General features: G+C 48.5%; 1 protein-coding gene across 2 annotated transcripts; it reads left to right on the top strand.

Annotated features, from left to right (window-relative positions):
* Positions 1-40,756: 40,756 nt before the first annotated feature.
* Amotl2 (angiomotin like 2) lies at positions 40,757-56,653 on the top strand. Of its 2 annotated transcripts, none has more exons than XM_032910319.1 (9): positions 40,757-40,926; positions 43,572-44,364; positions 46,988-47,282; positions 48,110-48,254; positions 48,523-48,615; positions 51,824-52,119; positions 52,766-53,076; positions 53,435-54,231; positions 54,884-56,653. In XM_032910319.1, the coding sequence occupies exons 1-8, from the start codon at positions 40,920-40,922 to the stop codon at positions 53,751-53,753; spliced, it is 2,259 nt and encodes a 752-aa protein (XP_032766210.1). In that variant the 5' UTR covers positions 40,757-40,919; the 3' UTR covers positions 53,754-54,231; positions 54,884-56,653. The 2 variants fall into 2 exon arrangements, with proteins under 2 accessions (XP_032766210.1, XP_032766211.1); XM_032910320.1 differs by lacking the exon at positions 40,757-40,926 and adding an exon at positions 41,176-41,383.
* Positions 56,654-71,565: the final 14,912 nt, after the last annotated feature.

Genomic DNA, 71,565 nt, shown 5'->3' on the forward strand with positions numbered 1-71,565 from the left:
ATGGGTAGATGCGATGTCTATGGCCAGGAATTCATTTTTATGTTGGTTACAATCGTGAGAAAGGATTTCACATTTTGATCGGCTGCCGAGACCAAGTTTGCTCTCACAAAGTACAGCTGCACTTTGTTATGTCAAAGCAAAAGCTTGCAGTTAATATGTGAACACTGACGTATTAACAGGACATATTAATATTCAATAAAGATTGTTGGCATTAGGTACAGAAAGTATGTAGAACCCCAAAGTGACATGATCAGAAAAGCACCTCCCTATGCCACACTGTGGTGAAAACAGAGAGAATACACAAAGCTTCAAGGGAGAAGCGCCAACTCGCATGCAAAGACAGACCCAGCAGAACAGCATCAGGTTTCTCAGCAGAAATCCTGAAGGCTGAGAAATTACAGATTGTCTCTCAAGCTCAAAGAGCATAACTGTCGGTCTTGTTTACTAGATTTATCAACACTATCCTTCCAGATCAAGTTAGAAACAAAGGCCTTCTAAGACAGGCCTGCAGTAAAGGTGTCTTGATCATTAAGCCAGCCCTGAGGAAGACACTTAAAGGAATCCTACTCCCAGAAGAGGAAGATAAACAGAAGCACAAGAGCAAAGGAAGAAATCAATTTCACTGGAAGAGTAGCCAAGCCAATGAAAATTAGGGAAGCATCAAACATTAAACTAAATGACAGCTCTGTGTGTGTGTGTGTGTGTGTGTGTGTGTGTGTGTGTGTGTGTGTGTACATCTGAGCACGTACACACACCTTCAATCAGCACTCGGGAGGGGGAGGCAGGCAGATCTCTGAGTTTGAGGCTAGCCTGGTCTACAGAGTGAGTTCCGGGACAGCCAGGGCTACACAGAGAAACCTTGTCTCAAACAAAACACAAAGCAAAGGAACAAAGAACTAACTGACCAAAATGTGTCCGTACCTTTCAATCATATCCCTGAATGTGAATGGTCTCACTTCTCTATGTAACAGACAGAGACTTGGTGCTTACATTAAAAAGATACTAAGGTGTTTGTTATCTGCAAAATGTCCACCTCATTCTCTGGCAAAGATACACACAGACTGAAAGTCAAAGGATGGGCATTACTCTTCCGAGAAAGTGTAACCAAGAAGCAGGAAGGGACAGCTGTGCTCAGATATGACAAAGCTGAAGAAAGTAAGCCAAAACCAGTTGGAAGAGACAAGAAGGCCACCACATACTAATAAATATAACAACAGCCTATAAGCTGCACACCGAGTGTACAAAACAAACACTATGGGATATAAAGGGACAACTATGTCCCAATGCTGGATAATAACGGGTGACTTCAGTACCGCACTGACATCAATCCATAGAGCACCGGAACCCTCCCCCCAAAATCAACAGAGACACTTCAGAGTGACAGTAAGCCATCATCCTACAGACCAAACGTACTCAATGAACTCTACAGAACATGTCGGTCTTCTCTTCAACAACTGCACATTCTCCTCAGCAGCCCATGGAATTCTCTCCAAAGCCGCTGCTATTTTAAGGCAAGACTTAAACAGGACGGAGGATGAACTCACACACTAGGTCTCATTAGATCATCGTAAGTCACTAGAAATCTGAGCAACAGAAACCAGCCACACACGTGGAGACCAAACAATGGGCAATGTACCTTGAGAAGCAAGGAGAAATGTAAAGATCTGTAGATCGGCTGGGGATTTAGCTCAGTGGTAGAGCGCTTACCTAGGAAGCGCAAAGGCCCTGGGTTCGGTCCCCAGCTCCAAAAAAGAACCAAAAAAAAAAAAAAAAAAAAAGATCTGTAGATCGAATGAAAACAGAATTACAGCCTATCAGAAGCGGTGGGTTAAGCAAAAGCCATTCTTAAGGAAGCTTTAGCCACGAGCTGCTTAGATTTAAAAAAACAGAGCTAGGTGTGGTGATGCGTGTCTGTAACGCTGGCACCTCAGGAAGCCGAGGCCTGAAGACTGAGGACCCAAAGCCCCGGTAAACTACGTCAAAAGCTCAAGGACAGTTTGAGCTACATAATCTTCGCCAGCTACCCAGCCTCCAGGGGCTTACTATTTGGAATATTAATAATTAGGTAAAATAAAAGAGCTAAACTTGAACAGCAAAAGAACAAGTAACCCAAGCGACATGTGTAAGAATGAACTGAACACTTACCAAAGGAAACAAAAATAGCCAATAAACACATGGGAAAACCTGTGTATTTAATCATCGGGGAAATGCAAACCAGGACTGCCAATGTCAGAATGGCTGCTATCAAAGGTGTGGGGTGCTGATGAGACTAAGAAGCTTGTATATGGGCTGGAGAGATGGCTCAGCGGTTAGGAGCACTGACTGCTCTTCCAAGGATCAGGAGTTCAATTCCCAGCAACCACATGGTGGCTCACAACCATCTGGAATAGGATCGGATGCCCTCTTCTGCTGTGTCTGAAGACAGTGACAGTGTACTCATATACATAAAATAAATAAATTTTTAAAAAGAACACTTAAAGAGGAAGCTGCTGGTTGAAAAGTGAATTAATCCACTCACTATGGGGATCAGTATAGGGTTCCTCAGAAAGAAAGAAAGAAAGAAAGAAAGAAAGAAAGAAAGAAAGAGAGAGAGAGAAAGAGAGAAAGAAAGGAGAGAGGAATAGGGAGGGAGGGGAGGGGGAGGAAGGGATGGAGAGGGAGACAGACAGACAGACAGACAGACTACATAATCCAGCTATGCCATAACTGGGATGGTCCAAGTCAGATCCTTACTTTAGAGGTTTCTGAATATTTACATTTATTGTGACACTACTCGTGATAGCCTGGGTGCCTGTCAATGGATGAACAAAGAGATTGTGGCATATTATTACGGGATATTATTTAAACCTAAAGATCATTAAGGGTGAGGCTCAAAAGGGGGATAAAGTTATCTATGCTCTTACTTTTTTTTTTTTGTAAAGGTTGAAGTTTACAATTGGGTTTGGGTTGAGTCACAATGTCTCCACATCAAAACATCTGTAAGCCAAACAGCTGCTCCCAGTGCAGTCAAAATGGCTGCAGGAAAATTCCACAGGCTTCCCTTGTAGGAGCCCCTCGCACAAACTCTTATTTCTGTACTCTGCCAACTTGAGGTCAGTGTGGCTTTAAAAAGGGTGGTGCTTGTGTCAGCCAGCCCAGGCCTCCCAGGCCCGCGCTAAGTAAACAGGAGTCCTGGGGGCGACCATTTCTCCATGGCGGCCCTGAGGTGGGATTTTCCAAAGAAATGAAAAGCTGCCTTGTGTGAACAGCGAGCACGAGCGCGGGCCCAGCATCTGCTTTCCATGACCTCATCTGTGTTGACTTTCTTGCCATTTCATCGCTGTGGAGCCGCAGAGAAGGCAGAGTGGGACCGGTGAACAGCAGCCTTCGCCAGAGAGGGTCAGGGAAGGGGGGATGGGTGACTAACTTCAACCTCTCAGTAGACAGCTGAGGTCTACTGAAGGAGACCCCCAGACAAAGCCTACGAAGGGGGAGTCCAGGTGTGTCCAGGTGTCAAATGCTTCTATTGTTTTTCTCAGGAGGAACTCGGGATGGGACCTATACTATGTAATTTGCACACTTCCTGAGGGAATCACAGATAAACATCACTTTATAATTACCTGCCACCACTCTTCCTCTTGGAAGCTAGGCTTCCTCCAGTTCTATTCTTACCATCCTTCCCAACCTTGAGAGATGAGACAGGATGCTTTAAATGGCCTCCTGATGAGCCCTTTTCCCTTCAGAGGACCTTTGCCTACCCAGAGCTGTCTTTTCAACATCTACTTTAGCTCCTCCACACATGAGATCATTCTTCTAAGTGAGGAAAGGAAGGGAACAGAGTCATTTTCCAGTCCAGAGGAGCCAGTGTGGAGTAGTAGTTTAAGGAACACAGCATCATCGACTGGCAGGAGGGACCACACCTTCGCTGGAGCTGGTAGACCAGATGGAGAAATAAGGTTTAGACTGAATTGGCATTTGACTTGGTGCTGCTGCTGTCAGGTGGCACCTTACAGAGCATCAAACAACAGCTACTCCCTCTGCAAACATCTCTTGGTCCTTAGAATCACAAAGGATGAAGGAGCTTTCATATCAGACCAAGGAGGATTGAAAACATTTTTTAAATTATATTTACTTATTGTGGGTGGATGGATGTGTACATCTACTTGTGGAAGTCAGATGAAAACGTGCAGTAGTTGAATCTCTCCTTCTTCCTTGTAGGTCCCAGACATCAAAGGCAGGCTGTCCGGCTTGACAGAAAGCCCCTTAATCAACTGAGCCATCTCACCAGCCCGTTAAATTTTCTCCCCTTTCTACTTATTTCATGTATAATTCCTTTTCTATTTATGGTGAAAATGGGGGTTTGTTTATCTGTTTATCGTTCTGCTAGTTTCTATGTTTTCTTTCTTACATTGGAGTCAGGAGGAGGAGGAGGAGGAGGAGGAGGAGGAGGAGGAGGAGCCCATCGGACTAACATTTCCAGGAATGTAGAAAGACCGGGGACAAGGAACCCTCAGATACCTGCAAAGGCTGCTGGGTAGAAGTGGAGTTGAGCGTGTGTTTGGTAAATGGCTGCAATAAGCTGCTTTGCTATCCATCCGGATACAGGTTGGAACAGACCACACGCATAGGATCATTTCTGCTCCTGATTACTTAAGAAACGGCGACGGACTTACTGCCTTTTTAAATCATTGCATACATACATATATACATACATACATGCATACATACATACATGGGCTCTAGTACTGTTTCCCCCACAAAAATGATATCGGTTTCTGAACCTGCTATCCCGATTTTTGCTATATTCATTCCAAAATACTTCTGAGAAGCCCTTCTAAGTCTGCTACTATCCCTTCTTGTTTAGCGGTCGTTTGCTTTTGCGCATGCGCCTGCTCATGACCAGTGGGTAAGGGCGTGGGCTGAGCCACCAGTGTGGAGGGCAGAGCAAACCGGAGCCAGCTCTTTCTTGGTTCTGGGAATCAAACTCAGTTTGTCAGGCTTTTGGCTTAGGGCTCCTCCTCCTCCTCCTCCTCCTCCTTCTCCTCCTCTTCCTCCTCCTCCTCCTCCTCCTCCTCCTCCTCCTCCTCCTCCTCCTCCTCCTCCTCCTCCTCCTCCTCCTCCTCCTCCCTCCTCCTCTTCTTCCTCTTCCTCCTCCTCCCCTTCTTCTTCCTCCTCTTCTTCCTCTTTCTCCTCCTTTTCTTTCTCCTCCTCTGGCTCTTTCTCCTTCTTCTCTTCCTCCTCCTCCCCCTCCTTATTTATTTATATATTTATATATTCATTCATTCATTCATTTATTCACTCATTGAGGGCACAGTCCCGTGCTCAGGCTGATGTCCAACTTGCTATGTAGTTGAGAATGTCCTTGAAGTCATTTTTTTTTATTTAAATTTAAAAATTTTTATTGTATGTTTATATGTATTCTGTCATGCATATACGCCTGCATATCACTTGCACACCTGTTTCTTGGAGAGGCCAGAAGAGGATGTTGAATCCCCTGAAACTGGATTACAGACTGTTGTGAGCCACCTGGTAGGTACTGGGAATCCAGGTCCTTTGGGAAAATAGCCAGTGCTCTAGACCCAGACCTTGACCCCTTAATGTTCCTCTTGTCCCTCCCAAGTGCTAGGACTACAGGCCTGGATCACCGTGCCCACTATTGAGCAATCATTATTAATTTAGCATATTTGTATATTGTAACGTTAACTCTTTGGTAAACACCTGATAATATTTTAGATTTTTACACATATACTGGTATAATCTGTTATTTGAAGTGTATTTAGCCATTCAAAGTCTTCATGCTTTTTTATAGTAAATATGTCTATCTTTGGGGTTAAGAGATAGCTCAGAAATTAAGAGCACTGGGTGATCTTCCGAAGGACCCAGGTCCAATCCCCATCTAGCTCACAACCACCTGATAGTATAGGCCCTGTATCAGATTTCCTGGAACATGGCCTGTGCTATCAATAACGTATCCCATATGCCACTGGATTAATGATAAGCCTATTTAATCATAAGGAGCGCTCACAGGATCTGAAATCTATTTACAGATTATCTAATCTATTTACAATTTTCTGTCTCTGCCTCTGTCAGTATCATAGCGACTTGATTTGGGTGAACTGGTATTGCTTTGGTATCTGTTGAAGACAGACTCCTGTTATTCTTCACCTAGTCTTCTCTTTTCTTTTTAGACAGGTACTTAATAGACATAACTGTTCTAGAACTCTCTATAGTCTGCATACACCAGGCTGTTCTTGAAGTCCTGGAGATCTATTTGCTTCTGTCTCCCTAATGCTAGGATTAAAGGTGTGCACCCCCACACCTAACCTATTTTTATTTTAGATGTAGTCTAAATTTGGGGGTTATTTATTATTCCTTAGAATCATCGCCACTGTTTTAATTTATTAAATATTCCTACATATAATCCATCACGTGTACATATGAGTTTAGAAACAAATTGTTTATGATATCGTATCCCCCCAAAAAATTATTTCTTTAAGAAGGATTTCATAGTTCTCTACAAAGAGAACATTTCTTTGTGCTAAATTTATTCTAGGCACTGTGTAAGTTTGCTAGCTTTATAAAGAAAATGTTTCCCTGCTTTCATTTCTAGGTGCTTATTGCCAAAATAAGGAGGAATATTTAGGTACCCGTATTATCTATCAAGCAGCGTCCCAAACTATGTTTTGTTTGGGTTGTTTTTTGTCGTTTGTTGGTTTGGTTTGGTTTTTTTTTTTTTTTTTTTTTTTTTTGAGACAGGGTTTTTCTGTGTAGCCCTGTCTGTCCTGGGACTCACTTTGTAGATGAGGCTGGCCTTGAACTCACAGAGATCTACCTGCATCTGCCTCTTGCTGGGACGAAAGGCTTGTGCCACCACACCTGGCTCTAAACTATGTTCTTCATGCCAGCAGCCCTAGAATCTTCTGGCTATTCTGGGTGAACTATAACACAAGCAGTGTTATTGCATTAGCTGTACCCTCCATCCCAGCATGGCGGCACACGCCTGCGGCCTCAGCACGTAGGAGGGAGAAGAGGAAGGTTAGGATTCATGGTTGTTCTCAAATGCTTAGCAAGTTCAAAGCCCGTTACATCCTGAGACAGAAGAAAGACAAAGCAATAAACAAACAAACAAAAAAGAGGGCCCCCAATATGAAGTCAGATAGCTGTGGTAACAACAGGAATCCTAATAATTTGCTAATTTTAATTGAATTTAAATTTATTTTAATGTCTCACATTTTAGAATAATTTTTTCCTATTGGCAAATCGTCTTTTTAAGTTTTTAAGTAGTTTTCCTTCTATTTTTATTATTTTTATTTTGTTATTCTATTATTATTTATAGTAGTTATTACATTTTAACAAGGTTTGTAGTATCTGTGTTTAAGCCCGTTTTGGTATGCTATAACAAAATACCCCAAACCTGGTCATTTATCACACACAAAAAAGCTTTGTTTTTGGTTCTAGAGGCTGGGAAATCCAAGAACACACCCCAGAAATCGTTTGGTTCCATGAGGGCCTTGTGCTACTTCTTCACATTGGCACATGGGAGACTGGGGAGATGGTCAGTAGGTTGTGCTTACTCTGCAAGCAGGAAGACCCGAGTTCAGATCCCCAGCACCCACATAAAAGCAAGATGCAGCAGCACATGACTGCACCCCAGCACTGGACAGGTGTAGACAGACAGTCCTGTTGTCTGTCCTAACTTTGCCAGCCAGCCAAGTCTCAGAACCTCAAAGACAGCAGGTCCATCTGCTCACTGAGCGAGAGGCATAGGATATAGATTCACTTTTTAAGTACAGTAGCTGTGCTAGAGAGGGTGTCAGACACCCTGGAACTGGAGTTACTGACAATTGTGAGTCACCTTGTGAATGCTGGGAATTTGAACCTGGGTCCTCTAGAAGAACAGCCAATGCTCTTAACTCCTGAGCCATCTCTCCAGGCACTAGATTTTTTTTAAATCATTCATACTTTAATAAAATGGGATTCATTTATTTAAAAATAAAACAAGCTGGTAAGAGATTGAGGAAGACATGTCATGTTGACCTCTGGCCTCAGTGTGCACCTACACAGCCTAGTGCAACCACACACACGCACACACACACACACACACACACAATCAATCAATCAATCAATATTAGTAAATAAGACATTTTTCATTGGCACATATGTGGAAGAGAGAAGGGGAGAGAGAGAGAGAGAGAGAGAGAGAGAGAGAGAGAAGAAGAAGAAGAAGAAGAAGAAGAAGAAGAAGAAGAAGAAGAAGAAGAAGAAGAAGAAGAAGAAGAAGAAGAAGAAGAAGAAGGGAGAGAGAAACCAAAAGCTTCACTTGCTTTGATAATCAATCCATATTAACCCACTCCAGAGAGCAGCCTCTCTTCATGCTGAGAGCAGAATCTTATGACCCAAATACCTCGCAGAGAGCGCAACCTCCCAACATTGTCACACTGAGAATTAAGGTTCTAACCATGACCTTTTAGGAATACATCAAACCACAGAAATCTTTTAATCTGATCATATGATCTCCTATCATGTAATAAAATATGCTAAATTAAGTTCCAGAAATTGATTCCTAAGAAGGTTCTAGTTGATTCAAACAAGATCCTAAAAATATTTTTGATAGATTCTAGAGTTTGCTAGATTGAAAATTCTAACCCTAAGACTCAGGGAACATGGTGGAAGAGAGGAGAGAAATATCTCAAGAACCAGAGGACCGAAACATCTGTGGGGAGACAGTGTTTCCCATGTATGACCGGGAAGCTACATCTGTGAATCTCAACAACATGGCTGTATGAACGAGACCCATGTGAGACCACCAACTGATGTCCCACCATGGGTAGGGGACATTTCATCAAACCCCACTCCTAGATAAAGAGCTGCAGCAAAATAATGGATATTAAAAGAGCATCAGTTTTCTCCACTGATAACCACCCCCAACTAGATTATCCTGTTCCAAGCAGTCAGCACTAGCCTACAAGCAACAATAAATGGACTTACTGCGCTGTGTATACCACGTATGTGACATAACCATGGTAAAAGAGGTCATTGGAGAAATTAAGGAGAGGTGGGAGAAGTTGGAAAGACAAGAAGGACAAATAGGAATAAGTAGAGTACCCATGTATAAAATCCTCAAAAAAGTTAATTTACAAAAAAATGTTTTGCTCAGATCTATTTGCTTGCTGCGTTTAGTAACTTAATTACTCTCTTATAAGTGTCAGTTATAAGTCTGTAGTGAGTTATAGATGTTGGGTCTGTGGCTCCTGCAGACCCTTCTGGCCTTCATGAGAACCAGGAACACACATTATACACACACATGCTTGCAGGCAAAACATGCATACACATAAAATAACTATATATATATATTATATAATATATAACATGCATACACATAAATAATATATATATTGATTATATATAATATATAATATATATATATAATATTTATATATAATGATATATATTGATTATATAATATATATAATATTTATATATATTATTTATGTGTATGCATGTTATATATATATATTAAATTCAGTGATTTTCAACATCAAGCTATTTATTTCTTGTTCGGTGTTGGTTTTTTGTTTGTTTGTTTGTTTGTTTGTTTTTTGAGATAGGGCCTCATTACATAGCTCTGACTCTCCTGGAAATCCCTGTGTAGATCAGGCTGTCATTGAACTCACAGAGATCTGCTTGCTTCTGTCTCCCAAGTGCTAGGATTAAATGCCTGTGCCATCCACACCTGGCTTTCCATTTCATTCTCTATTGTATACATAGTTTTAGCTTTTTCTACTTAAGAACACTTAAAGAAAAGAACACAAATTCTAAGTGAATTTACATAAGAAACATGTAAACAAAAAGGAGGATGATTCTACTGTTTGCTGTTTGAGTCCTATTTCTGTTGCTGTGAGAAAATACTCTGACAAAAAGTGAAAGGCTCTATTTGGCTCACAACTCAAGTTACGGTTGATCAGTGTGGGGGTAAAAAAAAAATGACAGGAACTTAAAGCAGCTGGTCATATCACATCCAGAGTCAAGAACAGAGAGCAGTGAGGGCATCTGTGTTCACTTACATGCTGGATCAGCTGGACTATCTACTCTTATACAGTTCAGAGCCATCTGCCTAGGGATTGGTGCTGCCCACAGTGGACTAGATAATCCCACATCAATTCACTTAAGGCAAGGCCCTCATAGACAAGCCCACAGACTAACCTAATTAAGACTCTCTTCCCAGGTTATTCAAGTTACCAAAACTAACCAGCACATTTGCTAATGTTTTGTTTCAGGTTTTGTGTGTGTGTGTGTGTGTGTGTGTGTGTGTGTGTGTGTGTGTTTACATTAAATAGTAAAGTTTGTTATTCAAGTCACAGAGGTTAACAAATGAGCATATCTGTGCACAGTTATAATCTGCTCATTCTCCCACACCCCACCCCTGGCTTTTCTATGGCCTTTCTGAGGATGGAGAATACATTCCGGATCTCACTGGCTTCAGGGCACATGAATAGCTGTGGGGACAGAAGCCTGTGAGCTAAAGGGGTTTAGAGTAGGGGAGGAGGTGAGAAGGGCCAGGATGCTAGCACAGACTTTGAAATGTGTAATAGGTGCTTATGATACTAAGGGAGCCTGGAGGCCACATGCACTCTGGTATGCTAATAGGCATCACAGGTAGCCATTTGTCCCTTCTGCCACAGGTAAGGGAAATGACTCCCTCTGGAAGGAGGAAAACAGGTTCTCATGTTCCTGAGGAATGATGATTTTTATCTAATCACCAGAAATCCTCCTATAGTCCAGGTTGAGCCCATTTCAGGGTATTAGAACTGCCTTTTGGAGCTTGGAGAACTGGAGTTTCCTTTGGACCAAACACTTCTGCCAATGGTTTGTTGTGATTTCTTTACCACCCTCTTCCAGTGTTCCCCACATTCCTGGAGGCAACTTGTTCTAGTCTGTCACTATGACAAAATACCTGAGACAAACAAATTATAAGAAGAAAAGTTTATTTTGGTTCATGGTTTCAGAAGTTTCAGTTTAAGGTCACTGCGTCCTATAGCCTTTGGGTATTTGGTGGGCATAGTTGACTGCAAGAGAAGCATATGAGAGAAGATATCTTTTTCCTCATGATACCCAAGAAGCAATGAAAGATTTACAGAAGTCTCAGGCTTTCAATACCCCCTTCTAGAGATTGATCCATTAACTGATCTTCCACTAGGCTCCACTTCTAGAAAGTTCTGTCACCTCCCAACTATAAAATAAGATGGGTACAATCCTTTAAGGTGGGGGTGGGGGAGCTTTAAAGAACATTCAACCTGCCAGGCTGTTGTGGCACATGCCTTTTGTTGTTGAAGCCATCTGTCATCTTGTGGGGTTTTCTAACCTGGTCTCTTTGTTTCCCAAAATAATGACTCTGAGAATTCTTATATATGAATAAATGCTTAGGCCAAAAGCCTTGAATCGTTCCCTGACTAGCTTATACCTTAATTGTCCTCTTATTCTATTCTAAGTTCTACCATGTGGCTGTTTACCTGGTCCTCCGTCTCATGGACTATCTTCTTCTGTGTTGGGGGCAAATCTTTCCCCCTAACTCAATCCCAGAATCCCCTCTCTCTGCCGGATGACCCGCCTTCTAATCCTGCCTCAGCTCCCTGGCCAATCAGCCTTTTATTGACAGGTGATGCTTTCATTCAGTACAAGATATTATCTCTACACCTTTCATCCCAGCATTGGTTGGAGTCGGGAAACAGAGGCAGGCAAATCTCTTTGAATTCAAAGCCAGCATGATCTACAAAGGAGGTCCCTGGACAGCCAGAGCTATACAAAGAAACCCTGTCTTGAAAACCGACAAATAGACAAACAGGACACTCAAGATCCAAACCATGGCATGTGTAAAATAGAACGACCCCATCCCATATTCTTCAGTCAATCTAACCAAACCCAACCAACCCAGAGCTGACCTGAATACCTTCGGCCCCTGTGATCGTTCATATTGATTAACACCTCGAGTGTGTTAAGAAATGCCCAGGAGGGGTTGGGGATTTAGCTCAGTGGTAGAGCGCTTGCCTAGGAAGCGCAAGGCCCTGGGTTTGGTCCCCAGCTCCGAAAAAAAAGAACCAAAAAAAAAAAAAAAAAAAAAGAAATGCCCAGGAGGATGGTGAAACACACCCGTGGATGCATCTTTGATGCTATTTTCCAGATGTGATTAGATTATTAAGGTTATGACTAAATGAATGAATGGACCAAGCCCTTGATGATTTGATTCTGGTTGAAAGCGGTAGCCACTCCTCGGTACCAACTGTACTTCCTATTTTGGTAACTCCCTTGCAAATCTGGGCATCAGAAGGATGCGGCGGGTCCCACAGGCTCCACCCATGGGCCCTCTTCTGCAGCTCTTATTCCCCTGTTGGTAACCCAGCTCCACCTTCCTACGCTGAACATCTCTTTGGTCTGTGTCATTGGTTTGGTGCTGTGATTTCAGGGTAACTTGATGGTCGCTCCAGCCCATCTTTGCTACTGAACAGCATAACAATGACTATTTTCTCTTCCAATTCATCTGATGAGCTGTACAGTTGGAAAATCGCTTTTTTAGTTCAGTATTCTTACTCCATATAAATACCTGCAGGCACACCCCCACCACGCCCGTAGTTTCATTTGTCATCTGCCTCTTTTAGGGGATTTAGCTCAGTGGTAGGGCCCTTGCCTAGGAAGCCAAGGCCCTGGGTTCGACCCCCAGCCCCGAAAAAAAAAAGAACCAAAAAAAAAAAAAAAAAAAGAAATTATGGGGTTGGGGATTTAGCTCAGTGGTAGAGTGCTTGCCTAGCAAGCGCAAGGCCCTGGGTTCGGTCCCCAGCTCCGAAAAAAAAAGAACCAAAAAAAAAAAAAAAAAAAAAGCTTCCTATCACTAACATTCCCTATCCCTAACCCTCTTACCTCTAAACTCACTGAGACTCAGGTCTGAGCACAGGAGCACCCCCTAAGGAATGGCTGTGGTGAAAGGGACAGTCTCTGCCCTGACTGTGGCAGCTGCAAAGGACCTGACCCATGGTTCAGTGTCTCCAGAGGACTCCCATTCGTGACAATTGACTCGTCAAAAGGCCTTCCTAGTGATTGATATGTTCTATAAAATGTAGTATGATGTGACGGGAGAAGGACAAAAGGAGAGAGGAGAAAGAGGGAAGAGGCCTCTGGGTATCAGGTCAGGAGAAAGATGGAAGGAGGGAAGGAGGAAGAGAGAGAGAGAGAGAGAGAGAGGAGGGGAGAGAGAGAGAGAGAGAGAGAGAGAGAGAGAGAGAGAGAGAGAGGAGGAGAGAGAGAGAGAGAGAGAGAGCGCCACAGAAGAGATGGAGAGTCCATTTATCTGTGAGCCAGGCTCGTACCTGGCTGTCGCTTGGTACTGCTGGGCAGAGCCTAGAGGAAATGCTAACACCTAGCTCTATGGAAGTCCCAGCCTCAAGGGATGGTCAGAGGACCTTCTGCTACCTCCCGTGTCAGTTTGGGATTTAAGATACAGCACAGAGCAGAGGGAGTAAGCTTAATAAAGAAGCCAATCAATCTAGCATACATTCTTCCCCTCCCTCAACTAGCAGAGCCATGGCAGAGCGTAACCCTCCTCAGTCTAATTCAGGGCTCTCAGTTTTTGCCCTGTCCGAGACATCCAGTCTCTGACGGCTTAAGATGCCGGCTGAACATTTCGCCCAAAGCCAAATGGTTGCGAGGTCGTGGGCGGGGGAGCGGGGTACAGTCCTCAGCGCCGTAAAAACAAAACGACACAGCCTTCTGCAGGAGTCTGCCCTGTCTGTGCCCTCCTCTTGGCCCTCGGAGTGTGCTGAGCGTATGCATGAATGTGCCCAGGAGCCCAGAGCTCCGGGAGGGGGACAGGGACACACAGGGCGCTGCGGGGGACCAACACCGCACCAGTAATCGGCTCTCCTCCGCTGGCGCGTGGCCGAGTACCACCCCCCAGGGGGGTTGCGTTCGGTCGCAGAGGAGAATTGTCGCATTGTTCCCAGACTCAGCGGCCCCCCACGGCTGGAGATCTTTTCACCCTGGCAGCCGGGCGTCCCGCGCTCCGCCGCTCCCCGCGCACCTGCCCTGCGCCCCCGCCCTCCCGCCCGCCATCTGTCGTCTGAACGCCATTGTCAGCAGCCACGCCTGGCGTCCTGGACGACACCCAAGGGGACCCGGGGCTTAAGGCCGGGAGAGAAGCAAACAAGGAGGGTTTATTCCAGTCCCGTTTGGAAGTGACCTTGAGCAAAATAGACAAGTCTGCGCTGGGAGTGGGGGTTGGGGGTCTTGTTCTCCCGTCTGCTGGCTTTTCCAAGGGGTTTCATTGGGGGCCTCTCCTGGATCTGGGGATTGAGGCTACACAACTGGGCTTTCGGAGAAGCTTTTCTCTCCTGGTGGAGCTACTCAGCAGGCAGATCTCGCAGTGAGCCTCGCAGTTGAGCCCCGGGTGGGAACCCATTTCAAATGCAGATGTTCTCTTTGTCTGCCTGCGAGTTTGACCCTCCGGTTTACTCCAATTGTCGCAGCCTCTCGGGAAGCCGAGTTGAAAGAAGAGCCTGTCTTTTCTGCCCTCACAGGTGCAGCCCTTTCTAGTCCCACTAGCTGCTTGCTGCTCGCCTGATGTAATTCACCCGTATTTGTTTACCACCTTCCATTCTGCCTTACCCGTAGAGGAAATTTCAAACATTTCCCTGTATCCCGACTGAAAGGGAAACAATCTCAAGCAAACCAAAGTTGCAGACACTAAAGTCATGCTGAGTTCACCTTTCTAAACCTCTGTGCTCACACCTAGACACGTCCCCATCCCAGCGTAGGGCCGTTACAGAACACACACACACACACACACACACACACACACACACACACACATTTCACTTCCATCCAGTCCATCAACTTTTTCCTTAGATGGGAAAACAAAGCCCCAAAGACAGGCCATAGTGTGGACAGATGTGAACTTTCACCTCTTTGCACAAAAGACCCATGGTGTTCACTGCTCAATTTGGATCGCTATTAGTAGCCGGCACTTCGTGCATAGGGAACGTGGGGGATCAAGGGGGACTTTGAGGCTGGTGTCTCCAGGCAGACACCTCCACGGGAGTTACTACTCCCTTTCTAGGAGTCTCTTAACTCTGCACCAAGAAAGGAGAGTATGCACTCCTGAGTGCCGGGTCCCCAGTCACTTGCATGACTCCAGCTGTCTCTACTGGAGCAAATGGGGCCTGCTCTGTCAGGCTGGAACCCCGGAAAGACCCTGCCCAAAGATTGGGGGTAAATTATTTACCAGACCAGAATGCATATAAAGGTTTTAATAAAGAGTATACACTGCGGGAGAGAGAAACCCAGCTGTCAAGTTCTCAGAGGGAGTCAGGGCAGAAAGAGTGAAGAGCGAATGGGCCCCTTTGATAACAGATGAGAGAAGTCTCACCCTGTTTTATCCAGAGAGCCATTTGTGTGGGGTTAGTATTTGCATAGATAAGAAGGAGACCTGTTATTTTATGACGCCCTTTGTCCTACCTGAGGCAAGTTTGGGGGTGAGGTGCCTCAGGCCATTCTGAGAGAGGCTGTAGTTGTTTAAGGCGTTATTGGACCAAGGCTCCAAGCAATCGGAATCTAATTATTGTAAGGTAACTTTTGCTTTTTTTAGAGTTGCCATCAATAATTCTCCCTACAAACGGGGTACTGGGGGGAGAACAGGAAATCAGACTGGGAAATATTGGGAATGCAGATGCCTGGTGTCATGTTGACTTTCCTCTCGGACAGAACTGAGTCCCTTTCACAGGTGGGTGTTCTCTCCACAAGCATGGTGCCCACACCACATGTGCGCATGCGCTTTAAATGTGTGCAGATAACAGGTACACCTGGTGTGGTGACCACAAGCCATTTGGTTAGAACACACACACACACACACACACACACACACACACACACACACACACACACACACACACACGTCTCTGTCTCACACATTTCCAGATGGCAGTGTTTACCCTCCTTCACTGCCTGGCCCCTAAAGAAGGGCAACACTTCCCACTCAGACTCACTCACCATCTCTCTAAACCTGGCCTTCCTCCTCAGGAAAGCAGCAGGGACAATACTTTACTGCAGAAAGATTTAGGAGCAGACGAGAAGGGTGCCAGGCCTGGTAAGTATGAACCACTCCTGAGGACCACTAACCTGCTGAAGGCGAGACCCAATTCCCCACCTTGTCTGGGTTACTGAGGGGCAGGGTTAGTGGTCCACCATGAACAACAACAACGAGAAAGAGGCAACGAGAAAGAGGCATTTTTCCTTTTCTTTCCGTCTGCTATCTTCCTGCCATTTTTGTTTTGTTTTGTTTTTGAGACAGACTCACTGCTTAGCCCCAGCTGGCTATGAATCCCCCTGCATCGACTTCCCAAATGCAGGGATTACAGGCTTGAGCACAGCACCTGACTAAAGGCCTCTTTCTTGTTCTGCATTGCAGCTGCCTCAGACTGGGGATTTGTAAGACAGCTGGAGCACTGCTGGTCCCTGTATCTGGTCCCTGGAAGAAGGCCCACCTCCCATGAGGATGTTCTAGCAGAAGCATGAGATTGCTCAACCCACACAGGCACAAAATCTGTTAGCGTTAACTGCTCAGGTTAAGTCACATGGCCAGTGTCATGGTTTACATATAAAATGCTCCCCGCCAAAGAGTTGTGTATTAAGGGCCTGACTGACCGGGCTCTGGAATGCTGACTGGATCATAGGACTTGGATGTAAGCAAAAGGTTAATTCTCTGAGAAGGTTCAGAACCTCGCTCTAGAGGGACAGGGCCTAATTCAAGGAAGTAGATCACAAGGGGTTTATTATGGGTGGGTGTGGGAGCTGGGGGAGGGAATTGTCCCTAGCCCTATCTCTTTGCTTCTTGGTTGAGCTGGTACAATGTTCACTTCACCTCTTGTCCAAAGCAACAGAGCCTGCCAACTGTATAAAACCTGTGAAACCATGAACCAGACAAGTTTAGATTGTTCTAACTGTGGTTGACACAGGACGAAGGGTGACCTCCACATAGCCCAACCCAAAGTCAACGGGGTACTGTTCACTCCACCTGCCGTGAAGCAATGGTAAGGTGAACCCTCCCAGGAAGCAAAGAACCAGTATTTCTGTGTCTTCTCTGCATCCTCTGATGATGATGACACCCATCCCTGCATCCTAAATACGATGATGTAGTTTGGCCTCAAACTCACTGTGGGGCCTTGGATGTCCTTTAAGCTCTGATCTTCCTGCTTCTGCCTTGGCATGCTGACATTACAAGTGAGATTCAACACGCCTGGTTTATTCAATGCTAAGGAACTGAACTTCCTGTGTGCTAGGAGAGCTCTCTACCAACTAAGCTACTGCCCTTGCCCTAGGTGGTGGAACCTTTTGTAGGAGGAGCCTAGTGCCAGGTCCTTGGGTCACTGGATGTATATCCTTCAAGGGGATTGTGGAACACTAGTGCCTCCGTGAAGTGGAAATTTCTGGTTGTGTCATGTGATACAGATCCACATGATGTTTTGCTGAGGCAAGACCCAGAGAGGACACATGATGTTTGGAGAGAGTATAAGCAGGACTCAACAGACAGTGACCAGATGCTGGCATAGCCAGATGTGCAAGTCTTTGTTGGGCTTACATCTAAGCTGATCCTTACTTCATTGAGAAAGGCGTGGCAGAGAACTCTCAGCATTCCGGCTGGTCCAAGTTGCTCCCGCTGACTCCTGCCTATCTGGCGGAGACCTGATGGTTTCTGCTGGACCGTGCAATGTTGCTGATTCATGTTTGGTGACACTTTTGAACTGGACTGTTGGTGTCCTGACACTATTGAACTGGACTGCCTGTATCCTGACAAATGGAGATTGGGACCATCTTTTCTCCTCTACCTTTGGATCATGGGCTAGAAGGGGGCTCAAAGTGTTTGAGAACCTTATTAAAGTAGGGTTTGAAAAATCTAAGCCCCCATGTCCCCAGGCTCTCTTTTGCTTTCTGGCGATGAACTGAACTCCACCACACACTCCTGTCTCGTCAAAGCCTGAAAGTGGAGGATCTGCTTAACCATGGACTGGACCCTCCAAAACCGTGAGCCAAAGTAAACCTTTTCTCTTTATACATTCATTGGCTCAGATGTTTTGTTACAGTGGTGGTAGGATGACTAGCACATGTATTCACTGAAGATTTCCTAACTTAACATTCCAGTCTGAGCTCCAAGTAACCCCAACATCCTACAGTTCCCACTCCATACCCTCTCCCAGTGTCTCCACTTAAATGTCTCAGACACCTCTCCTTGAAGATTCTCCCTGGACTAAACTCCAGGCAGGATCTCTCCCCCAGATAATGCTGTATTTTTATAGCCCTACTGCATTCCTTCTGTGTCTTCTCAACATAGTAAGAGGAGGCTCATGAGGTAAAGGTCAGATTACGTAACCCCTGTGTGAGCCCCATTTCAGAGAAAAGTGAAGCTTCCAAGAAGCTACACACCTCTCTCATTCCCTGCTACCTGGCCCTCAGATTCTGTTCCAGCCGCAATGCCCTCCCCACCATGAATGGAAGTTCCCAGAAAAGAGCTACACCTGTGTTAGTTAAAGAAGCTACAAGGTTGATTGTCTGATTCGAGCTTCCTAAATGTGCAGAACTGGGGCCAAAACCACTTAAGGCTATTCTTAGCCCTTCTTAATAAACCATTGCATGTGTTACGTTGCTCTTATGTGATCAAAACACACACATACATACACACACACACACACACACACACACACACACACACACACACACACCCCACCACCCCACCACCACCACCACCATCACTACCACCACCACTACCCCATGGCCAAGTCAACTAACAGAGGGAAGATTATTTGGTTTTACGGTTCCAGAGGAGCTCAGAGTCTATCATGATGGGGGGGAGTGTGGCAGGAAGCATGGCAACAGAGGCAGGAAGCTGAGAAATCACATCTTCAAATGCAAGCAGGAAGCAGAGAAAGTGAGCTGGAAGTGGGGCAAGACTATGGACTCCCAAAGCCCATCCCCATAGTGATCTACTTCCCCCAGTGCAACCCGTCCTCCCAAAGGTTCCACGACCTCCCCAAACAGCGCCTTCAACTGGGAACCAAGTGTTCAACTATGGGAGCCCAAGGGGGACATTTCTCATTCAAGCCATCAGGACCATTTAATGCTTACCATTTGTATCTAACCAACATTATTTCAGGTATTCGGGAAAACCTTTGGACTATATCAACTTAGCAAGCCACAAGCTGGTACTAACCCTGAGTGAAGTCTTTGGTCTATGCTAAAGAGCATCTGAGATGTACAGCCAAGACTTCTCTGCTTTGTAATTTGTGCTCCCTATCAAATGTTTGTTAAAAATTTTGATTCATGGCTTCCTTCTGTTCTCTGACCATAACTTTATGTTACTTGTAGTGGTTTGAATATGTTTGGCCCTCAGGGGATGGCACTATTAGGATGTGTGGCCTGTTGGAGGAAGTGTGTCACTGTGGGGATGGGCTTTTGAGACCCTCCTCCTAGCTGCCCCAGGAGTCAGCCTTCTCCTGATTCCCTTTGGAATAGATGGAGCTCCTCTAGCACCCTATCTGCCTGAGAGCCATCAGGCCTCCTGCTTGATGTCAATGGCCTGTAAGCCAGCCCCAATTAAATGCCTTTACAAGAGTTGCCTTGGTCATGGTGTCTGTTCACAGTAAGGGAAACCCTAATGGAAACATCACTACTTACATGTTAGCACATGGTTTTCAGGGGACCTGTATCTGTGTTACCAGGCTACAGCCACTCACATTTGGCTCAGGATAAACTCCCTCTTATTCCCTTTGTGGAGAGAACTGCACTTTATGTTGACATCTGCAAATTCTGGGGATAATGGGCTGTTGTCAGGGCCTTTGCATGAACCGCACCCGCTCCCTAGAGAACTAGCTCATCTCCACACATGTGCAATGCAAGAGACTTGCCTCACTCTCTCAGAAGAACTTTCCAGAGATGCCTCATCCAAAGCTTAACCTAACCCAAACCTCCATTCCCCATCTCTTCTCCCATCAGATATATGAAATGGTTTTCAATTTGTTTTGCTTGTTTTCGGCCTTCAGTGAGGATAAGGTGTGCCTGCCCCATGCATAACAACCATCTTTACAGGATGGTCTGAGCAAGGCGATTACCTGGAGAACAGGGCTGGTAGATTTTCCTGGAATGTGTACACCCCTCTATATCTAGCCCTGGTGACCTAGTGCAGTGCCTGGCGCCCAATAAATAGAAATGAAATGAATGAATGAATGAATGAATGAATAATTGGAGTGATTATTTAAAATTTTAAATGTGATAATATCACTGTTTTGGTAAAATCGGCATTGGAGGTCTTGAGAAATGGTTCAGCAGTTGAAACCACAAAGTGCTACTCATCCAGAGGGCCCAAGTTTGGTTCTCTGTGCCTACACAAGGCTACCCAAAACTAATAAAACTCCAGCTTCAAGGAACTCACCTCTCTCTGTCTCTCTGTCTCTCTGTCAGTCTCTCTTTCTCTCCCTCCCTTTCTCCCTGTCCCCTCCCCCTTCCTCTCTCCCTCCCATCCCCCACCACACACACACACACACTCAAATAAACCTGACTTTAAATAGAGGCAGGCAGATCTCTAGGAGTTTGAAGCCAACCTTGTCTATCCCAGACCAGTCAGCCAAGGTCTGTATAATGAGACCCTGTCTCAGAAATAAAATAAAAATTAAATCAATCTTTTCTTTCTTTCTTCTTCTTTCCTTCCTTCCTCTTTCTTTCTTTCTCTCTTCCTTTCTTTCTTTCTTTCTTTCTTTCTTTCTTTCTTTCTTTCTTTCTTTCTTTCTTTCTTTCTTTCTTTCTTAATGCATCAATGAGTGGCTCCACATCTTTCTTAACCGAAATCCAGGCTCCCAGCATCCGTCTGCCTTTGGAGCCTGCCTCTGCCTCTGGAGGCTGCCTCATCTGGTCCCTCCCAGAAGAGTCTCATCATACCTTCCTGCACAGCTCACTGAATTATGCAAGGCCTGACCCCCTCTAGCCTCTGGCCACCTGCTCACTCCAACCCTCTAGTCTTTGCAGTTGCTGCTTCTGGCTTGGTTTTCCTAAGAGGCTCTAGTTCTCCTATGAAACTCAGTCCCAGGAGGGCCACTTCATCAAGACCCCCCCCCCAGGCCATCCTACTCAGGAGGCTTCTGTGAGGTGCTACAGTCTTTCAACCCATTCACTTCCTGTACGGTACTGGTCACTGACTTAAATGACCTCTCTTCCCGTTTATTTGGTTATTACTACTTGTGGCCTTGTTCTTAATTCAACAATACTGCCTAGAACGCAAGGCGTGCTGTAATGTGAGTGTAAGCTGAGGGTTATCTCATGGGGTAGGAGAGGAATAGAGCGACTGGAGAAGGGTCGATGCCTAAGTAGACAGAACTAATTTTACTGTGCACTGCATAGGCTTTTTAGACAATGGAGCTATTTCCTTGGACCTTGTCAAGGAAGACACTGATTAGAAGAAAAACAATTTATTGTATCTTTTCAGCATCTAACTGGGTCAGGCAGTCTTGAGCACCATCTACACTTCATCACATTTGATCTTCACAACAATGTTAACATTCTTTCTCTTTCCAGTGTCTGTCACGACACCCATTCTCCATGGCTTCTTCGATCATAGGACCTGGGCTTCTGTAGAAGGAGAATGTGTCCAGCCTTGGTTGATTAATCAGACTCCCTTGCAGCTAGGTGTGGCTATGTCACCCTATTTTGGATAATGTGAGCTAAAGTCGGTCTGTTGGTGATGCCAGGGTATTCTAAGAAAGCTTCTGCTCCATTCATATCTATCTTCCTGCCTTAAAGAAATGTGTTGTCTGGAGCAGTAGTGGCCAACTTGTAATGATGAAAAAGCAAGCTGAAAAGGAAAAGCCATCTGACCAAAACTAGAGGACTGGAAAAGAGAGAAGCATTTTGCAATTATGGTGCATTGTTAATTAGATGAACTAAAACCACCAGCAACTGTCATTCTTTTTGCTCAATAATTGGATTAGGCACATATTCGTTTAAGGAACCACTACCAAATTTGCTGTCACTGGAAGCATACTACATCTGAAATTAGTAAGGTTTGGTATAGAAGATGTGTGTATGTGCATGTGTGTGTGCATATGTGTGTAGTATATGAGAGTGTTGTGTGTATAGAAGTATATGTACTGATATCACTACACTTAGCATTTGTGTGTGTGTGTGTGTGTGTGTGTGTGTGTGTGTGTGTGTGTGTGTGTGTTATCAAACTTAGGTTCTCACATTTGGCCAAGAGTTCAAATGGGGAAGTCAGGACCTTACCAGTTCTCCAGATCTCAGGATCCCAAACTTTCTGTACCCCAGAGGCTGCCTCCCAGATGGCCAAGTCCCCACTGGAAGGAACTTTGAATATGAAAATTATGCCAGAGTATCTGGAGCTCTTCCTATAAATTCCAGGAAATCCAGAGGTTCTGGACACCACATGAAAATAGGAAAGAGGGAATATGCCCCCCTTTCTGAGCAGAGTGAAGCACGCTTCACTTTCCTTGGTGCTTGGTAGGGATGGGGGTAGGTGTTGGAAGGGGAAATACCAGTTCTGCCCACTATTCCTGCAAGAGCCTCAGGTAGAGGTGATGTGGTACCCACTGAGGCTGGTAGAGTATGGCTCAGGGAGATAGAGGACTTATTGGCATGCAGGGATGGGACAGGCAATCTGACACAGTGCTCTCAGTCAGAGGTGTGGGGAGTGTGCCTGCTGGAGTCCATCACCTGTAGTTTTATCTGGCTTCCAGGAGGAGAAAGCTTGGCTTTGCCCCACTGCCGTAACACACACACACACACACACACACACACACACACACACACACACACACAGGCCTAGCTTCCCTGGTTGTGAACAAGGGACCTAGCCAATACCTTTGTTCTCCTCATCCAGACAAGCTGTATGAGCAGCAAGCAGAGGCTGCCAATTTGAAACCGGGTCTCATCCATGTTATTGACTCCTTCCATACAATACTGGTTGTCTCCTGCATACCAGGCAATATTATCACCTCTGGGAATCTCGGCCCTGCATTTCAGTGTGGAAATAAACTGGACATAGGACAAATATACGGAGTACGATGTGCATTGGGGCCAAAAGCAGTAAGTGGGAAGAAATGCAGAGGGGACTGAGGAGCTGGAGCAGAGAAGGGAAGCGAGCAGAGGTGGAAGGGGTCAAGGTCGGAGTGAACCTTTGTGTGCTTTGTCTCCTATGATCAGTGTTCCCCTGATCCTAAAGCAGACCAAGAGTCATGGTGAGTTCTGTCATTCCCCAAGTGGCCATGTCCAAGGCCCCTGTGTATTCTCAACAGCCGTCCTGGTCCGGAGGACTGATGCAGCCGCCCCCCATCCACCCCCAAGGCTTTGAGGCTGCAGCTGCCAACTGCTGAGCTTTGCTGGGAGGGGGGGTTGGTGTGTGAACTGATTTACTCCTCAGAAGGGCATGCTTTCCTCAAGTTCCCTCCAAGAACTGTGGTCCCTAAACTTCGGGGTGGGGGGGTCCTGTTTCAGTCTGCAGTGTTTTCTGAGTGGTCAACATGCACCTCCATTTGTTCGGATCTGTTTCCAAAGCGGCAGCTGTAGCTTAATCCTACGTTCCCCCTGATTACTGGGTCCCCTTCAGCCTATTCCCATCTACAACGCTCGATATCGTTCTAACACTGCGCATGCTCACAGGTTAAGCTCTGGCCCACGGCTCCTGGAACCCGTCTCTGCCCATAGAGACCCAGGAACTCCCTCTTCTTAGTCTGAGATGGCGTACCCCATGTGCCCCACAATGCATCGAAGCCAAGGCGTCTATGACACACTAGGCTCTCCAAAGGCTGCGGGAGTCCCTGCAGCCATCCTGGTGAGAGGATCTCCTGTTTTTTGTTTCTTCTGGCCAGCTCATGCTTGAGCACACAAAAGGTGCGCCACAGACCCAGCTCCTTCCTCCCCGAGGAACAAACCCCTGCTTTGTCCACACTGCCACCTCTGTGTTTGCGAAATGCAAAGCGGTTGGAAAATTCCAGCATAGGCGCGTTCAGCCTAATTTCAGCCATGTGAGTGGGAAGAAGTGTGTTTTTCAAACATTAAAAATTTCTCAGCTTTTCCTCCGAAAGCAGTTCACAACTCCCTGAGTGTGTGTTCACGGGCGAAGGAGGAAGACCCAGTCAGAGGAGAACGGAAACTATGCAGCCTGGAAAATGAAGCAGTGTCAAAGGAGACGTGGGAGGCTCAGCGCCTGTGGTCCTCGCTTGCTGGTTTGCAAAGGAACCTTTTATTCCTTCCCTGTATCTATTCTTCCTTAATGGCTACCCGAATTCACGCACGCACTCACACACACACTCACACTCACTCACTCACTCATTCACACCTTCACATACTCATTCATATACTCGCTTGCATACACACACGCTCAGTCACTCTCACACATATTCTCACACGGTCACTCTCACAAATATATTCACACACACACACACACACTCACTCACTCACTTATTCACTCACTCTCACACACTCACTCATACACACGCTCACAATACTCACACACTCGCATACTTACTTGCACAATCACACACTCAGACACATAATTTATTCATTCATATACTCACTCACTTATCCAATCACTCTCACACATATATTCACACACTCAGTCACTTACACATATACTTGCACTCACACTCACACACTCACACCCACTCGTTCATTCACTCAGTTCCTCATTCCCATACGCTCCCTCACTGACACTCTTACCACCCATTCACATACTCCCTCATTGACACACTCACTTAGACATTCATTCATTCATTGTCTCAGCCATTCGCTCACTCATTCACTACCAGCGATAGAATGTCAAACCTGGCTGGCAGCTTCTAACATGGCTCCTAGTGGGCCTCACTTCTGGCTTCTCTCTTGCACAGTTCTCTCCCCTTGAAAACCCACTGTGCCTAGAATCATATTCCTAGTGTAAAGAAGACAGTGAAAATGACAGATCCATGGTCATAAGACAGTGTGGGGTACAGGGGAGAGAAGGAAAGAGAGAGATACAGAGACAGAGAAAGGAAGGAACTCTGCATCCAGCCCATGGCACATCCATTTTCCATGATGTCCTACCTGGAGCCAAGAGTACTCTGCTTCTTTGTACGTTAATAAATACACAAAGAGTTAGCTGGTGGACTTGAACCTATATAAATTGGTAAATTCATTAAACATAAATCTAAAAATTCCCATTAAAACAAAGGATTGTTAGACTCTGTGTGTGTGTGTGTGTGTGTGTGTGTGTGGTGTGTGTGTGTGATGTATGCATGTGTGCACACCCATGAGGAGGCCAGAAGTTGAGACTGGGTTTCTTCCTCAATAATTTCTCCACTTTATTTTAAGACTTACTTTATTATTTTGTATTTGAATGCTTACACACACACACACACACACACACTCACACACACACACACACACACACACACACATGCCAGGTGTGTCCCTGGTGCCTGCTGAGGTCAGAGGAAGGGGTCAGAGCCCCTGGAACTGGAGCTATGGATGGTTGTGAAGCACCATGTTAGCAGAAGGAATCAAACTTGGCTTCTCTCTCTCACTGCTCTCAGTCACTGAGCTGTCTCTCTGGTGCTATGTATTTGTGTTAGAGACACAGTCTCTCTCTGTCTCTCTGTCTCTGTCTCTGTCTCTGTCTCTGTCTCTGTCTCTGTCTCTGTCTCTCTCTCTCTCTCTCTCTCTCTCTCTCTCTCTGGAGCTTGCTGCCTGTCCCTGCTCCCCAGCTCTGGGATTATGGACACATGCCATTGCCCCCAGATTTTACATGACAGCTAGGGACCTGAACTTGGTCCTCATGCTTTTGCAACAAGCATTTTACCAATTGAGCCATCTCCTGCCTGCCTCCCCTCTTACAATTTTTATTTTATTTATTTACTTTTGGTTTTTCTGAGACAGGGCTTCTGTGTGTAGCCCTGGCTGTCCAGGATCTCGCTCTGTAGACTAGGCTGGCCTTGAACTCAGAGACCTGTCTGCCTCTGCCTCCAGAGTGCTGGGATTAAAGGGATGTGTTGCCACTGCCTGGCTTAATTTTTGTTTTAAGAAGACTGATTTAAGGGCATTCAATCATTCTAGCTGCTTCATTTTAAACCTATCTTCTTGGTATTTATGAGGTAGACTGGATAGCCGAGCCTGCCATGTCCATCTTATAACAGTGAGGCTAAGTAGTTAGGAGATGAAGGAGAAGGAAGAGTATGGAAAACTGAGGTGGGGCTTGTAGCCATCCCTAGCTTACCCATCTACTGGCTCCATGCCTCCTTGAAGAGAAAGAAGTTCCTATTGCTGACTTGCTTGAGTTAACAGTGCTCTTTGCGTGGTGTCTGATTCTCACAGACAAATCAACGCGACTCTTGAGATAGAGGACTTGGCATAGCCATCTGCAAAAATCTAATGGGCGTACTATCTTTTGACTTAATAAATACTACTTTCTTAATAAGTGCTAATGATACTAATTTCAACTTAGTTAAAACTACAAAGTTGGGGCTGGAGAGCTGGCTCAGTGGTTAAGAGCACTGACTGCTCTCCCAGAGGTCCTGAGTTCAATTCCCAGCAACCACGTGGTGACTCACAACCATCTGTAATGGGATCCGATGCCCTCTCTGGTGTGTCTGAAGACAGCTATGGTGTACTTATATACAATAAATAAATAAATCTTAAAAAAAAAAACCTACAAGGTTGTGTACCACATGAAGCCAACAATGAGGTGTTATAGCTTGACAGGTCAGAGGACCTTGTTGTCATAAAATTATAAAAAATAAAATGCTCTCTTTTAGGTCCGGCAGTACCGTAGTGCCCTAAGATATCTGTTAGATATCTTAGTCTCAGGCAGCAAAGCCTCTCACCCGCTCTGCTCCATCCCATATCACACTGCCGAAGGCCTCTCTCTGAGCCTGGCAGCCATCTCTCCACCTATCTAGTTCCCAAGGCAGGTTTCCATGCCAGAAACACACATCCCAACTCCGTGGCGGTCCAGACCAGCCACCCCACACTCCCTCACACTCAAATCTGCACATGAAAGAACACACAACACAACAACCTCTGACCCAATTGATAAGATATAATTGCCCACCTAAACATACAAAGCCCTATACACATCCATCCCTCAAGACCATTCAGAACAACCTGTAAGTACACAGAGTGGAATCTTAACGTCAGCTTCCATGTTCTCTCCACCACTTCTCTGCAGCCTCTTCCCGCTTCCGTTCCGGTCTCCTCCTCTTCCTTCATACTTTTCTCCCGCCCATCCTTCTTCCTTGTCCAATGACAGGCCTCATTTTATCTTGCGCCTGCCTCACCTGTGACATCAGCCCACAGGACCTGACACCTCAAAGGAGTTTAATAGGTTCAAATCCATGTCATGTGTATAATACCTGAAACAGCCACTTCTCACACCTAGAAGGACATCCCTGTATATCCTAGAAGAAAACCTTAACGAGATTTCTGACTTCCTTCAGGCAGCCACCAATCACAAACAACCTGGATCTTCCTACAGGGTTTGGGGAGGGAATCACAAAAGTCCAAGTTTTCCTGCGCTCAGCAAATATTTCTGGAACCCCCTGCTAAGTGCCAAATGCTGTAATCCTGTTAAGGATACAGCCAGTGATAAACAGACTATGGACAGACGTCTCTGGTGGTGCACAGGTTATGTCTAAATTGAGAAGAGAGCAACCGATGAACAGCTGCGACAAGCAGCCCACAGAAAGGCAACGGGTTGACCTAGGAGGAAGTGGGCGGCACAGAACAGGGAAGCCTGGTTACACGGAAAGGTGAGGGGTGATGAAAGACCAAAGGGAGCAAATGGCAGACAAACAGCTAAGCGAAAACCGTCAATCGAGTCATGCCACAGAGGAGCCGTCTGACAGCACAGCCCGTCCTCCTGAATGGGTCACTCAGAGCCACCCTCTGAGTCTTCGGAGAACTTGGCACACGGAGAGTCCCACTGCACTGTGGTGGGAGTTGCAGGGTGGGAAGCGGTAGTTTAGAAAAATGATCACTACCAACCGTGTTCTGGATGCTTTAGAAGGATCCACAAGTGCCCACGGTGACTGCACCTCAAAGAAGGCACAGTTGAAATGTCCTCTCACACAACACAGGCTGAAAAGAGGCTTAGCATTTTGTCCAAGGTGCAAAGGCAAGAAGCAGGGGGGAGGGAGGCCACCCGATGAGCGTCCTACTCACCTTACGACCCACTCCCCCTCCTACCAAACTCTCTGTGACTCCTCACCAGACCACCAGGCAGAGAACAGCTGGAGCTGAAGAAGCACCAGGGGCTCAGAACTCGCTCCCGTCCCCACTTGCTGGAGGACTAAGCTCATGTGTGGAAAGTTCTGGATTCAGCACTCCTTCTGACTGCGGCTCTGGGAGGGGCTTTGTGGGGCAGGTGTGGGGAAGGGCGGTGGGAGATGCCATCTCAGCACTGAGAGCTTTAAAGTTACAGAGAACTAGGGGCTGCCCCTCTGATTTCCTCACACATGTACTTCATCAGACCCATCCTTAGCTATTGTTCCTGAGGGAAAGGTCTCAGGACAGATTCTGTTCTGGAAGCCACTCCAGAGCACAGGGTCCCGAAATGTACAGGAAATATACAGGGGGTATCAGGTCTCTGTCTTAGGGTTTTCAGTGCTGTGAAGAGACACTATGACCAAGGAAACTCTTACAAAGGACAGCATTTAATTGGGGCTGGCTTACACATTCAGAGGTTTAGTCCAGTATCAGCCAGGTGGGAGCATGGCAGCATCCAGACAGGCATGGTGATAGAGGAGCTGAAGGTTCTCCATCTTGTTCAGAAGGCCGCTAGGAAAAGACTGGCTTCTAGGAGGCTAGGATGAGGGTCTGAAAGCCCACACCCACAGTGACACCTTCCTAAAACAAGGCCACACCTACTCCAACAAGGCCATACCTGGTAGTAGTAAAACTCCCTGGGCCAAGTGTATTCAAACCACCACAGTCTCCCAGGGAACACCACTTGAGTCAGAACCCATCCGCCATGACAGTCTGTCCCTATAAACAAGAAAGAGACAAGGACTAAGTCCAGAAAGAAAAACTGTGCTGACACAACGCATTTCCCATTCTTAACTTACCTGTGAGATCTGTTGGAACTGACCTACCAGGAATCCAGTGGTACAGGGTCTCTCCCCCTGTATCTTCACCCTCTGCACTGGACAATGTTACTCAGACACTTCATCCCAGGTGGCAGGCTTGAAACAAGAGGACCATTCAACTGCATCCCACCGACACCACTGAAAAGAGACGGTAGCTAGGTGGTGTTGGGGCTCACCTTTAATCCCAGCACTAGGCAGAGGCAGGTGGATCTGAGTTCCAGGCCAGCCTGGTCTACAGAGTTCCAGGATAGCCAGGACTATACAGAGAAACCCTGTCTTGTGGGGGAAAAAAGTATAACATGTTTGTATTTGTGGGAGTGCTCACACATGGGCGTATGCAGGGGTGTGTGTGCCCATGTATAGCCCACGGGGATCTTCATCTATGGCTTTCCATGAGATAGCCGCTCATTGAACTAGACGCTCTCTGTTTTGGTTGGGCTGGCTGGCCAGCAAGCTCTCTGTATCCTCCTGTCTCCGCTCCACACCACCACCAGGGTTACAGGCAAGCTCAGACAAGCTGTGCTTCATATGTGCATGCTGGGAATTCACACTCATGTCCAGGCCCTAGGTTTGCAGAGCAAGAACTCTTACCTGCTAAATCATTTTCCCTGACTCAGATTTAAAACGACTTGTTCTGGGGCCAGGGAGATGGCTCAGTTATAAAGGTTGCCAAACAAGGATGAAGTTTAGAAGTTCAACACTCCCCACATCAAAACAGCTAAAAGCATAAGACCTATAATCCCAGGCTGGGGGGGTAGTGGGGAGTCCTGGGGCTTTCCAGCCTATCAATCTAGCCAAACTGGTAAGCTACAGGTTGAATTGACCCCTACCCTCCACACAGATGCATACACATATGCAAGCACATGTGTGCATTCACACGCACACACGCACACACACATACACACATAGATACACACATAAGCACCCAACCGTACATATACGCTCAAAGGTATTTTTAGAAATTTAGAAATCATAGAAAGTATTTAAACAACTTTTTTTTTATTCATTTATTATATGTAAGTACACTGTAGCTGTCTTCAGACACACCAGAAGAGGGCATCAGATCTCTTTACAGATGGTTGTGAGCCACCATGTGGTTGCTGGGAATTGAACTCATGACCTCTGAAAGAGCAGTCAGGTGCTCTTAACCGCTGAGCCATCTCTCCAGCCCAGCACTTTACAGTTCTGAAAGTATTTAAATTCAAAATTATATGTGTATGTATATGTATGGCTCTGTTAGTTGTGTTGTGTTGTGTTGTGACAGGGTCTCATGCAGTCCAGGATGGCCACCACACCCAGCTTCAAAATGTCAAAGACATAGTAAATGTATGGTGGCAACTCCACGTTGCTATTTAATGTGCTTTGTGTTACAAGAGATAAAACCAATCCCTGACCCATGGGCTGTTAAACAGACATAAAAGACAGTCAAAGCATGCTGTCCAATATCCCACTATATCCTGGTCTAATATACATAGCCAAAAAATAAACGTGTAAAAAATTATCTTATTTAAAAATTATAAGAAGGTTTTTATATTTAACAAGTGTGGCAAAGTGAGATTCCCTTTTTCTTTTTTTTTTTTTTCCTTTTTTTTTTTTTTTTCCGGAGCTGGGGACTGAACCCAGGGCCTTGCGCTTCCCTAGGCAAGCGCTCTACCACTGAGCTAAATCCCCAACCCCTGGCCTTTTATTTTTAAAAATTTTTTAAAATTATTTATTTTATAAAAGTACACTTTGGCTGTCCTCAGACACACCAGAAGAGGGCATCAGATCTCATTACAGATGGTTGTGAGCCACCATGTGGTTGCTGGGATTTGAACTCAGGACTCTGGAAGAGCAGTCAGTGCTCTTAACCACTGAGACATCTCTCCAACACCCTGAGCTGACCTTCTTGGACATTGTGGTGGTGGTGGTGGTGGTGGTGGTGGTGGTGCTGGTGGTGCTGGTGGTGGTGGTGGTGGTGGTGGTAGGAGCCTATACCAAGTGTGAGCTCTGTGGTGGCGGTGATGGCCTCTGAAAAGCCAGCTTGTTGGATCTCACCACTCCTACGACCTCCCAAGCTTCTGGACTCAGAAGTGACGCTTTGTATTCTTAGCTTATTTATTCCTGGAGAGGTTAAATCATGGGTCACTTGTCCAAGGTTGCCCAGGGAGTAAGCGCTCCATCTCCCTCTAAAAAAAGCAACAGAAGACCAGGAAAATGGCTCAACCGGTAAAGGCACCTGGCAACAAGCCAAACATCCTGCGTTCGATTCCCAGGATCAACGTGGTGGAAGGAGAGAGCTGAGTCCCATAAACTGGCTTCTGCTCTCTGTACCTATACTGTGGTGCACGTATGCAAACATGCACACATGCATGCACACATACGCACACAGACACACATGCATGCACACACACTAAACAATAAAGTCATAATTTTTTTAATTTGGTTTTTCGAGGCAATGCTTCTTTGTGTAGCCTAGGCTGTCCTCGAACTAGCTCTGTAGACCAGGCTGGTCTTGAACTCACAGACCCACCTGCTGCTGCCTCTATCTCCCGAGAGCAGGGATTGAAGAAGTTTGCCACCACACTTGGCCTAATTTTTTTTTAACCGTATGTGAATGATGAATTACCTTAGCCCCATATTGAGTACTTAAAAGAAGGGGTGGGGTAATTGTTTGGTGGGTACAATGCTTGTTGAGGACATGAGCTGGGAACCCCAGCTCGCCCTGGGTATAGACGTGTGTTATCTGTAACCTCAGCACTTGGGGACAGAGACAGGTGAACCCCCAGGGCTCCAGCACCTACATGGTGTCTCACAACCATCTGTAACTACAGTTCCAGGACAACAGCCATCCTCTCCTGGCCTCCAAGAGTACCAGACATGCGTGCAGTACCCACATACATACACGCCTACAGGCTAAAAGGCCATATATAAAAACATAAATAAATAAATATTTTGAAAGAGAAAGGGTGTTCTTGCTGGGTGTGTGCCTTTGATCCCAACACTTAGGGAGCAGAGGTATGCATAGTGAGACCCTATCTCAAACAAACAAACAAACAAACAAAGACAAAAACAAACCCTCCTCTTTATATAACTGTACGCAAGTGCCAACGTGCATCAAACCCTACACTAAAATGGCTACATCTCATTATTTTCTGTTATTACACACTTGTATATTAAATTCTGTCATATTACAAACGCAGCTTTGACACTGTCCAAACATCACCCTAATAATCTGCCTGTCCTCTCCTCCTCTCTCACCTCTCCTCACTTCTGACCTTCTGGGGACAACCCCCCAACCCCCGCTGTGCTCCTCCCTGATCAGTTTCTCTGTTGAAGGGCCAGATTCCAAGTCGCTTCCAATATTCTATACTCCACTTTGAATATGGTCTGGGTGTGAGAGAATAGGTGCTTGTCTTAGTCAGGGTTTGTATTCCTGCACAAAACATCACGACCAAGAAGCGAGTTGAGGAGGGAAGGGTTTATTCAGCTTACACTTGCACATTGCTGTTCATCACCAAAGGAGGTCAGGACTGGAACTCACACAGGGCAGGGACTTGGAGGCAGGAGCTGATGCAGAGGCCATGGAGGGGTGCTGCTTACTGGCTTGCTTCCCCTGGCTTGCTCGACTTGCTTTCTTATAGAACCCAGGACCACCAGCCCAGGGACATAAACATTCACAATGGGCTGTGTCCTCCCACCTTGATCACTTGTTGAGAAAATGCCTTACATCTGGATTTCATGGCATTTTTTCAAGGGAGGCTCCTTTCTCTGTGATAACTCCAGCTTGTGTCAAGTTGACACACAAAACCAGCCAGTACACTGACAAAGGGTTTGATATACAGGCTGGGGAAGCTGGGTCCCATCACGTCTTTTGCACAGGGTTAACCAAGGCCCAGACTTCCCATGGTCGTCACCGTTCACTGCCCTTCTCTGGAAACATCTTGAATTCTCTACTAAGACAATACATTTGTTTGTTTGTTTGTTTGTTTGTTTGTTTGTTTATTGAGGCCGGGTTTCTTTGTGTAGCTCTGGCTGTAATGGAACTTACTCTGTAGACCAGGCTGGCCTTGAACTCAGAGCCTCCCTAGTGCTGGGATTAAAGGTCTGTGCCACCACTGTCTAACAATGCTACTTCTTTGCTCTAAGTCATCCACTCCCTAATTTCTTTTTAAAGTCAGTTTCATTTCTTTCCCCAGATCCTCACACATGTGACTTCTTTCCTTCAGGGACCTGCGGTCTCTTCACTCAGAAAAGTGTTTCTCGGAAACTGTTTCTCTAGGTCTGTCAGGAAGGCATGCTAACTGTAGCATATTCCATTGGGGCCCACACAACACACCAGGAGAAACTCCCATAAAAAGCCAGGTCTTATCTTGTCTGCCAAGAGACCCCAGCCCCAGCCCCAACACACCCCCACTCCTCCCACCCCTATCCCCCCCCCCCCCACCCCCGAGCCCCTCACCCCCCCTCCGTGGCTAAACAACAGAACTCTTCCAAAGATGTTGATGTTGAAAGGGGCTCAGCCCTCAGGAGGTGGCCACAGCTGAGCGATGCAAACGGCCTCTTCACACATGTGCTCCAAGTATCCAGGAGGGTGAGCCTGCTCCTGTGTTCTATTGAAGAGGAGGGGTATTTGCAGGCAGTGGAGAGCTCCCTGAGTCGCAGATTCAGCCCTGGTTCTTCTAAAATTTCAGGCCTGACGGAATCTTTCTTTCCAAGGTTATGTCTTTGGCCTCAGAATTCTGGAGTCTCTGAGTGAGGACCATTCCTCTGGTCCCGACTCTGCAGAAGTGCCTCATTCCCACACGGATGGGAACCAGTTCACACATGGAAAGCAAAGCAAGCTCTGAGGTAGCAGAACCAGCCCAACCACTCTGAGCTTGCCAGCTTTCTGTCCTGACAAGGCCTGGAATGAGCAAGCACAGTGGGCAAAACCAAACGGAGGCTGTCCGGGAGGATGAGCAGCGCCTTCGCCCAAAGCAGAGAACGGGAGAAACAAACCCCCGCCATCAGCCAAAGAAGGTCTAAAGACCTCTCTGGACCGGAACATCCTGGAAAGCAGGAAGCTGATAAAAGAGGCTCCTACTTTCTCTCCACTGTTGGGTGTCCCTGGGGAAGACAAGGCCCTAGCTCAGCAAAGCCTCAGACAATCTCAGGAAATGGAGGCGCCGGGTGCTAGGAAGGGGAAAGGGGGTAAGGGAGGCTGCAAACAGGAAGTCTGATCAAGCTCTCCAAGGTGTCCTCCTTCCGGTGGAAAGGGGCAGACGGACATCTCAGCCATCTCACTCGGGAGACACTGAGGTGCTGAGGGCTGCCCGGCTTTCTCCCCGCTTGCTCTCACATCCATCAGACCAGTTCCTACATCTACCAGTTTCCAGTAGATTCGAAACTCATCCCCATCACCAAGCACGGATAAAAAACGACTTAAGTGTCCTCCTCACAGTGCCTGACGCACCGCTACAGCCTTATTCTTTTTTTTCCCCTTAGATACTCATTACTATTACTCTGACACAAGGCTTCCATGAGTGCCATGGATTACATGCCATCGTACTTTTGTACTCGCTTGCGTGTGTGTGTGTGTGTGTGTGTGTGTGTGTGTGTGTGTGTGTGTGGCCAATGAACCCCTAAGATATACTTGTCTCCCAGCCCCCAGGTACCTCTTCAGGTTTTTACATGGGTGCTGGGATTGCTGAACTCAGGCAAGAATGCTTTTGTGTTGAGATTTTACCTCCTAAGTCATCTTCCAGGCCCTAAAGGCCTCCCTCTTACAGAGGATCAGGCAGCCAAGAATCATATTTGAGGGAAACTGTAACCATGAAAGAGAGAGAGCCAACAAACAGAAACAAGCAGAACTCCAAGGAGACACAGGCAGTGTGGAGACCAGGAAGAATGAAAAATTTCTACTAGACTTTCGACTCCCAGAGGACTTACGAGTTGCGAAACAAGAAGACAATGTTAGAAAGAGAGCATCGAACAAAAAATATTCTAAAAGTTTAAAGTGATAGCAAAATACAGAAAGGTTAAAGTAAAAGAGAAAAAAAACTTCTAAGAAAAAAAGCTACCAGGTTAAGAAAAAAGACTTAAAAGTTAGACAATCATTTTTGGAAGTTTTGACATCCAAATTACTGAACTCCCAGAAGAGAAAAGCAAGCAAACAAGGAACCATATGTGGCGGCTCATGCCTGTAGAGACCCCATAATCCTATCACTTAGGGAGGCAGAGGCAGGAGGATCAGGACTGCTAAGAGTCACATAGTGAGACTCTGCCTCAAAAAAGAATAAAAGAAAGAGAGGGGGGGGGAGAGAGAGAGAGAGAGAGAGAGAGAGAGAGAGAGAGAGAGAGAGAGAGAGAGAAGAAGAAGAAGAAGAAACCTGTAGGAGACAATTGCAAAGAGCTTAGGGACATGAAGTACCAGATGAAAGGGACCAATTAAGGACCAGATTAAAGGATAAAAGCACCAGAAGACATGCCATACATATTCCAGGACACCAGATGTGTAGAGAAATCCCGAAACCTTCAGGGAAGGACATTTTACACAGAGGGATCTGCAGCCGGGATCGTGTTTTTCTCAGTGGCAGCAATGGGAGGAAGACAGTGAAGTACTCTTCCTAAATCCTGAGGGAAGATGCTTTCCAATCTAGACTTCTATACCCTGCCAACTCTCAGCTGGGACAAGTGTGTGAGGATAGAGTAAAGATACCCTGGGGACAGAAGAGGTGGCTCGGCAATTCAGAGCACTAGCTGAACTTGAACCGAGGACCTGAATTCAGTTGCCACCATACAAATGAAGCGACTCACAATCTGCCCGGATCTCCAGCTCCAGGGATTCAATGCCCCTTTCTGCCTCTATAGGTGTGCGTGCATGTGTGCGCGTGTACACACACACACACACACACACACACACACACACAAATAAGAGTTGTGGTTTGAATAAGAATGCTGCCCACAGGGCTTGAGAGATGGCTCAGTGGTTAAGAGCACCGACCTGCTCTTCCAGAGATCCTGAGTTCAATTCCCAGCAACCACATGGTGGCTCACAACCATCCCTCTTCTGGTGTGTCTGAAGACAGCTACAGTGTATTCATATAAATAAAATAAATCTTTATATATATATAAAAAAAAATGCTGCCCACAGACATGTATTTGAACGCTTAGGGAGTAGCATTAGAAAGTGGCCTTGGAGGAAGTGTGTCCCTTAGGGTGGGCTTTCAGTTTAGTTTTGCTTTGTTTTTTGAGACATTGTTTCTCGGTGTAGCCCTGATTGTCCTGGAACTAATTCTGTAGAACAGGCTGGCCTGGAACTCACAGAGATCCGCCTGCCTCTGCCTCCCGAGGACTGGGATTAAAGGCAGGCACCCACACTGCCGCCCTGACCACCCAGCTGGCTTTGAGGTTTCAAATGCCCAAGCCAGGCCAGTGGCTCTTTCCTGCTGTTTGCAGATCCAGATGTAGAACTCTCCGCTCTTTCTCCAGCACCATGACTACCGACCGGCTTGCCTCTGTGCTTGCCACCATGATGATAATGGACTAAAGCCCTGAACCTGTAAGCCAGCCCCAATGAAATGTTTTTGTTTGTAAGAGTTGCCACAGTCACAGTGTCTCTTCACAGCAGTAGAAACCTAACTAAGATAGTTGTTTTGCCTGCGTGTAAGTCACATGTGAGCCTGGTCCCTGAAGAGGCCAGAAGAGGGCATCAGGTTTCCTGGAATTGGAGTTACGCATGGTTATGAGCTGCCATGTGGGTGCAGGAAACAGAATTCCAGTCTTCATGAATAGCAGCCAAGTGGTTTTAACTGCCAAGTCACCTCTCCAGTCACACTTCCTCCAACAAGGCCATACCTTCTAATGCCACTCCCTAAGCGTTCAAATGTGTGTCTGTGAGGGCCATCCACATTCAAACCACCAGAGATGGAAATTCCTTTAGCTCATACAGGGTTTCTCAGTGAGTGCCCAGGGACTATTTGAACATATATGTGAGATTTGTGACAGAAGGGTGAACAGGTGAGTGGTCGTGTTTCCTAAGTGTCAATGTTCTCTGTGTTGAAGCTGTGTTCTTTTGAAGACCACAGAAAGCCCAGGAGAGGCTGAGATGGGAGGAAAAGTCAAAGACGAAACTAAGGCTATTAATCTGTTTTCTAAGATCTGGGTGCTGGGAATGTTGTCATACATTTAATCCTAGTACTTAGCACTCAGGGGCAGAGGCAAGTGGATCTCTGTAAGTTCGAGGCCCGCTTGGTCAATGTAGTAAATTCCAGACCAGCTGGAATAACACAGTAAGACTGCCTTTTTAAAAAAATCTGTGAGATGTCTACTCCCGAATGAAACCTGTCCCAAACACTACTCTGTCACCAGTACCTTACCGCACCTCCAAGGCCCACCCTCTGAGCATTTACCCCAACAGCTGAGATGTCCAACACTAGGGGGCGCTCTTCTATCACAGTGGCCCTGTCCTCCCCCCTCCCCTGGGAAAAAGCAGAGGCCCTTTTCTGGAAAGACTGAAAACCCAGAAGCTCCTCGTGTTGGGTGCAGCCTCTTGTCATGACTAGAGGGTCTTTCCAGGCAGCAATGGCTCATCAATCCGCATACACCATTCTTAGTTTCACAGAAAAGGGAGGTGTCAGGGGCTAAATGAATCTTAGTTCACTAGCCTGACGGTGGCAACTCTGGACTCCCTTCCTTCTATGTGACAGCTATCTTGAGAAGAATAAACTAAAGGCTATCCTTCTGAAGTCTCTTCTTATATGCCAACATCCATTTGACATGGCTTCCCTGCGGAAGTAGGTTCGTGGTTGGGCCGACCACTTGTGGACCCCAGAGAACAGAGGAGGGAAGGGAGCAGGGAGCACAGCTCCCCTGTCCTTACCATTTCCTCGGATAACCCCACCCCTGCAGCATCACCAGCTTGAAGACCCACAGAGGACGACCAGAGGCTCAAGGACTACACGCAGCCTGGGAAGTCCGGCTCCTTCGGTTTTAGGAAAGTCCCTCCAGACCTCACGGGCGTGGTTCCTTAATTCACAAATGCTCCATCTTTTAAAGATTTAACCCAGAGGACACAGCCCCTTCCCAGCAGCCCTATATGAGGCTGCTGGTCTGAGGCCCGGGAAGAAAAGGGGGAGGTCACAGTGCTGGAAGGCTGGGCTTGGGAGATATAATCTAAAAGTAGTGGTAGGGGCCGTGAGGATGAGCAGAGGGTGTGTGGAAAACACAGGAGGCTCTTGCTTGGCTCTCCCACCATTGGAACAGAGAAGGGTTGGTATCTTCATCTCCACGCCACTTGTCACTTACCTTAGCCCTTCTAGTGGTTTGTTTCTGGCCCTGGATTCTAGTAGGCTTCCTGTTCCCATAACCTGTCAAGTGGAGTGTCAAGGGAAGCTGGGAAGGAGAATTTCACAACTAGCTGGTTTCCTTTGATGTTGCCACCGGAGACCAGAGGCCCTCCTCCCCCAATCAACCATTTGGGAAGTAAAGAAGACCTCTTCTTGGTAACTCAAGGCGGGGGGTCTGCAGAGAACCTGCCCTCACATTCCAGCAGGGGGCTGGGAGGTACAGCTGCCTAATCAGGAGGAGGGTATGGGTATTTGAACAATTTGCTAAGCCCAGAACACACCTCTGATGCAGCCACACCCCTGTGAGCTGAGCTCTCCAAAGCGATGGCTTTCTCTGAGAATTGGGTCAGCTTTGCAGCGTTCCCCGGGCAAGATTCCAAACCCAGCCAGTCCCAGAGTCATCTGGGAAGAATCATTACCTGCAGGGGGTGGGGAGGATCAGGGAGAGAGACTGAGTTAGGAAGCACCCACCCCCCCACCCGCCCACCTCCCTACTTGAGTCTCTTTCTCCTGTTCTCAGTGAAGAACGCTGGCCACCCCGGGGCCCACCTGTGCATATCTTCCCCTGGCATGTCTGAGATGAGGCCACGTTCTCCAGCACCCTGCAGAGCCAGGTGTGGCTGCCAGCTCGCTCGGGCAGATTCTATTAAGGCCCCAGGCCTGACCCTGCCTGAGAGGCCCCACCCTTTATCCTTCTTGTAAAGAGGAGGGGGAAAATGTGTATAAATTGTATCTGAGACTCCTCTCCTCACTCTGTCCCTTTGAGCTGTGAACATAAACTGTCTCGGGGCTTGTCTTGGTCTGAAGCAGCCTTGCCCACCCCCAAAATGAACCTTTGGGTTCTAGCTGCCTTAAACTGGCCCCTTTCTTCAACTATCTCAGGAATGCTTGTTTGTCAAACATCTTGTTAGGTGTCCCTTCAAGCACCAGTGAACCCCAGGACTGCGCCATACGGCCTTTCCCCTGATTTTGTAACTCAGAGCCTATGTGCCCGCACCTAGTCTCTCTCCTAGGTGTCTCCACCAAGGGTTTCCAAGAATGCTGCCCATGAAGTGAGGACACCTTGGGAACCTCTTCTCTAGTCTTTGTCATAAGGTTCCCACCTACCGCAGCTAGTGGGGACAATGGTGTGCGAGCCAGTTTGTCTTTGAAAGGTAGCCTTCAGCTTGGCACATTTGTTTCCTCATCGGTCTCAGACACAATCAGGATCTAAAATGCAATGTTTGGATTTCAAGTAAAACATACACACATTTTCTTTTGGTTTTAGACTTTTATTTACTTCATCCTATAGGTATGCTATACTTTGCTTGCATGTGTGATCGACAACCACGTGGGTGCCTGGTACCAGCATAATTCAGAACTGCCTATCAGATCGCCTGGAACTGGAGTTACAGATGCAGGTGGGTGCTGGGACCCGAAGGCACATCCTTTGTAAAGGCAGCAAGGGTGGTTAACTCCTAAGGAATCTCCCCGCCCCCCCCCGCCCCCCACACTCTTAAAGGAAAGCTTTATGCAAAACTAGTCACATCCCTGGCTATTGAATTTGAAAGGTTTCCCACCCTTGGTCTACTCCAGCAAAGTTGGGAATTGAGATCGCTGTGCTGAGGAAAGGAGGGGGGGACCTGGCCAGCCCGCGGCAGAAATCTAGGCGGATTCTAGGTGGATGGGACCGAGGAAGGAATGCATGCCGACCGGGAGCTCTAACCAGAGGAGGGAGGAGGAGGGGAGTCAGAAATGACAGACAGAAGAGTCCATTCCACACTAAAGTAGAACACCAGAAGCCAGCGAAGGGGAAGACAAAGAGGGCTGGCTAGGTGTAGACAAATTGGAAAAGATTGGAACTGGGGACAGGTAGGTGGAAGCAGAGACTCTCTGGGCCCGCCTTATCAGGCTAGGGTACCCGGATTCCGAAGACCAAGAAAAGAGTCCTGGCTTCATCAGCTATTCTCTGTGTGACTCTAGGTAAGTTATTAAACTCTCTGAGCCTTGGTTTCTTATTTATTACAGAGATAATGAGAGCACGGTTGGAGAGTGACTAGAATCTTATGGCCGAGTAAAGAGCAAGTGGTGACCCGCCCTTGTGCTTGACTTAAAGCTGAACGGAGCTGGGGAGAAGTTAGACAGAGTGCCCAGTGAGTGGCTGATTCATTTGGGTAGTGGGTTAAATCCACCAGATTTTCAACCCAGATTCACACACTTCCTGTAGAGGCAGGATCTAAAAGAGCTGGCGAAGGTGTTTGTAAACAATAAAAGTGCAGTTCAAAGTTTGCCGCTGGGGGGTGAAATAGTAGGGGTTAGGAAAGAGGCTGGGCAGCTGCGGGCCGAAGCATCGGTTGGTTCGCCTGCAACACGGCCCAAGCTGGGCGGATGTAAAGTGCTTTGCAGTCCTCCCGCCATCTCCAAAAAGCCACAGACCCCTCTTGCAGCCACCACGGGGCGTTCGAGGCTTATCCCTGGAAGTCGTCCCTCGGTGCATGTAAGGATGACGGGTGAGAACCGGGTGCGGACAGTGGTGGAGCGATCTTGGGACCAGTTGGTTAAGACACCCCCAACAGCTAGGACAGCAAGGCAGAAGGCAGGGAATGCCATACGGCCCCAGAGCCCAGGGTGGCACAAGGGGACAAGGCTGAGGCCAGCCCAGCCGCCGGCCGCAGCGCCGCCTCCCCGGAGGAAGGCGGGGGCTGGGCCAGGAGGCGGGGGGAGGCGGAGAGCGGAGGAGGGCGGCGCGCTGAGAGGTTATTTGTGGTTCGCTTTGATCCCGAGGGGGAACCTGAAACTCTCACATTCCTGGCATAGCAGCCGCCTCCAGCGCGGGCTGACCTAGAGGCTGCGCACTGGGGCGCGAGCAAGCAGATCGTCGGCGCCACCGACGAGTGCGCACCTCCGTTGCCGACCGTACCTAAGCCGAACCGGGTCTGCGTGCGCCGGCAGCCGCGGGCCGCAGCGGTAAGCAAGGCGCCTGGCGCTCCGGGTAGTGCGCGAAGCCTGCGGGGACGCTTCCCAGCGGCACCCGGACACCACGATCAGCCCGACTCTTTCTGGAGATCGGAGCTGGAGTGGAGGAGCCTCCCCGGGGAGGGGACACTGTGCACCCTTTCGAGGATTGATCCTGGGTGTCTGTCTAGCCTAGGCTGCTTGCGTTTTTGTGGGGGTGAGGACACGATTCTCCGACCCACTGGGGCTGGAGGAAGGACAGAGGATCAGTGTTTGGGAGTGTGCGTCTCGTACGGGGCAAGTGAATAGCTGCTGTAGGCATATCTCGCCGAATACGGGGTCACCGTGATTGCTTTGTCTAGATTGGGGATACAGGTGGCTTTTACCCTCAACTAGCTCAAGAATTCCTCTTTGTCTTCCTTGGAAAATCCTCTCCGGAGCCACGAACTGGCTCTCACTTAGAAAGAATGCAGCCTGCTGTCCAGTCCGGTGACGTCAGCGCTGAAGTATTTGGAAAACAAAGAGGGTTAGGGAGAGAGGCGGACCCGCGATGCTTAAAGACCTCTCGCGGTTGTGGGTTTTGCTTGCCCGGGGCACTCGGGCAACCACCAGTGCTAGTGGTCCACCTCGGTAGAGGTGGGAAGCGCGGGAACCGTGGTCTGGCTGACTTAGAGACTAGCGTTGGTTCTTTTTGCTGGAGGGAGCCCGAGCCAAGGCCAGAGAAGCATGTTTGCTTAGAAAGGTGGCTGGTTTTCCGAGAGCAGTGTTCCAGAGCAGCCCAGGTGCAACGCCCGAGTAAGGAAGCTGATTTTTAGAAATTGCTCAACCCTAAGAATTTGAAAGATTGTGCATCTAGGGAATTTGGTTGGGACGTGTGTGTGATGAGAGGCCTCGGAAAGGTTCCGTGCTCCCGGGGAGCCTGGCTCATAGTTGGCGCGCCTGGAATCTATCGGGAAGGCTTTGCATTCCTTCTAGCCGCTCCCGGATCCTCCTTAGCGGGAGTCAGCCCAGACAGTGATTAACGTAGGAAATGCCGCGTAGAAAAAGCTGCGTGCGAGCAGTCTCCTCAAGTCTTACACATTGTAGGGTGCAGCTGGGGTGGGGGTGGGGGTATTAGTTGCCGGCTTGGGTGCCCTTGGGGCTCATTACCAACGTACCATTCAGGGCTCTGCCAACACACCATTCCCAAACTGGGGCAGCACACTAGGGATAGCACGGAAGAGAAAGGGGCCACATCCCCACGAGCCCTTCCTTCGTCTTCCCCCTCACCTCATTACCCCATCAACTGGCATAGGTGGTCGTTACTAATATCAACAGAGATACAGAGGGTCATCCCCTGTGTACCTGTAGGGTACAAGTAGAGGCTTTAATAAGTAGTGTGTGTGTGTGTGTGTGTGTGTGTGTGTGTATAGAAAGGAGGAGGAGGATCAATATTTTGCTGGCTCAATTACTGCAGTCACACCTCTGCCTCACCAGTTCACATGCAGCTTCTCAGGCTGCTCACCTTGCAGAGTGACTGCGAAGGTCATCTGTGACAAGGATTTATTTTATCTGCAGCCTTTGAGCCCAGGATCCGTCTCCTGGAAGAGAAGCCAGTGGAGGGTGGTGGACTATGGCGGCTCAAGCCTCTTCATTCGAAACAGTCAATGGAGTCATATGCTTAGGGCTTCTTTCTACTGGGCTACATTCTGTCTTTGGCCACTCTGCCAGTAAACTGAGGTCCTACTGCTTAAGTGGTTGAATTTGATGGACACCTGTCCTGGGGTCACTCATGAGAGTGTTTGGGGGTAATGGCTGATTGTAGGGGAGTGTGATTATTAGATAACCTTCAGGTTTTCTGTTGTATTTCTGTGGTCTCCATACATGTCGTTAGAATGGTAAGCATCTGCCAAGGATTTATAGCATGCCAGGCGCTCTACCTCCTACATTTCAACTCCCAAGAGGCATACTGTGTGTGTGTCTGTGTGTCATGTACGTACACACACACACACACACACACACACACACACACACACACACGGCAGACTAAGATCAGAAGCTCAGTAACTAAACTTAATCAATTGATGGCCATATTGGCACTTGGATCTGGGCCTGTGTAAAACCACCCATCTCACCTTCTCCTTCATCCAGAGTGTTTCGGCAAGTGCCCCTCCCTCCTTTGTATGTGCTTCCACTGACTGCTATTCTTTCTGTCTGTTAGGTGCTCTGAGACCAGGTGCCTGCTGGCCATTGTCTAGGCAGGTGTGTGAAAGCCAGAGAAGCATGAGGACACTGGAAGACTCCTCAGGGACAGTCCTGCACCGCCTCATCCAGGAGCAGCTGCGCTACGGCAACCTGACAGAGACTCGCACTCTGTTGGCCATCCAGCAGCAGGCCCTGCGGGGTGGGGCTGGAGCTGGGGGCACAGGGAGCCCCCAGGCCTCCCTGGAGATCGGAGCACCCGAGGACAGTCAGGTGCTACAGCAGGCCACCAGGCAGGAGCCCCAGGGCCAGGAGCATCAGGGTGGAGAGACCCACCTGGCAGAGAACAGGCTGTACCGACTCTGCCCACAGCCCAGCAAGGGAGAAGAGCTGCCCACCTATGAGGAAGCCAAAGCCCATTCGCAGTACTATGCAGCGCAGCAGGCAGGCTCCCGGCTGCATGGTGGGGACCGGGATCCAAGAGGGGCCTCAGGAGGCAGCCGACGTCAGGATGAGGCTCTTCGAGAGTTGAGGCACGGCCATGTGCGCTCCTTGAGTGAACGACTTCTGCAGCTGTCCCTGGAAAGAAATGGTGCCCGGGTCCCCAGCCACATGAGCTCTTCCCACAGTTTCCCTCAGCTGGCTCGCAGCCAGCAAGGTCCCCAGCCCCGAGGACCCCCAGCTGAGGGCCCAGAGCCCCGTGGGCCACCACCTCAATACCCACACGCTGTAATGGCTCAGGAGACTGCGGCTGTCAATGACCCAAGATACCGTCCGCGAAGCAGCCCACACTTCCAGCATGCTGAAGTCAGGTAACCTTGGGTTTCTTCTAGTTCAGTGTCCCAGGAGGAGGACCCCAAGATCATACATGTCGAGGATCTCAACTCTCATGTCACGATCCCGATCCCAGGGCACCCCCACCAGCTCCTGGGGCTGTCTGATCTAGATCTACTCTCTTTTGTCTTGAGAAGGGAGGGCTGGTGGCTGGAGGGATGGGAGGACTTAGCTGATCCAGTAATGGAAGCACATGCCTGAAATATTTAGGTGAGGCAGGAAGATCACAAGTTGACCACCATCCTGGGCTAAGTAGCAAGACTGTCTAAAACAAAAAGAAACTGACATCATTGTTTTAACTCAGAATATAGATGGCATTGTCTATAGCATTCAAATAAGGGGGGGGGTCCCAGGGGATGTGAAGGGGGTTCAAAGGTGAGAATTTTTTTTTCTTTTAAAGAAAGGACTAATTAAAGACAATGGGAACCCTTACCAAACTGCTCCGAGTTAAGTAGGCCAAAGGTGGAACTTCTGGAAGGTTTTTTAAGAAAAAGTGGACATTTTTGTTGTTGTTGTCGTAGTCATTGGGATGTGTTGCTAATGAGGCTAAGCCACTTCTGTACAGTTCTGCCTTGTCTGCCAGTTAATTACTTATTAGGGTGTCCCTTGTGCTTGTCATTGTGGGCCTAGGTGAGTGAGTGGTTTTGGTTTTTTTTTGTTTGTTTGTTTGGTTTTTTTTGGTGGAGGCTCAGAATGCTGTTAGCCCAGGGTAGTGACTTGGCTTGACTGAATGTGAAGTCTTGGGGGGAGTGTGTGCGCGCGCTGATCAACTCTTATAAGAGATATCAATACCAGCCTTAGAGAATGGGTCATAGAGGTGGGAGACCCATGAGTGCAAGCAGGAAGCTAGATCACTGCCGGAGTCCGGGTTCCTAGAAATGAGGGGCCACCTTAGTCATCTTAGCTGGCCCCTGCGCCTTTTCCAGAGAAACAGGCGCTGCTGCTGTATCTCCCTGGGGGTGGGGTGAGGTGGGCCTCCAGGGACCTAACTGGGAGACCTTCTGGGTTCAAGGTCAGTGTCTGGCTCACTTCGCCCTTGCTGAGTCCTCATTTGGTCCCTCTATTTCCCACCAATTGGTTTTCTTCACTCTGGAAGAGAGTGGTGGCCCTGGGCCCTCGTGGGTTTACTCCACACCCCTGGATCCCCACCTCGACTCCCACCTCAGGGCCGGTCAGGAAGAGTTTCTTCTTTTGGACCAGCCCTCTTGAACCCTGCCAGGAAAAGATAATATCCAGGCAAGGAAGTGGGCTGTTTGCAGGAGAACAAAAAGACAGGGAGGAGGAGGGCAGTGGGAAATGAAGAACCAGGAGTGAGTGTGAACAACGGAAAGGAGTCGCCATTCTTCCCTGGGGCTAAATCATTCTCGAAGAATGTCAGTTGTGTCTGCCTGGCCTGTGGGGGGCAGGGAAGGGTGGAGGGGGACAACAGTTTTCTGAGGCCACCCTGAGAGTGACCACACTTGGCAGCAAGGGAGAGTTTAGCCAGGCCAGTGGCAGCTCTCTACCCTGCTCTCCCTGGAGCTGATAGGAAAAAGCACATGCAGGCTTTTTCCTTGGCTCATCAGACGAGGAGTATTTATTAGGGACTGAGTCAGGGACTCAAAGAACAGGGGAGCCATAGGCTACAGGGATGATTTTTGAACACTGGGAGTTGGGTGGGTTGAGGGGTGATAGACCCAGAAATGAAATCCAACTTCCAAGAGGCTTCTAGAAAATTCTTAGTATAACTTAGTATAACTCTGGGGTTACAAGACCCCAGAAAGGCCCTGTGACTACCTGTGCCTCACTCTGTTCTCTATTAGAGCATGAGGATGTGTTACACTCATGGCCAAGGGCCGGTAGAACGCAGTCCTGAGCTCCGCTGTTGAGCTAATCCAGAGGTGGCCCCTTGTTCTTCATAAACTGAGGTGCTCACCAACAGAGATGGAGGCTAGACAGTCATGGGCGAACCTGCTGGTGTCAAGCCCAGCTTCTGTGGCTCCTCGTGATCTAGCAGACACAGGTGACACTTGGCAGACACAGCACTGGTTTGCTGAAGGCCTAGCAGCAGCGGGAGCTGAAATCTGTCCCCGTTTGTGAGACTGAGCTCATCTGATTCCCTGCTGTCACCTTAGCTGGGGGGTCTTTGAAGAGAGTTTCAGTAGTTGGGGGTAGCAGGACCCTGAAACAGAGAGGGGAAAACTCAGGTGTGCCGCTTTAGCTGACTTGGCTTACCTGCCCGAATGAATCCCTTTACCCCCACACCCCATACCTGGGATTCTGCGTGGCTCCCATCCCCAAAGAACCTTCTATCAATCCAAAAGGTCAAGGGTGCGTTTTTAAAGATAATGTTTAAGCTGTATTTGCTTGGGACAACTAGGATGGCTTGGGCTGATCCCTAAGGCAGCTGTGAACAGAGCGAACGTCAGGATGCAGCACCCTGCACACGGGTCCCACTCTCTAACTCTTCGAATCTTAGGCACATAACCTTGTGGCACAGGCTCTCCCTATAGTAGCTGCCTAAAGCCGGGGAGGCTCAGTCATCGGCAATAATAGCCAGTGAGTGTGTGTCTGTCTGTCTGTGTGTCCATCTCTGAGCTCCGTTCACCTCTTCTCTTCCAGGATCCTGCAGGCACAGGTACCACCGGTTTTCCTCCAGCAGCAACAGTACCAGTACCTGCAGCAACCCCAGGAGCACTCCCCACCCCTCCATCCAGCCGCTCTAGGCCATGGTCCCCCAAGCTCCTTCAATCCACCTGCCCTGGAGGGACCACCCGGTGCCCAGGCCACTTCGGGCAGTGCCCACCTGGCCCAGATGGAGAGCGTGCTGAGGGAGAACGCCAGGCTGCAGAGGGACAATGAGCGGTTGCAGAGGGAGCTGGAGAGCACTTCAGAGAAGGCCAGCTGCATAGAAAAGGTGGGGACTCCCGAAGGCACTCCTGGGTGTGGGCAGTGCAGAGGGAGGCAGAGGAGCAGGGAAGCCTATCAGGCTGCCTTTTGTAGCACATACACATACACATACACACACACACACACACACACACACACACACACACACGCACACCCCCAAGCTGACTCCAGACAGCTGAGGAACAGCCAAGAGGCCTGCCCCGTTGCATGAGCAGTTGCTGGCCAGTGGTGGTTAGAAAGAACTCATTCACTAGCTCACTGCACACTTGTACCCTCGCCCTGCGCAGCCCCTCCTGTGGACACCTCCCACAGAGAGCCCTTTGTGCACCCACACAACAGCCAGTCTGTTCCAGGCCAGCTCTGGCCAAAGAGAAAGCCCCTCCTCTTAGGGAGAAGAAAAAGCAACGTGTTGGCCAAGCAAGCCAGCTAGGAGCACGTGGAAGACCTGTGGCTTCCAAGTGGGAGGGGCAGCCACATGCTCTGGGCAGAGGCAGCTCAGGCTGGGGTCTGGCACCCCCACTTCCTCGGGGGAAGCCTAGCCAATTGTGTACTAAGGCTCAACTTTAGCAATAGCCTCAGGCCTTCCACTTACTATCTATCTACAGCATTCTGAATAGGCTGAACCACCTATGTCCTCATCCCTGGTCCTTGGTAAACACTAAGCACGGGGCAGGCTGGAGGTGCCATACCACCCTTGAAGAACATCTAGCCCAGGGTCCAGGCAGTAGTCTGGCCTACCTAAGAGGCTGCAGTCCTGTGATAATCTCACTAGATCCACTGGCCTCCCTCCCTGGGACCATTCCTGACAGTGAATTTATTGTCTGTCTCTTACAGCTGGAAAATGAAATCCAGCGGCTCTCGGAGGCCCACGAGAGCCTGATGAGGACCTCGTCCAAGCGTGAGGCCCTGGAGAAGACCATGAGGAACAAGATGGACAGTGAAATGAGACGGTTACAGGACTTCAACCGAGACCTTAGAGGTGAGAACTGGGCTCGTGGGTTGGGGCGTTGGGAGGACATCATCTGTCAGACTTTGGGGCGGGGCTCTGTTTTAGGGAGGAAATTCAGTTCTACACTATAGAGGCCTACATTAGCCCTCATCATTGGGCCCTGATCTGAGCTGGGACTTCCTTATAATCCCATCTCCCCAGCTTAGAGGGTGCAAGCATACAGTTAGGGCCGAGATTAAAGTCCAGGCTAACAGCATCCCTGGGTGTTAAAAACATCTTTTCTCCTTATTTGAAACAGAGAGATTGGAGTCCGCAAACCGCCACCTGGCAAGCAAGACCCAGGAAGCCCAGGCGGGCAGTCAGGACATGGTGGCTAAACTGCTTGCTCAGAGTGAGTAGGGGACCATTTGAGAACCCTGGGTGGGTGTACAGGCCATGAGGCCACTATGACGTGACCCCACTGCCACGACCACTCCCTTCCCCTTGAGGTTTAACCCGCTTCCTGGCAGAGTGGTACTTCAGGAACAGTTTTGCTGAATGGCTGCTGTGGGAAGGGGTGGTTTCCAAAGTTGGATGGGGACTAGGGAACAGTAACTGGCTGAGCCACACAGTAGGGACTCTCAGTACAGCATTAGTCCCTTCTGTAGGGAGGCCATGACAGTCCTGACTATAGTTAAATGGAGGACAGTGCTGGTTCTTCAGAGTTTCCTAGCAATGCCAGGCAATAGAAAGGCTGGGGACACAAGAAGCTGCAGGGGATGGTTGAGCTGGCAGAGCGTCTTTAGAGTAGCCGCAAATGGGTTTGGTCAACAGCTCCGGTCTAAAGGAGGCATTCATAAAGTTTCTCTTTAAAATAACGAGGTCCGGGCTGGAGAGATGGCTCAGTGGTTAAGAGCCACTGACTGCGCTTCCAGAGGTCCTGAGTTCAATTCCCAGCAACCACACGGTGGTTTACAACCATCTGTAATGGGATCTGATGCACACCTCTTCTGGTGTGTCTGAAGACAGCTACAGTGAACTCTTATATATATTATAAGTATATCTTTCCAGGCATCCCGGGAGCTTCATTAGTTGAGCTGAGCTAAGCACCTGGCCAGTACAGGGTGGGAATTCATCCAGAAAATGGCAGGGAGGTGAGATGAGCTTAACAGATACAGGGGAAAAGTGTTCTCGAGCTGGAGGTTTGAGATTAGGAAGGCCCTGGTGACCCCAGAAAATCTGGGACCAGCCTAAGCATGGAGGCCACGGGAGGAGGTCTCAGACACTGAGGGGAAATGGCAGACTTGTAGGTAAGAAGGAAGGATACTTATGAGAGTACTTTGAAGTGTTTAGAGAGGTGAAGATTCTAGAGAGGGGGGCTTCTGGATGCAGCCGCCCCCTCACCCTCTTCCTTCAGGGACTTAAGAGTATTTGTAAGTTTGGCAGGAAATGGGCTCAGATTGGGCAAGACCCGGGCTATCCACTACTACCTTTCAAAACGAGGTGGTTAAAGGTCTCTAGAACAGAGGTGAAGGGGAAAGAGGTGTGTCGTTTAAGGGTTTGCCCTTGGGAGTCTGCGGAAGACGGGGAAGAGAGATTAGGGGTGCTTTGGTGGGAGGGGTGGATTTTGGACCCAGTGGCAAAGAAAGGAAGTCTCAGGGAGGGTTTCTGGAAGCCTGCAGAGGGGGAGGGGGGCAGAAGCAGCCGGGAGGCGTTTCCGCTCCCCGGGGAGCGAGCTAGCGCCAGGCTGTTCTTGGCTTCTTGCTGGAGCCATTAATCTCTGCAGCCGCGGTGACCTGGATGCCTGGCATTCCAGAGCCGCTGGGCTGTTCCGCTCCCAGCCCGTCCCCCTCCGTTCCCTCCCCTCGCAACCCCCTCCCTGCGCGCCTGACAGTGGCGCCCTTCGCCCTGGTGGCGCCCTGCCTAGCTTTGGGAGGAGAGAGCATGAGCACAAAGGGAGGCTGGGACCTGAATGTGGGGAGCCTGCTAAGTAGACTCAGCCTCCCACTGGCAACCATGGTGTCTTAGAGATTGTACAAGGCATCTGGAAACACAACAACAACAACAACAAAACCGGATCCACAGCCCCTAGGAACTAAGAAAAACCCCAGCATTCACAGGTTTTTGTTGTTGTCGTTTTTTGTTATGTAACTGCCATTCCGAAATGGCTGAGGTTGACCCTTATTTCTGGAGGGTACAGAATCCCCCCATAAGCCACTGGTTCGCCCTTCAACGAGTCATAGCAGCAGCCCCCAGCTCTGCCTGCATAGCCTGTTGGGCCTTCAGGAGCTGGCTGAGGCCTGACTACTGGTCCTGCCTGCTTTGCACAGGCGTTACGTTGGGCTGGCACGCGGTACGGAAGTATCTACTTCCTAGTACTGCTAGGGCTGGGGTGAGGCTGGATAGTATTCAGACCCCGAGGGGCTTCTTCCCTCCACCCCACTCACCAGTTGGCAAGCCAATGGAGTATGAACAGTTGCTTTAAAGTATCATGGAATAGCCCCGTCGTTTCCCTCCACACCAGAGTGAGGCCAGTCCAGGCTGGCTGCAGCATTTGGAAGGGCAAAGGAGATGGCCCGGATTGCCCCAAGTTCCCCTTCCATGCTGTTTAAGGAGTTGGTGATGGGAGGCCTCTGCATACTAGGACCGTGGCCTAGCCACGCACAGCCCAAAGAAAGTTAAGTTTCTGCTGTCTTCCCCGCCACATTTCAAGAGATCAGTAGCTCAAGGTGGCCTTGTTAGTTACCGTTTTTGGATAATGTAGAACAATCCACTATAGCAGAAAATCTCACTGATGTTTTGTTCTACAACCCTGTCCCCTACAGTGAGCTCTCCAGGGAAATAGGCTGCCAGTCTTGGTCGACTCACCCAAGACTCCCAAAGGGCGAGTGCTTCCAGGCGGAGGGTGGGCTTAGAGCATCCGGGTTCTTGCCTTGGCTTGGCTAGGTGGAGAGGCTCTCGTAGCGGGGCTTCTCCAGTCAGTTAGCAAAGTGCTCAGGGATAGCTAAAATCTTGGACACAAGTCTTTGGGCTAGCATCCTGTTCATTGTGCTGCGAGGTTTGAATTCCCTTGTGGGCCTGCATGTGGGTCCTCAGACCATGGGTTTCTGAAAGGGATGCTAGTCTGCAGGCTGCACTTGAGATCCATATTGGCAAGAAGGACTGTATGCCATATTGCTGGAGGCATGTGGGTCCCATGTTTCTTCTTCTATTAATCAGGAGCCTCAAATTCTACCTAGATTGAATGTGATCAGGTCAAAAGTGCCCTTCCTGATCGAATGACCTTGCTACAGTACCCTAATCTATAAAAGGTTGGCACAGTTTCTGCCTGGGCCGTCTGGTTATCACGAAGCTTAAGGAAAATATGCTTTGGTGATGGCCATGCCTGGCACAATTGGAGCAGCTAAAGGCCACTTTAGGTTGGTTGTTCCAGCAAGGTCACAGGGTCAGGCTCTGCCGTTCACTCTTACCTTAATCTGCATCTCTCTGAAGCGTAATACGTAACTCGCTGGAGTGTCAAGAGCGTGAGAGAGAGGGGCAGCTGTCAGTACAGAGCCCACACGTGGATAAAGGTGGCCACCATCACTGACCCACTCCTCTTTAACGTCTCCCCCCGACAGGCTATGAGCAGCAACAGGAGCAAGAGAAGCTGGAGCGGGAGATGGCGCTGCTGCGTGGTGCCATCGAGGACCAGAGGCGACGGGCTGAACTGCTGGAGCAGGCGCTGGGCAACGCGCAGAGCCGCGCCGCTCGAGCGGAGGAGGAGCTCCGCAAGAAGCAGGCCTACGTGGAGAAGGTGGAGCAGCTGCAGCAGGCGCTGGGACAGTTGCAGGCTGCTTGTGAAAAGCGGGAGCAGCTGGAGCTGCGTCTGCGCACGCGCCTGGAGCAGGAACTCAAAGCCTTGCGCGCGCAGCAGGTAAGCGCGAGACCCGCGCCGCTGGTGGCGCAGGGCAGAATCTAAGGGCTCCCGGATCTCTAGGCTTTGTCCCCTTGGAAAGATGATTGCTCCATGTCCCCCTTAGCTGCTTGTATAGCGAAGGATCGGCCACGAGCCCTACCATGGCACTTAACAGAAATTTGGTACCTTAGTACCAGTCAGTAATAACGTTCCTGCCGAAGACTGGACCGCTCTGATCCATCTTCCCAAAATAGGAAGGAAGGTGTCTGAGCTCTGAGTCCGTGCTTGGACATAAACATCTCTTGTGTTTACAAACCAGATAGAGTTCTGTCTCCACACCCAACTTTACCCTGTCATAGAAGAAGGGGGACCAACGCTTAGTCGTCCCACCCTGAATGCCACTCACATTCCAACTCCCATCAGAGAATTGCTTTTTTCAGTCATCCCTGCCCCTGTGCTCCTGACCACCAGGATCAAGGAGGGGATGTGAGGATGTTTGTTATTCCCTGTATCTCTGGGTGGGAGTAGGAAGGGCTGTGTGTGCTGTGCATGGCCGAACAAAAGGATGCATGTGTGAGAGTCTTCGTGTAAGTCTGAGGAGCGAAGTTCCCCGCACGCCAGCCTTGACCCTTGACCCTTGACCATGCTATTCCTTGCTCTGCAGAGGCAGACAGGCACCCTCACAGGTGGTGGCGGTAGCCACACTGGGTCCACGGAGCTCAGTGCCCTGCGACTGTCAGAACAGCTTCGGGAGAAAGAGGAACAGATACTGGCTCTAGAGGCGGACATGACCAAGTGGGAGCAAAAGTATTTGGAGGAACGGGCCATGAGGCAGTTTGCCATGGATGCGGCTGCCACTGCGGCTGCCCAGCGAGACACCACTCTCATCAGACACTCCCCCCAGCCCTCGCCCAGCAGCAGTTTCAACGAAGGCCTGCTGGCAGGCAACCACAGGCACCAGGAGATGGAGAGCAGGTACCGTAGGGTCGGGCAGGGGTGTCTGTAGTCAGGGTAGACTGGTGCTATCCAGTCTCTCTGCCCAGTCCTTTGTCCCTGGTAAACAAGCCCCACCCATAGCAGCTCAATATGTTTGGCATTCCAGAAATTATAAACAATTGCTTCCCTGAGTGAATCCCTGATATGTGCAGGCTTGAGTTGGGTGGGTACCTTCCAAGCTCTGGCCACTACTCCTCTGTAAGGGATCTTACAAGGCCAAGGGGCCCTGCCTGCCTCGGGGAGGGATGTCTGGGTTTCTTTCCAACGTCCGTGAGGTGGGTGGGATGGAGGAGCTGAGCCTGTGGGTCTGACAGTGTGACCTCTTCCCGTGTGACAGGTTGAAGGTGCTCCATGCCCAGATCCTAGAGAAAGACGCAGTGATCAAGGTCCTTCAACAACGTTCCAGGAAAGACCCTGGCAAGGCTACCCAGGGCACCCTACGGCCCGCCAAGTCGGTGCCGTCCATCTTTGCGGCTGCAGTGGGGACTCAGGGCTGGCAAGGGTTCTCAACCAACGAGCGACAAACGGATGCACCTGCCCGGCAGACAGTAGGTATGAAGAGGCTTGCAGTGGGGTGGAAAGGGGTACAAAGTTTGGAGTGCATATTACCAGACTCTTTCTCAGAATACACACCCACTGAGACCAGGGCTTCCTGACCCCTGTTTTAGGGGACCTGGCTTAGCCTTTGGCTCTCGTGACCCTGAAACCTCCTGTTAGTAGAGTGGATGCTAGACCGCCAGCTGCTTGCTAATAGATCTAGTCAAGGTTCTACGGTTCCTGAGTGAATACTAAGAAATTCTAGATTTCAGCCACAAAGCATCAATGGCCATTTTCTATCTATTAGACATCTTGAAAAATAAGAGCTACCCAGTCCACAGGGTTTGCTTGGGGTGTCCTTCATCAAGACCATGTCTCCTACCTCAAGCAGTATCCATCAATGTCCATTCTTTCTTACAGACCGTGGACCAGCAGAAGAGCCCCCGGCCACAGCTCCTCCCCCTGCCCACACCAAACATGGCAGCAGAGACGGGAGCACCCAAACCGATGGCCCTGCCGACAGCACCTCTGCCTGCTTGGCCTCAGAACCCGACAGCCTCCTGGGGTGCAATGGTAGCCAGAGGACAACCTCTCTGGGTAAGTAAGCCCACTTTATTAGATGGGGGTTGAGGACATGGTAGAGGTGTGAACTGGGACACATGGGCCCGTTTTCCTCAAACTCATCCACCATGGGAAGCCCCACAGTTGGGTGTCAGAAGTTGTCTCAATGGGAGACAGCCGTTGAGCCATTTCAGAAAGGAAGCAGCTCAACAGAAGGCACTATACTCCTCCCCAATTGCCCTCACATCCTCCTGCCAGTACAAATATCTAAGATGAAGGAACTTGGCCTGATAGTGATCTTGGGTTGGGAAGCTCTTTGGAAGAGCCCAGAGAGGAGAAACTTTAGAGGAAGCCTTTTCTCTTTCTACTCTGATTTCACATTCGCCCTTGCATAGCTGCCTGCGTGTGCCCCCATGATCTCAGAAAAACCACAGGGATGATAGGAATGCTGCAGCCAGCGTCTAACCCTGGGGGCACCCCTCCACCGATCACTCCAGCTAGTTCAGAGTCTAAACACAGGCATGCTTCCTCAGCGGAGGGGAAGGAGCACAGCCTTGTGCTTAGAAGAGGAACCCGAGGACTAAGGCAGCTTAGGGGAGGGAAGGGGGTCTGTGGACAGATCCTGTGTTAGGAGCTGAAGAGAATCAGTGGATAATACTCACAGTGCAGTCTTGTGTTCTTTCTCCAGACTCTATAGCTGCAACCAGAGTCCAGGATCTGTCAGACATGGTGGAAATACTGATCTGAAGGAAGGAGGCCTTGGGGACCCTGAAGCCTGGCTCCCCTGTGGCATTCCAGCAATTGTCTTCAAATGCTGCACCTCATTTCCTCCAACCAGCGATGGTTTGGTGCAGGAGCTCAGAGAGGAGCACTCCAGGGGAGCCAGAAAAGGCTGCACCCCCAGAAGACTGCTTTTTTTGACCTATATTTCTCCCACGACAATGAGGAAGGAAGAGTCAGACGTCACCTGCCGCCCGAGGTCTGTTGCTGGAGCAGAAAGGGGCTGAGCCCCCTCCGTCCTGCCAGTTTGTATTCGGGCATGAAGGGAAAGGAGACTGGATTCTGATTCCCAAGAATGGCTGGACACCAGCCAAATGGTCTGCAGGGATAATCAGGCCAAACCATGGTGTTCTGTGGCTAAGCATGGCCCCAGCCAGCCCTAACTGCTCTCAGTTCCTCACTGCCTTCTTCAGATCACTAAGACTTGAATCTTTTGGGGAACTATTGGGAGTGAGAGCCTTTCGTGAGCCACCAGCATGTCCCCTTGCTTGGAGTAGGTTAGAGGCCATTTGAGAGGCCCGCAGAACAGTGTGTTTTGTATATAATTCTCTTTCCTTGGGAACAGAAGACTAAGCATGCTGGTTCAGAGTCTCCTTCCAGAGCTGTGCTGCCTGCCCCTGCTTGCCACAGTTCTTGAAACATTTGACAGGTCTACCAGATGTCCCTCTGCCTCCAGTTCTTGGCGGTGTTTTTTGATACTGGTTGCCTTTCCTCTGTTTTAAATCCCTGTGTTCAATGCCCGTGGGATTCTTATCACCAGCCTTTGTGAACGGCTCCACCGCTCCTACCCCTGGGACATCCTGTCAGTTTGGTTATAAACTGAGCCAGATGCGATGAGCCACCACAAGCGGATATCTGTCATACCCAGCCCCAGGTTCTCTTTGAAGAAACTGGAGACGTTGTTCTCATAAACGTGTTCGTTCCCACCAGCAGGGACTGGGAGAGGGAGCTATGCTGTTTAATCGGTGAACTTAAAGAAAAGTCCCCCTAGGTGCCCCCATCACAGAATGGCACCCAAGAGGCTGGCTCCTCGAGCGTTGGTGCCCCAGCCCTGAAGCAGGGCCAGCTACTCGGAATTAGGCGAAGCACCCTCCCATGGCAGCCTACCAGCAGCAGTGACTTTAACTTCTGGTCTTAAAGTAACCCCCATTCAGCTGAAAAAGCGATTGGTGGATTTCAGATCTGTTGTGTTTTCTCCTCTGGTTGTTTTGTTTGTTTTTTCTCTCACTGTTTGAAGTTCTGTCTGTTGTTCCATTCCCATGGTTCTCCATGTTTCCTTTTTAAACATTTGCATTTGCTGGGCAATTGCGTATTTTTTTAATTCCCCTTCCCCCCTGTGTAAAGCTGAGAAATACATCTGGTTCATGTGCGTTGTTTACAAAGATAAAAGTTTAAAAAAAAAACAAAAAAAAAAGGAGGGAAAAACAAAAAAAATATCGTGAAAGAAAAAAAAACAACTTAATATATTTTGGATTAATATTTGGTATTTCTTTTAAAATATTTTTTTTTGTGCTGTGAACGTTTTCTGCCAAAGACCATGACGTGTGTCTGTGTGTTTAAGTTATCATGAATATTTAAGGTGCAAACATGGCTGTTTTGTTACGCCACTCTGTACCAGGATTGCCGCAGCATTCCACCAGGTATGACAGTATTTTAATAAAAAAAAAGCTTATACGGAGATGTTTTATCTGTTTGTTTGTTTATTGGTTGAGACACTGTCTAGGTTTGAGTCTAAGTTACCTTCAAACTATAGTTTCTCCCACCTCGGCCTCCATAATGGTGGATTTCCAGGTGAGTGCCACCACCTCCAACTCCAGGCCTGGTTATCTACAAGGATGAAGAAAGAGGGGGAAGGTTCTGAGGGCGTCACCCACGTCTGCTTCCTCCAAGGATATGTGCCACTTCCAACCAGAGATCGTGTGAAATGATATTAAGGATAGTTTAAATGACATGGCTGCCCTTGCCTCCACACTCTGCCTGCGGTGACACAGATCATCTGAGGGTAGCAAGGGTAATCAGTTGTGATTTGGGTTGCTGTACAAAGCTGCCAACACATTACCCACTCTACTCTCTCGTTCAGTGCACACGACCTTGTTAAAGGATACCATGTGGACCCTCCAACCGGACCCGGGCACAGTAGGTCAGAGAATGACAAGTTCTTGTACACCTGTTTTCAGCCTTCTTTTGTGATACCATAACTATCCTTCCCAAGGTTCACAAAAGTATTTCTCCAGCACCCCCTTAATCTTGGCATTGAATCCAGTCAGAATGCAGGTGGGCATAAGGATAACCAGGAGGCAGCAGACCACCAGATGGGCCATAAAGGCCCATGACAGCAAGCAAACCTGTGACCGTGGGTGAAGAGCCTTCAGGGCCAGTGTGGGCACTCACCAGCCATCTTGGAATGACCAAGCTGGTGTTCTAAAGAGGGTGTCTTTTGCCCAACCTGCTTGTCATAGGAATGGAATTGAACAGATGAGTAGAATTCAGAACACACAAAGACTTCTCTAGCCATCCTCATAGCAAGTGACTATGGGCTTTGCTGTCTGCCTTCTCTGTGACTTAAGTCTATTAAGAGTTCCCTTTATATTTCCTGTAGACTGAAAGAAGGAAGAAATGAATCCCAATGTGCCCAGCATATCTACATGTATGTGTCCCCCAGAGGAAGGTGCAGGGGCAGCAATATTTTCTGTTTTTATGTTCCTCCATGACCCTATGACTCCCTTGTAAGTCTTCTCAGAGAAGAAACTAAACAGGTTATTCAACTCATTCTGCAATCCTCTCTAACTGAGCCCTGGAAACAAGCAGCAGCTGGTGGTGAGTTGGAAAGGCTCTGAGGAGAAAGGTATTTGCCTCAGGTGTCTGGACACCTGCAAAGGGGTGGGGCCTGTGCTAGAACCTGGGTGGCTCTGCTAGGCCCTTTAGAAACCAAGTTGGTCAGAGGGGACAACCTAATCTGAGCCCCCATCTAGGATGACTAAATAGGGCTGGCTATGTGGCCCAGGGTGTGTGTGGGGGAGTGGGGATGTGGTGGTGGTGAAGCATACTGATCCAGAAGCTGTATATGAGCTACTGGCTTGGTTTCTCTCCTCTCTCTCACCTTCTGGTTAATTATTAACTCTCCCTTAGCACAAGAATGTGCCAAGCTCAAAGAGCGTCCTAACAATGGGCCAAAGTAGCGACAGTAAACAGATACGAACAGATAACCAAAGCCTCCCCATGGGTCCCAGTGAACCCCAGCTGGACAGGAAACTTGTTTTTAGAGCCGCCACCTTGTCTCTCAGCCCAAGTGAGGATCTAACGAACACTTAGTGTCTTCATAGGCCTTGGTGGGTGACCAAGCCTGCTGGAGCAAGTCCAGAGACCTCATGCCAGCCATGAGGCTATGGGTCAACTATGTCCGGGTCTAACCCAGGCAGAGCACTACAGCATCCTTTGGAAATGGGTAGACTTCATACACCATGAATCCCCCTTTTGAAGTGCACACTTACATCTCAGCCACTGGTCAAGCACGGGTCAGCTGATCCACTTTCCATGTGGCCTGTTAGCTCCCAGGATGACTTCTTGAACTTTCTATAGCTGACAGGATTCCTCCCTACATCCTGGACCTAGGAGCAATGGAACCCACTTCCACCAGGCTGCAAAGGTCACTGTCTGCTCTAAGCTGGAGCCCTCTACCACTAGACCCTAGACTACCACTAGACTAGAATCCCAAGCCTGGTATGGGGTATGAGTTCTTCCCAAATGGGCCAGTGAGTATTGGCTCTACAGAGAGTTGCCTTTTTTGTTTTTTTTTTAAGAAAAGCCTGAATCTTACTTAATTAAATTTGTAAGAAAAATGGTGCCAAAGGTTGAGTCTGTTATATTTTTGTTTTTTAAGGGACCTGTTAAGGCTTCATTATTAACGTCACGTTAACTCTACTTAGGAGCACTGGGCATTGCACCTACCCAAAGAGGGTTTTAGGAAATGCCCGTGGTTAAGGCTTACCTTTGTCTCTTTTAGTGGGGCTTGGAACTGGAGATGGAGTAAGTTGAGGTCTATGGCACTAGCAGTCTGGAAGTCCGGACAGATGAACCAGCCTAGCAAGATCTGAATTTATGTCTGACCTATGTCTTGGGCCTCCTTTGTGCCGCAAAGCAAACTTCCGGTCCTCAGAAGCAGCAGCAGGATGGGGCCCATCTGACTGTAGCCACTACACTGTTGAGGGGACACCATGCTCCTCTATTCCGATGGTCTGCCAGTTTTGGATTTAGAGCATGGCCAGTGTCATACTCTGTCCTCAGATAGGTGTCTTTTGCAAGTCCAAACGTTCCTACCTAAGGACACATTCCAGGTATATTAGGCAACCTCATGGTCATTTCCCTGTCAGGACTGACCCTTCTTGGATCTGTCTGGCCCATGACAATGACTTTCTAGCTGCGAGGTCCCTGTCCAGACCCTCCTCTGCAGCTTCTGCTTGCTCAATACAGTGTACTGTGGCAATCTCCACAACAGGTTGCATCAGCAGCAAGCATGCGAGCCTCTCTATGGCATAGCAGCAGCTGTACATGCGACTACCAAAGCTTGCCCTGAGAACCACGGAGGCCTTCATTTTTATGTGTAAGTGTGTGCAGTGTATTTGTGTGTGTGTGTGTGTGTGTGTGTGCGTGCGCGCACGTATGCATGCATGTGCGTACAGGTGCACATGCCCCGGTGATGGGGCCAGAGGAGGATATTGTGTTTCTTGCTTTATCAATGTCTCATTTCCCTTGAGACAGGGTACCTCACGGAACCTGGAGCTAGGCTGCTCCATCAATCCTCCTGTCTCTGCACTCCACAAAACTGATGTTGCAAGCTTACCATGCCCATGCCCAACTCTTCTCATCGGGTCTAGGAATCCAAACTCATATCCTCACATTTGCACAGCACAAGAGCCTTCCTCCCTAAGGGGTGAGCCCTCTGCTTTTGTGTGGCTGACTTCTCCTTCCTCCATCCTGTGTCTCTAAAGTGGCTGTGGTGTCTCTGCCTTTTTTCCTTCCACCACTCACTCACTTTTTCATTCATTCATTCATTCATTCATTCATTCATTCATTCAATAACAGATGTCTACTGAGGCCGAACAGTCAATGTAAAGGGAATTCTGCTTCCGAACACGTTATGTCCCAACTGTCTGTTCGACTGTTGCATGCCCTCCCCAAGCCAAGCTCAGGATTGCTCAGAAGTGCTGTGTGAGTAGTCTAGACAGGAACTGTCCCACATCTGTTTCTCTGGCTCCAGATTCAATCAGGCATCAAATCCCTACACATGCAGCATCTAAATAACACTTGGCAGTTCCGCTCCGAGCATCTCACATGTCATTTCTGTGCCTAGGACGCGTTCCCCGTGAATATCGATAGCAGTATCCATTGTCTTCCTCCTCGCTTCTTCTGTGGTCCCACGTGAGCAGGAGACAGGAAAGAGCTGCATTCCAGGGCTGAGGGACCTCTTGTCAGGGGGACATTCTTTAGGGCTCTGCTGGCTTGAGAAGGAGCCTCAGGTGAGATGACACAGCAGAGGCATGTTCCCTGTCTACGTGACAGTCACGTGTGGCCCCAAGCAAGATCCAGACGGTAGTCCCTGGGGATATTTTGACCAGAAGTCCAAAGTCCCACCCCATTGACCAGACCCCCATCATTCCCTAGAGATGAAAGGATGACAGGGACTTTGTGGGCGGAGTCCTCCAGGTCAGAGGAGGAGAAGCTGAGCCCCAGGGCCTGGGCTGAGCCATAAGGAGTACATGAACAGGCAGCTGTGGGTGTGTGAGCCCAGAACTGGCCACACAGGATGGCTGGCCCCTGAGTCAAGCCCAGGCACTGACAGCCATATGAGCCTAAACCAGTAGAGCCGTGGGAACAGCAGGTCCCTCCACCCCTAAGAAAGCTTGCTCTTGCCTGGAGCCACTTCTCCCTGGCTCTGCCAGCCCTGGGATCAATCCCTCTAGATGCAGGCCAGAAGCGGGGTGGGTACAAATGCTCTTTCTCAGGTTTATCTTCTGGTGCTAAGGTCCCAAATTCAGATTAAGATAAAGGTATCAGGTTGTCAGGCGAACGGGCTCCTGAGAACATCCTGTAATCCTCAGGCGTCAAGCTCCTTGCCCTGCCTCTCTGGAAACAGAACCTCCGAAATCAAGGATCAGGGAGGGGGTGGGTTGCTTCTGGGGCCAGCCTCGAATTAGCTGTTACCAAGGAAGCGACCTTGAACTTTTGACTTTCTCACCTCCACCTCTGAAGTGCTGGAACTACAGGAGTGGACCCTGATGCTCCTTTATGTCATTTGGGGTTGAACCCCAGACCTCATGCCCCTTTGGTGACACATGCACATACATATTCTTTTTAAAGCAAATCTTATGGGTGTGTCTTGTTTTCACGTATGTATGTGTAGCACAGAAGAAGGATGGTGGTGGTGGTGGTGGTGGGGTCAGCCCTTATAAATGGAGACAGCCGTGAGTTTCTATGTGGTTACTTGCAAACAAACCAGGATCCTCTGCAAGGGAAGCCATACTCTGTATCATAGACATCTCTCTAGCCCTCACACATATGACACACATGTTCTTATGAACCTGCATCTACATCTACAACAGATATGCACACAAGCCCCGAAACTACAGGTTCATGTATGCTCTGAGCAAACGCCAGCATCTCCAGTGAGTGGCCAGCATGTGGATGAGGTGAAGTCCACGTATCAGTCCAAGAAGTACCCCCAACACAGGTCTGAAGGAGCAGGCAGTGAGCAAGCTCATTCCCTCTCTACCAGCTGCAGGGAGCACCAGGCAAGGCAGGGTCAGGTTAGACAGGAATAACCCCAGAACTCCTGGCTCCTGACTCAACACCAGAAGCAGACAGCCATACTCATTCTTGACAAGTAGGTCACCACGGCCAGCCCGTATGCTGGGACCTAAAGTCTACTGGAAAAGATTTGGGAAAAACCCAGGTGTTGCAGACAGGCCAGAGTTTGATTGTTTGGTGTCTGGTGCATTGGGGCTGGGAAACGTGTTTCACAACACCACTGGGTATTGTCACTGGGCCCAGAAGGCAGATTAGGAGAGGCTGCAGCATGGAGGAGCAAGAGGACTCAACCTAGTTGGGTACTTCTCAAGCCTATCTGTCTGCTAGGTGCTGTGCTGGGTGTTCTGCTGGGTGCTGTGCTGGGTGCTCTGCTGGGATACAAGCCTACAACTTGACTTTTCTTGCTTCCAGTTGATAGACATGGGAACTGAGGCTACAGGAGAGCAGTGAATCCCTCCAGACCAGGGCTTCTTAAACTTTTCACATACATACATAATAAATAAATGGAATTTTTAAAAGGTTATGATAGCGAGACAGTCTCCCTGAGCCCCTCTAATAAGTTGAATGACTAATCTAAATTCTGGAGCCTTCCTGGAGGGGCCAGTGGGAGAATATATGAAGATACCTTAGCATGACATGTGGGATAGAGCATGGAGACGTTGTCATTGTTACTATTATACTATTTCTTTCTACCATTATTCTAGAAGAAAGTCTAGTAGACTCTCTTGCAGCTACCTTTTATTGATAACGTTCCGATCTTAACTTGGTATGGTGGCAGGAGTCTATGATCTCAGCCCTGGAAGGTAAGCAAAGGTAGGAAGGTAAGTTCAAGGGCATTTTCAGCTATGTAGCAAGTTTGATGCCAGCCTGGGTTACGTAAGACCTCCCACAAAACATCTGGCATGCCACGGAGAAGCTGGAAGGGCTCCCCTTCATCTTCCACTGGATACACAAGACTGTTTATTTTGGGCAAGTGGGTAAAAAGTTTCCCGTCATCTCCCTTAGGGACAAGGAAAGCCACTCTGCCTCTCTACCCTTTGTCCCCATCATTTCAAGCTGCCCTTTGACTCTCATGGTAATATTGCAGTTACAACACAGAGACAGTGACACAGAAGAAGGCCAGAGACAGCTGGAGCCAAAGCCCTGCCTGCCAGCTCTACAGTGGACCCCGAGGTTCTGTTCCTGTACAACGTGAATTCTCTGGGTTCTGGTTTCAGTACTCTAGGCCCTGTGTCTTCCGCGCCAGCCTTCCCCAAGCTAGGCAGTGAGTCCACCAGGAATGTGTAACTGCTCTGCTTATCGGTGTGCTTTAAGAATTGGCCTCTGCCTTCCCCTCCAAGGATTCAGATGAGCAGAGCCAACAAGGCCAAACGTTGACTGGGAATGGCCCCCTCAAGCCAGGGCCAGCTGTGCCTACTCTTGGGTGAGACCTGAGTGCTTTTTGGAGGACCAAATTCCCATCACCTCACAGAGACTCTATTAATGGCGATTTTATCATGGTCCCAGCAAAAGGTGACTAAGACCTTGAGGGAATTGAACAGATAGAGAATGAGGGACTTAGGGGACTTTGAAAGCCTAGAGACAGTAAAAGACACAAGTCTAGAGAGTGAAGAGACCACAACAGGCTGTTCTGGGCAAACCTTCTTTCCTTCTATTTAAAGATTTCTTTTATTGTTTATTATGTATGAATGGGTACCCTAGAAGACCAGATCAGAAGGGGTCAGATGTCTCAGAACTGGAGAGAGAGATTTTTATGAACAGCCTGATGTAGGTGTAGGTGCTAAGAGCAGAACTCTCAGGTCCTCTGTCAGAGCAGTGGTTAGTAAGCATGGTGCCTTCTCTTTAGCCCTAGCAAACTTTCATAGCTAGAGAAAGTGTAGAGGCTGCCTATTCCAGGGTGTTCATTACAGCATTGTTTATAACTAAACAATCGAAAATAACACCACCGCGGTCTAAGCACAGGGGACAGATGACAAAATTATGGTTCAACCAAACACGGGCAAAGCTGGTGGTACACACACACACACACACACACTATATATATATATATGTATGTATAAATATATATATACATATATATATATAGAGAGAGAGAGACAGAGAGAGAGAGAGAGAGACAGAGACAGAGACAGAGACAAAGACACAGAGAGATAGAGACAGAGAAGACAGTCAGAGAGAGAACACCAACAGGAAGAAGCCGCTGCCCCCATGTGAGGAAGTTGTTTCAGGCTGCCAAGTTCTCTGCCTCAACACAGTCACTCACCATGGTCAGTCTCTATCATCACTGGGTGCAGACCTACTGTGCATGCTATTCCCTGTCTCCGGAACATTCTCCCCACCACTCTCCTAGCCCTCTGCCCCGGTAAGTTGTTCTGACCCCTTAGGAGTTAGCATTAGCATTATCCCTCTAGGGAAGGATTTTTGGCTGTCCCACAGTGAGTTAGGTCACCCTGTTTCATGTTCTCATTATATCCCTGTAAAACTCCATTAGTGCCATTTAGGAGAGCATTTGTGACAACTCTCCCTCACTGAGGCATTCTACTTAATGAAGGCAGAGGAATGTGGAAAATCCAAAGTCACTGTCAGAAGCAGATCTCCAGGACCAGTGTCACCCTCGGACATCAAATCTGACTAACGGAAAGCTTACTAGACAATAGTATTCACACAGTCTAGAAATAATCTTCCCTGGCTAGAGAGATGGCCTGGTGGGTAAAAGGGCTTGCTGCACAAGCATAAAGACCCGAGTTCAGATCCCAGAACCCAGGAACAGGTAGGCTATGATCTTGGAGCTATGGAGGAGCTGCGGGCATGTGAAGTTAGAGGGATCTCTGGGGCTCACTAGCTACCAGCCTAGTTCTAGTTCAGTGGTTCTTAACCTTCCTAACGCTGAGACCCTTTAATACAGTTCCTCAAGCAGTGGCGATCCTTAACCATACAACTATTTCATTACTACTCCCTAACTGTAATTTTGCCACGGCTACAAATTGTAATGTAAATATCTGATAGGCAATGAATCAGGTATTCGACCCCCGTGACCCACAGACTGAGAACCATGGTTCTAGGTTCCTTGCCCCAAGGGAACAAGGTGACGGACAAGTTAGAGCAGAACACTCGGAGGTCCTTTGCTCCCACTTCCATGGGAGTGACTGAGCATGGGCCTGTGCTCAGTCATACTTCTCTCTAACCCCAAAAATGTATTTTTAAAGACAGTATCAGGTTGGGGATTTAGCTCAGGGTAGAGCGCTTGCCTAGCAAGTGCAAGGCCCTGAGTTCAGTCCCCAGCTCTGAAAAAAAAAAAAAAAAAAAAAAGACAGTATCTCACAATGTTTCTCGGGCTGGCTTAGAACTTACTGTGTTGACCAGGTAGACCTTGAACTCATGGATATCCATCTGCCTCTGCTTCCTGAGTGCTGGGATTAAATGAGTGTGCCACCAAACCTGGCCCCGAAATATATGTATATATATATATATATATATATATATATATATATATATATATATTTACAAAGGAATAAAATTGTAACTTTAGAGTGGAGAAGCATTAAGCCATGCGACCAAGATAAACATCACCAGTGATTGGACTTGGTGACATTATGAGCCCTGGATACAATGTAACAAGAAGGGCAGGTCACATCCAGGCACCCCTTCCCACTAAGGCACAACATGCATCTCCATATGAGAAAATATCACACAAACGCCAATTCCCTGCTGTTTGGCTTGAGACAGGGCGATCTGATACAGCCCAGGCATACATGAACTCATGGTCCCTCTGCCTCGACCTCTTCAGTGTGCTAGGACTACACCCAGCTAGTACTTAGAAAGATTGTTCTCTTAGAAAGATTGTTCTCCTAGAAAGATTGTTCTCTTCCTATTCCACTTACGATGGGGGGCACAACTTTCAAGAGACGGTTCTTTCCTCGCACCATGTGAGTTCCAGGGATGGAACTCAGGTTGTCAGGCTTGTGTGCGGTGCTTTACCCAGTGAGCTCTCTCCCAGCCTTAGACCAGAACTCTTAAAAAGTTGTAAGACAGCTGGGTGTGATGGCTCATGTCTTCAATTCTAGAAGTCAGGAGGCCGAGGCAGGTGGACGGCTGAGAGTGTCAGACCAGCCAGTTCAAAAGAGAAAAAAGTCTTCGGGAGAGAGAGATGGTGCAGTGGTTAAGGACACCTGCTGCTCTGGCAGAGCACCTCCATGGCGGCTCACAACTGTCTGTAACTCTAGTCCCAGGGGACCCAATGCCCTCTTCTGTGGCCACCAGACATTACATGACAGAGACAAACATGGGGGCAAATCACACATACACATAAAAATAAACAGATGTGTGCCACCACTGCCCGGCAGGTTCTCTTCATTTTACAATCTAAAAGGATCCCCAAACTTTGACAGGTGAAAAGCTATTGTGTGCAAGGATCTGCTTCATGTCTATGTCACCGGCTAGGCCATCAGCTTCATGGAGTCGGAGGCCACAGATACTGCCTTTTCATTGTTATCTCCCGATGTGATGCATTCAGTGAGTATGTGCTGATAAACAGATACAGTTACAGACATGAGGGACATGGAGGGACATGGGGGACATGGAGGGACATAGGGGACATGGGAGACATAGGGGACATGGGGGACATGAGGGGACATGGAGGGACAGAGGGGACATAGGGGACATGGGGGACATGGGGGACATGGAGGACATGAGGGGACATGAAGGGACATGGAGGAACATGGGGGACATGGGGGACATGGGGGACATGGAGGGGACATAGGGGACATGGAGGGACATGGGGGACATGGAGGGACATAGGGGACATGGAGGACATGGGGACATGGGGGACATGGGGGACATGGGGGACATGGGGGACATGGGGACATGGGGGACATGGGGGACATGGGGACATAGGGGACATGGGGGGGGGACATGGAGGGACATGGGGGACATGGGGACATGGAGGGACATGGGGGACATAGGGGACATGGGGGACATGGGGGACATGGAGGGACATGGGGGACATGGAGGGACATGGGGGACATGGGGGACATGGAGGGACATGGGAGGACATAGGGGATGTCATGAAGTATTAACTGACAAAATAGGATGCATGGTTTGTAGCTAGGTTGGCATGACATCCTGGACTCATTCTCCAGCACTGACTAAACCGTCAGGAGATGGAGACAGGAAGATCAGAAGTTCAAGACCACCCTCCGCCACACCTAGGTCAAGGCCGCTCTGGGCTTTGTGAGATGGTGTCTGAAAACAAAGAAAAATTTAAACAGCCAAAACCTACCTTCCTATAGTCTTAGTAATTAAGAGGCAGGAGGATTGCCGAAAGTTGAGACTATTCTGGTCTATCCAGTGAGTTCTAGGCAATCAGAGCTACAAAGCAAGACCTATCTCATACGTAATTGCTTAATTAATTACAATTTAAAACTAAGTGGAAGTGAAAATACCTACGCCAATGTTTCCATAAATAAAAAGACTGTAAAGAAGAGGGGTGTTGGTCCCCAGCACTGGGTAGGCAGAGGCAGGAGAATCTCTGTGAGTTCGAGGTCAGCCTGGTCTACAGAGTGAGCTCCAGGACAGTCAAGGCTACACTGAGAAACCCTATCTAAAAAACAAACAAACAAACAAACAAAAAACCATAAAGATTCAGAAATGAACTGGGGACAGTGGCTGTCACTGGGTGAAATAGTCAAAGGTGATCTTTATTAGGGTCTTAAAAAACAAACAAACAAACAAAAACCACAAAAAGCCAAAACAACCCCCCTTGTGTTGCACCCAGGTCCCTGTGCACAGACCTGGAGGCAGTCCCTGTTGGGTAGGAAGCTGGTGCATGAGTTTGAGCTCCACAAACTGGTACCTGGATGCAGGATAGCTATAAGCAGCGCTGGGATGCAATACTGAATAGAGGCGGTAATCCCCTCCATTTCTTAGCTCTGTGATTCAGGCGGCTTATGTTTCCCGGGCACATTTCCACATCACAACTCCTGGCCATTTATCGCGTGGCTCACGGGAGGTTTTCCTCCCACAGTTCTAGAGAGTTGCCTTCTGAGGCTGAGATGTTGTCGAGGGTACACCACTCTGAATCCCACGCTGTGGGAGGAGTCTTCTTGCCTCTTCTGAGCTTCTAGCACAGCGGTTCTCCTCACGCGTGGTGACCCCCAAGCCATAACATTTTTGTTGCTGTTTTACAACTGTAACTCTGTTGCCGTTATGAATCGTAATATTAATATCTGTGTTTTCCCATGGTCTTAGGAGACCCCTTTGAAAGGGTCAAACCCTAAGGAGTCTCCACCCACAGGTTGAGAAAGAAACACTGCTCTAGAAGCTCCTGGTAATCCTTATCATTCCTCTCTTATAGCTGAAACATGTCCATCCCTACCTCGTGTCTCTAGATCTAAATCTTCTTCATATCCTTTTTCTAATCCAGTATGACCATATCTGATTTCTTCCTCCTCCTCCTCCTCCTCTTCCTTCTCTTCCTTCTCCTCCTCCTCCTCTTCCTTCTCCCCTCCTCCTCCTCCTCCTCCTCCTCCTCCTCCTCCTCCTCCTCCTCCTCCTCCTCCTCCTCCTCCTCTTGTTCCTTCTTCTTGAGTATCATGTGGCCTAGGCCTTGAACTGACTGTCCTGTCAAGGATGACCTTTGAACTTTTGATCCTCAGGTCTCCACTTCCTGAACCTTGGACTTACATGTACATAGCGCCATGCCGGGTTTATGTGGTGCTGGGGACAGAGCCCAGGGCTTTGTGCATACTGGGCACAATCCTCTACAAACTTAGGGGTGGCCGCAGCTCAGATGTCACCTGATTTTGATTATACCTTCAAAGCTTACTTCCAAATAAGTTAACATTTACAGGTAAAGGGCTTAAGGTTCTGAATATCTGTTCTTGAAAAGTAATCCAATCTACCACATTTTCTCTCGCTGTCTATGGTGCCATTCAAAAATTGGGCTGATTAAAGTTACATTGTATCTACTCGCAATTCACAACTCAACAGTTAGGGCTGGGCTGAGCTAGAAAGTTCTGCAGATCTCCTGAGGTCATTAGTGTGTTTGTTTGTTGTGTGCGTTCCTCTTCTGAGTATAAAAGGCCCAAGATGGCCTTTTTCCTGTATTTAACTCTTGGTCCTGGCTATAGTCAGTCATGTGAGCTTCGACTGTGATGGCGCCCATCTGCTTCACGGCCTCTCAGACTGTGAGAAAAGCCAAAGCTTCCGTGCCTGCTCACCCTTCCAGCCTGACAGGGCTGCTCTATTTTTATGGTTCACACAAGCAAGGTAAATTCAAATCGAAAGACTCCTCTTCTCTGTAGAAGTGACAGAGGCAGCTTACAAAAGGGCCTGAAGACAGCAATAATGGAGGTATCGAGCCATCTTTAGAAATGATCTCCGTAGACCTCCAGTTCTGCAAGGTAAACAGATCCAGGCCTTGCTCATAAGAACTCACCACAGCGGCTGACCAGGATCCTGTCGGGAAAGCTCAGTGGGTTCGCATAGAGGTTAAAAAAAAAAAAGAAAAAGAAAAAAGAAAGCAAGACCCCATTGTGAACGGCAGAGAGCATGACTCCCATGCCCTTGGCCATGGACCAATCAGAGACTAGGATCATAATTTAACTATAAAGCCAGGATGGTACAACCTCAGACCCTGAAGGAACAGCTCAGACTCCTATGCAGTGCTCTCTGAGGCAAGATATTTTACGACAAGAGCTGGTAGAGAAATCAGACTGGAGTTAATCCTTGGCAGAGTCCCCCCTCTCTCCCCCCCTCCCTTCGGGGTAAGCACTCGCTCCTTTCCCCAGTGACGGCTCAGGAGAGGTCTGGCAGGCCACACTGAAGTGGGAGGAAAAGCCCTGAGGGTATATATCCGGTGTCCCAGGAGGTGAAGTCCTGGCCGCACCATTCACTGTGTGACTTTGAGCCTGTTTCCTCATCTGTGAAATGTGGGCTCTCGGAGCTTTCATAAGAAGCGAGAATGCTTTGCCAATGCTGCAATCACCTCTGAGGACCACACAGCCCCTGGCTCTCTCATGCATGGACGCATGCATGCATGCCTGCCATGGTCGACCTTGTCTGCGGAGAGCAACCTACTCTGCCTAGGACTTTTCTTTGCCTTCTTCATCCTCTGCTAATTCTCTTCTGCCCGAGCTTTGAATGAGGACACCATCTTCACTGTGAATCTCAGGTTTCTCTCTTGAGGTTAAAAAATAACAAAAACAAACAAACAAACAAAAAAACATTTTTAATTTTAATTCTTTTTTTATATATATATAGAATAGAGGTTATTCAGGGCATGGGGAGAGGAGTTAAGGGGGTAGTAGGGCAGATAAAGAGAGAGTAGAGAAGGAGAGGAGGAGAGTAGAGGCCAGCCATGAGCACGTGGAGAGAAGGGGGGAGGGGAATGGGGAGAGAAGGGACAAAGGGGCCAGAGAGAGCAAGAGGAAGCAGGAGCAAGAGAGCTTCATTTTAATTCTTACTGTTTGAAATGTCTTTCATTTTTTAAACTAGGTATATATGTCTGGAGGAGTGTGTACATATGAGACCAGGCAAGTCACATAGATCTAGAGGAACGTGCTGGATTCAGAGTCCCTTGTGTGTGGCCACACCAGGTAAACCAGGAGTGAACTCTGGTTTACCTCCAGTCATTCTCCTGCCTGATTTTATTTCCTTTATGTCTTATGTCCTTCCTTCCTTCCTTCCTTCCTTCCTTCCTTCCTTCCTTCCTTCCTTCCTTCCTTTTTATTTTTCTCACTCCCCTAAGATGGGGGGCACTGATCCCAGGGTCTCCTGCAAGCTGACTACCACTGGATCACATCCCCAGCGCCTTCCCTGTGGTTTCTCAATGCGAATGGTTACAGAACTGGAAGATTTAGAACCAGAACTCTCTAAATGGTTATGCTTCTCTCTGTCCTGGGGAGGAACCAGAACAGGAACGAAAGGGGCAAGTGAATCCTGGGGCTGGGTCAGGCCGGCTCCCAGCTGTCCCTGAAGACTTTTTCCAAAGAAACTTCCACTTAACATAAACTTGCAGCGAAAGGAATTTTCACTAAGACAGTTGGTTTGTTCAAGGTTTATTGAGCAATTCAACCTGGCCCGCCCTAGACACACAGCAGAGACCTCATGAGTCCTTTCTCCTGAAGACAGAACAGGGCTCGGAATGTGAAAGGGGCTGCCACTCAGAGAGGGCATGTTTAACTTAGGGGTGTCTGCGAAGGCCTCAGAGAGGGCATGCGGAACTCAGGGGCATCTGTGAAGGCCTTGTGGAGGGGATGCCGGCCCGAGCCTTACGCCTGTGGATGAGTTTCCCTGGCAGTGGTGAGGCTCCAAGTGAGAAGTCTCACAAAAGATGGGAAATGTTCTGGGTTTAGTTTCATTTATTTCTTAACAAAACAAAACAGGGTCTCATGTAGCCCAGATTCGCTCCTGTTTTTCCATGTAGCTAAGGATGACCTCGAATGTCTGATCTTCCTGCTCAGCCTTCCACATATTGGGGTTACAGATGCGTGTCCCCACCACCATTTTATGGGATTCTGAGGATCGAATTCAGGGCCTTATGCACAGCTGCATTCTCAGCTCAGAGACTAGAATGGTCCAGAAAAGTCTTACTAGCTTCTGTGAGGGCACAGAAAATGGATAGGCATGACCTTGCTTGAAACTGAGGTGTCCCCATGAATTGGGGCTCAGGTAGAGAAGTTAGGGGATTATTTTATGTGTTGGATTTTTTTCTTTTGGTTTGGCTTGGGATCTGTTCTTGTTTCCATTTGATTTTCCCCAGATCTCTTTTTTCTTCTGGCTTACGAG

This window comes from Rattus rattus, chromosome 8, assembly GCF_011064425.1.
Source record: "Rattus rattus isolate New Zealand chromosome 8, Rrattus_CSIRO_v1, whole genome shotgun sequence".
Taxonomy (NCBI): domain Eukaryota; kingdom Metazoa; phylum Chordata; class Mammalia; order Rodentia; family Muridae; genus Rattus; species Rattus rattus.

Bases quoted from the DNA above. Each gene is read 5' to 3' on its own strand.
- Amotl2 (XM_032910319.1), top strand. The intron at 48,255-48,522 runs GTGAGAACTGGG...TATTTGAAACAG, and splicing joins CTTCAACCGAGACCTTAGAG to AGAGATTGGAGTCCGCAAAC. The intron at 52,120-52,765 runs GTAAGCGCGAGA...CTTGCTCTGCAG, and splicing joins AAGCCTTGCGCGCGCAGCAG to AGGCAGACAGGCACCCTCAC.